The sequence below is a fragment of the Pecten maximus genome, chromosome 12, assembly GCF_902652985.1.
Source record: "Pecten maximus chromosome 12, xPecMax1.1, whole genome shotgun sequence".
Taxonomy (NCBI): Eukaryota; Metazoa; Mollusca; class Bivalvia; order Pectinida; family Pectinidae; genus Pecten; species Pecten maximus.
This window is the reverse complement of record NC_047026.1, coordinates 11,866,172-11,938,260: the sequence shown is the minus strand read 5'-3', so window position 1 is coordinate 11,938,260 and position 72,089 is coordinate 11,866,172. Positions and strand designations below refer to the sequence as shown.

The 72,089-nt window shown below is 35.9% G+C and overlaps 6 protein-coding genes and 1 pseudogene across 6 annotated transcripts; 2 read left to right on the top strand and 5 right to left on the bottom strand.

Moving 5' to 3' along the window:
- Positions 1 to 1,934: 1,934 nt before the first annotated feature.
- On the bottom strand, positions 1,935 to 5,159 carry LOC117339817 (annotated as a pseudogene).
- A 4,193-nt stretch (positions 5,160 to 9,352) lies between these two features.
- LOC117339840 (monocarboxylate transporter 12-like) lies at positions 9,353 to 20,487 on the bottom strand. Its single transcript, XM_033901547.1, has 4 exons — positions 20,225 to 20,487; positions 11,270 to 11,478; positions 10,726 to 10,869; positions 9,353 to 10,345 (listed from the first exon to the last, which is right to left on the bottom strand). The coding sequence occupies exons 2-4, from the start codon at positions 11,460 to 11,462 to the stop codon at positions 9,378 to 9,380; spliced, it is 1,305 nt and encodes a 434-aa protein (XP_033757438.1). The 5' UTR covers positions 11,463 to 11,478; positions 20,225 to 20,487; the 3' UTR covers positions 9,353 to 9,377.
- LOC117339841 lies at positions 12,617 to 16,094 on the bottom strand. Its single transcript, XM_033901548.1, has 4 exons — positions 14,901 to 16,094; positions 14,377 to 14,529; positions 13,815 to 14,015; positions 12,617 to 13,410 (listed from the first exon to the last, which is right to left on the bottom strand). Exons 1-4 carry the CDS (start codon positions 16,024 to 16,026, stop codon positions 12,818 to 12,820), a joined length of 2,073 nt encoding a protein of 690 aa, XP_033757439.1. The 5' UTR covers positions 16,027 to 16,094; the 3' UTR covers positions 12,617 to 12,817.
- A 5,571-nt stretch (positions 20,488 to 26,058) lies between the features above and the next one.
- Positions 26,059 to 26,748, top strand: LOC117339814 (protocatechuate 3,4-dioxygenase beta chain-like). Its single transcript, XM_033901525.1, has one exon. The coding sequence runs from the start codon at positions 26,059 to 26,061 to the stop codon at positions 26,746 to 26,748; it is 690 nt and encodes a 229-aa protein (XP_033757416.1).
- Positions 26,749 to 45,936: 19,188 nt separating this feature from the next.
- On the top strand, positions 45,937 to 60,984 carry LOC117339813 (the record flags this gene model as incomplete). The annotated part of the gene is made up of 5 exons (XM_033901524.1): positions 45,937 to 47,091; positions 47,742 to 48,383; positions 49,031 to 49,085; positions 57,893 to 59,142; positions 59,600 to 60,984. Coding segments are annotated over 5 exons (3,753 nt in total), but the record flags the coding sequence as incomplete, so codon positions are not given.
- A 160-nt stretch (positions 60,985 to 61,144) lies between these two features.
- Positions 61,145 to 65,269, bottom strand: LOC117339094. Its single transcript, XM_033900472.1, has 4 exons — positions 64,902 to 65,269; positions 63,589 to 63,688; positions 63,082 to 63,119; positions 61,145 to 62,873 (listed from the first exon to the last, which is right to left on the bottom strand). Exons 1-4 carry the CDS (start codon positions 65,188 to 65,190, stop codon positions 62,533 to 62,535), a joined length of 768 nt encoding a protein of 255 aa, XP_033756363.1. The 5' UTR covers positions 65,191 to 65,269; the 3' UTR covers positions 61,145 to 62,532.
- Positions 65,270 to 65,565: 296 nt separating this feature from the next.
- On the bottom strand, positions 65,566 to 71,290 carry LOC117339812 (neuronal growth regulator 1-like). The gene is made up of 4 exons (XM_033901523.1): positions 71,236 to 71,290; positions 68,099 to 68,386; positions 66,387 to 66,644; positions 65,566 to 65,834 (listed from the first exon to the last, which is right to left on the bottom strand). The coding sequence occupies exons 1-4, from the start codon at positions 71,288 to 71,290 to the stop codon at positions 65,566 to 65,568; spliced, it is 870 nt and encodes a 289-aa protein (XP_033757414.1).
- Between the last annotated feature and the right edge of the window lie 799 nt (positions 71,291 to 72,089).

The following is a 72,089-nucleotide window of genomic DNA, read 5'->3' as shown; positions in this document are numbered from 1 at the left end:
GACAGGGCCGAAATCATCCACCATAAGTAATGAAATGACATGTATCTTCAATACAACTGTATCTAGTTACGTTTCCTCAATATTCCTTATGGAAATTAGATGTCAGATTTCCGGGATATACTGCTCTTACGTTTAATCATTTATAAGTTCGGTGTATTATGATTTTATATAACATATTAAAAATTATTTCTAAAATATAATTTAATTTATCATATGAAGACCGCCTTATTAATTGTATGGCTAATTTGATATGCATTTATAGAATTCCCTTTTCTAGTATGCACATGAATTATACGACTACATGAAGTATTTCTCTTCATTGCTTTGTGCAGTGTACCAAGTTACCTCCCATCATCTTGGAGTTATCCCCCTTTGCACAGTATATCTGGTAGGCATATTTGGGAAAAGCTACTGAGAAAGGCAAATCCTTGAAATCGGATTGCATCCAAAGCGTTAGAGCCACCATTTATCATCATCGTGCTGTGGATTGGCATTATAGTGATTTGTTTGTTGGTTGGTTTGTATATTGTGGGTTTCCGAGACGTTATTACACGTTTATTCGGTGAAAACAAAAAATGTTGCCTACGCATGGTGTGACTGACCGGTGACTTGTAATATTGTTCATGTGCAATTACTCTTCCGGATATTTGCTGGAGTTTGGCTGCAATTAATTTGTAGTTTCATTTCATTTGCCACGCCAGTCATATTTTGGTTTTTTGACGCTCTTAATATTTTGTGAGTTACATTTAGCAAGGTTGTGAAAGGGAGACCCCCCTCCCATCTCGCACGCAAACATTTCCAATCATACTTATTGTGTTGCGATTCAATTTACTGCATTCTTACATTATTACACACATTGATCAACCCGATTATAAACATGTATTTAGCCTTGGAGTGAGGGGGTACACCCCCCCCCCCCCCCCCCCCCCCCCCCCCCCCATCTCGCAATCTCAGAACACACATTTTTGTAGACAATAGTATTGAGTGTGTTTGACATGTTTAAGTCATATAAATTGTATATCCATTTTATTTGATAGTATACAAAATTATATCAATTCATCCAATTAAGCTACTCAGCCTTGGGGCTCGAATTTGTGCCTTACAATAGCTGACGATGGAATTGTAAATAGTAACCAGTGCTTTATATTAAACATTTTCGTATTGGTGTAAAGTTATAGAGATTGAATCAAATGATTCAAGGTAAAAGTAACTTTGGTTGTTTATTATAATTTGTGTCAATGTTGATGCTGTTTTGATGAGGATTTTATAAGTTGCACTGCACTACAGTGTTCCAGCTAGGATTTCAAAAGGGCAGGTCACTGACCCAAAAAAGGGCATTTTTTTTACGCGGTTTCAGATTTTTAGGGCATATTACATGTTGCATACATTGAAACAGTATAATACAAGGTGATAACAATTTGCAGTCATTGTTGTTTCTTAATTGGTTCTAGTAATAATGTATTGGGGCATCCAGTAAACATATTGGTTTGTTTTTTTAGGTGTAATCATTAAATGTCTGTATGATATTGGAAACAAATTCAAAAGAACCTTTCTTTTATGAATTTAAATTGCTAAAACTCATGGGTCAACTAGATGCTAAAGTATATAAAATATGCTTTCCTTCTCCAGATTTGTCTTCCGCTTTAATAATTATGTTTGTAAAGTCCATTCAGCCTCATTTCAAGAATGATCTACCAGTTAATTAATAATTGTATCTTTTTTGTAACCATTAAAATTTCATCATTGTTTTCTTTCAGAATTCAGTTCTGCCCATGAGCTTGAATGGAATTTACAGGCTTAATATAAATTAATGAGAAACAAAAGTATAACAATAAAATTAAATTTATTAACAGTGCATCAATGACAACATTACCTTACAACAATATTTTAATCAACTCTTTCTCTATTGAATCAATATATTGCACTCTCTCTGACCAATAAAAGATTAAAGCACTAGTCTACAAGACTACACAAACACACACCTCTTGGAATATTTTAATCAACTCTTTCTCTATTGAATCAATATAATTAAAGCACTAGTCTACAGGTATAAGATCTTTCACTTCAACAACATGCTTTCACATTATCAATCTCACAGCTCTCCAAGACTACACAAACACACACCTCTTAGAATAAGTTAAGTAATTTACATTCAAACAAAATATGACATATTTACTTTGTAACAAATTCAAAAGAAAGCTCAATACATAAATAACATCTTACTATTCAACAATTGTTTAAAATATATTATCACAATGTGCATTCAGTCTTTCACTGCTTTACTAAAATCACACACACCATAAGTTAGTAAATCCATTTAAATTTAACATGAAATGAAAGATAACAACAAAATTAAACATAGAATCTCAAAATATAATACCATTTTTGAAAATACATTTTTCTATCTGTAATAATCAAATTGTATCACTATCACAGGTTCTGATAAATCATAATCAAAATGTGTCACTATCACAGGTTCTGATAAATAAGACATCTACATAAATCATTTCATGATATCATGTTAGTGGGGAAATCCTTTGTCACAAGAAGTCTAACAGGCACTGGCTTTGTTAAGGGCAATGAGAGTCGGGAGCCTCCTATTCTTTGCACAAATCCATTTCCTGGTGACTGCTGGAAGAACTGCCTCAAACATCTCCGATGAACAGTTTAATTTCACATTCAGTAGCCGGTTTAATGTGGTCTGGTGCATCCTGTTACGATGAGCTGTCTTAATTAACTTTAGCTGGGAGAAGACTCTCTCAACTTCAGCTGTACTAAGAGGAATTACATATGCCTTAGCATAAAGTGAGGAAATTGTTGGAAAGAGTGCCTTCAGTCCCAAGTCATTCTGTCCATGAAAAAGTTTGAGGCATGCCAGCATGTTACAGGAACTCTCTCTCTCAGTGATGAAGTTGAGGAAATCTGTCCATTCTACTACTAAAGACTCCTCCTCAAGGCTGTAGTGGTTTGCAAGATGCTCGATCTCCGACACTCCATAAAAGCAACCAGCAGACTCGATGGATGAAGTGTCCAGTATGGCAAGGTTGTCTATCACCTCAGTGTCCTTGAAACGGTTCTCAATGTTGTTGATGAGAGTGGAGATGAATGGCTCCCTGACCTGTTTCCTGAAACTTTCTCTGGCCTTGGTGTCGGGAGAATCCACGCCACAATCCTGTAAGATGCTGTCCAGTTTCCTCAACCATGGTCCATCATCTTTCCCTCTCATCTCCAGACTCTTTAATGTCTTCTGGACAACAGCCCCTACCATTCCCATGTTGACTGCTTGCTTTTGAAAAAACAGGGAAAGGCTTGCAAGATGTGGCAAAACATCGGCCAGGAAGAAGATGGTCTAAACTACTGCAGGATCTTTCATCAGCTTCAAGATACCATTTCCAACTGCATCAGCAGAGATGGTGTTCTGCTCCAGATCTGTTATGAGGCTTTTGAAGCTCCTGGCAACAGAGGTCACAGCTTTGGAGTGGCTCAGCCATCTGTGGTGTTTTGCTTGCTGCACACAAAGAGTTGGCTCTCCAAAAGCTTTCTGGACTTCCTTCAGGGTGGCAGTGTGGAGTGTGCTGTATTTGTAATATTTGTGCAGTCTTTCAAGAGTCTCATCCACTTTGTTGGCTACCTTGACCTCTTTAAAACTGTCTCTACAGGCCAGAGCTAATCTATGGTCCCTGCAATAGTTGGTGATTAAACCTGGGCTGATGTCCTTCAATTCCAGAAGTATGTCGCTTCCTTGGCGGAGTTCCGTCTGGTGTATCCTCCAGGCGGCGCTTACAGGCTGGTATTCTCACTGGGGATGCTGCTGGTGATTCTGTCAGAGTCTGAGAATGGTAAACATCATCAATGGGCAAAAATGGTGAGGCAGGATTAGGAAGTGATCGGCAATCATCTGGAACAGGTGTAGTCGGGCGTGATATGTTAGGCAAAGGTGATACTGGACATGTGTTGTATGGGAATGGTGAAGCTGGACGTGATGTGTTGTCAGCATCAGACTCGTCATCTGTGTTTGGAGCAGAATCAATCCCTCTACAAGAGAACATAATATAAAATTATATTCATCATCAAATAAGTGGGGTGTTTGGGGTGTATTTGATTTTTAATTCTGACTTGTAAAATGAATTATGCATGTTTCTGCAATTAAAAAAAAAAACATAGAGTTTACAGACAATTACTCAATGTTTTCTGAAATGCATGGAACATACCGGGTAAACAACCAGAAATTTTATAAAAAATATATTACACTTTTTACTAATTATCATAAATTACTTTGCCAAGTTGTTTCGATTTTGTGTTGTGATCACATGACCTATATATACAAATCATTTCTTGAATAATGTACATCCCTTCAAAATTGTACATGCTTATGTTGACACCGTTAGGTTTCCACATGTAAAATCAATGAAGTTAATAAGATACCAGGCTTCAGTAAAACCATGGCTCAATTTTGAATAATAACATATTTTCATTAAATTTTAGAAGTAGTAATTACACAATCTTAAGGAAGCATAAAGTTTACAAAGTGAAGTTAATTCTACTAGATGCTTCCTGAAGGTGGAATATGTTGAAATTTGTGAAATCAAAATTGGCAAAGTAATTCTGGATTAATTTGGCATTTATATTTTGTCGAATTACAGTGATAATAATTCATGATCAATGAATATCAATCTAAAATAAAAATGAAACATATTTTTGATAAATTCTGTTCAAAATATACCTTATAAATGTGCCTACTAAAATTCAGCAATTGATGGCTAAAAAAAATTGGTGTATTTTGTTAAAATACGGCCTGGATTATTCGAAGCCATACAGCATATATATATATATAATGACCCCCCAAAAATAGACCATTTTCCAAAGATATAACCCAACATCTAATCATTTTTCATTTGAAAAATGTTACTGATGGCATATATTGTAACTAGACTTCAAAACATTTCGAACCGTGAACAGTAAAACCTGTTATTTTGTAAATTAAATTACATCTCGCACATCAAAGGAAAGCCGACAGACAAAAATAACTTGCCTATTTGTACCAATTAATATTTATAACAAACAATAAGCACAAATACGTACCTGAACATTGACAAGATGTTGTGGCATTTCTTTGTCGATTTGCTGAGTTCTTGAATACGTCTTTGGCGAGAAGGCATTGTAAATTTTCTTTGTTTATTGTAAGACGGAAGTCGAATGCATCGACGGTATACGCGAGCAGATAGGGTTACGGGGATGAAAGACGATTAAAAAATCGCCAGGGCATATTGCGGGGCGCGTGGAAATAGGGCATTGCGTAAGAAAAAAGGGCAGGGCGCATTTTTAATTTACAGGCGCTGCGCCCTTATAACCCGACCTAGCTGGAACACTGTTGCAGTTGTATGTGTTCGATCATGAGAGGTAGAGATGTAGGGCGTCTCAAGATGGCTTCCACTAGTCCATATGCAGGACCAGAAGCTCACCAGGCACATTGTAATTGCGGTGGGGATCAAGGGACCAATCTGAGACTGTCGGCATCAGGATTGGAGGAGGTTGTGACGTAATTGGCAGCTAGGGTTACCCCAGGTATTGTGGAAGATGTGCAGCAGGCCATATTACCAGTAACAGCAACTGAACCGAAAGGTATTGTGTTGAGCCATGTTAGTAATTCTTCCCTAACCATGACTTATCCCTCACAGTTGGTTGGGCTTGATCAGAGTGATACCAGACAGTTTCAGGTACAAGTGTTTCTTCAGATTAGGCTGTAAAATCTCTCAACAAATCAAACAAAAAGATAGGCAGTACGAGTTGTTGATTTAAGTCAAATGTTATCGAAGCCATCTCGGGTAAACGATAAGCATTTTTCACTGATCAGTGGTGAACTGGTTGTTAAAAAAAAAACAACAAAAAAACAAAATAGTCCCCAAAGACATGTTGACTGATGCATCCATAGTATATAGTTCTATATACACCTCTGTCCAGAAATCTGGTTTTTGTTAAAATACATCCATACTGTAGGTCTAGGTGCCAGGCGTGTTGGTGGTCATGGGTGGAAAAGCTATGATGAGCAGCTCGGGCTCAAGAAGGCACAAAACCATTTTATACCTTTGAATGTAGTGGACCAGGAGTTGTGGCTCATTTATATGCAATATGGGGGTTCAACTTCAGTGAGTTCAGCAAAAACAACTAAAATAAGCAATAATGTCTATATATAGCTAGTAATGTTTTGATTACAATAATGGGAAGTATAATAGTTCTCACTGTTTGTGTAGACATGTTTGCCTTCTTTGTTTAGGTAGTCATCAAAAGTTAAACTGCCCATATCAAACCTCACATTCAGATAATTCAACTGCAAATTATTCTTTTAGGGCAAGCAATTCCTCAAGCAGCAAACAGGGCCCCTCACCAAGCCAAATTTGGGACAAATAGTCAATTTAATGGACCTTGGGCACACCCCAATTAATCTGTTGTACTAGACAGACTGCTGCAGTCACATCCAGATAGATTACTAGTTGAGGAGTTAGTTTCTGTTTTTAAAACTGGGCTTTACATTGCACTAGCAAGGCCCAATGGGCAATACTAAATGTAGGAACTTGCTTTCTATTAAAAGGCTGGAAAATTGGGCTTTGTTTAAGATAATGAAAGAAATAGATGCAGGAAGAGTGGCGGAATCCTTTGATTATCTCCCTTTGCCTAGTCTAAAACTGTCTCCAATTGGATTGCTTCCAAATAAAGATGGATCTTTCAGACTCATTCATCATCTTCCTTCCCCTAGTGATTACAGTGTTAACACCTTTATAGATAAAAAGAAATTATGCAGGGTATTGTACACAAATTTTGACCACATTATTGATATAGATAAATACTTAGGACCTAATACTTTGATGGCTAAAATGGACATTATGTCACTTGAATGGATTGTTTGAGACCAACATACATATTAGTATTTTGGGGTTTAGAAAATGATTCTGTTAATACACAAATAAAAATCCCTCTAGATTCACTTGAATTGCTGGCTAGGCTTTCAGGTGAGGTTGGATAGAAAAAGGAGGGAACTTTGAAACAGTTACAAACTCTCACCGCGTCTCTTACAGTAGTTTCTGTTTTGGGGCCATTCCAGTTACCCACACATTTATTCATTTTTTTAACAATGCCATGTCAGGTTTATAGAAACCACACCACTTTGGTTGTGTCAATTAAGGTATGAGGGATGATGTTTTACACCTAGCTTGAGTTACTACAGCCCTTTAATGGTTATTGTACTTTTCCTGAGATACATTGGGTAGAACGTGCTGATCTTCAGCTCTTCACTGATAGTGCTTGGGGGCGGGGTTATGGCTCAAAAGGTGGGGTGCTTTCCTTCACTGTAGTTAGGCATATGTAGATGTTATAATTCGAGACATAACATTCCTTGAACTGGTCCCTATTGTCTTGGCATCTTTTATCTGGGATTCTAAGCTGTCTAACAAAAAACATTTTGGGTACACTAATAATGAGTGGCTAGTGTCCATTTTGAACAAGAAAACATCTAAGAGTTATGGAACTTGTTTGTCCATTTGTTTTTAAGAGTATGTTGCACAACATTAAGTTTAGGGCTGTTCATATTTCGACTAAGTTGAGTTCAATTGCTGATGCTGCTTTAGTCCCGTCCAAGATCCCAGCATCATTCCAGTATTAAATCTACAACATGAAACTATTAGGCTCCTGAGGGCATCAATTTCAGCTAATTCAAGACAAGTTTTTGATACCAACATTGTTCGTTTTGAGCAATTTTGTTTAGCTTATAGCTCGCATTTGGTTTGGGCTCCTACTCAACAACAGGTGATAAAATGTTTAGCTTATTTGTCTTCTCAGGGTTTGCGCTGGCAACTGTTAAAACATTTGTTTCAGGCATAAGCTTCAAATGCCAGATTTTGGGGTATTTGGATGAAACACAGTTTTTATTATTAAAAAAAAATGTATTGGGGATGACCAGGTTAGATATAAGGTACATAAGATATCCAGAAATGACTGACTGTAATCCAGAACTTTTTCTAGATGATGTTCATTTGAGTAGCTTAGGGAATGACATTTTCCTGTATAGGTTGCAACAAGGTCTTCAGTCAGTATTGTCGTCATCAGCTGCTTCAATTTTGCCCATAAAAGGTTGAACAGGGTCCTTGGATATGGTTTTAGCTTGCATGCATGCGAGAATGTTTGGTCAATATTGCATTGAATTTTGATTTATGGCCATGTGGATTGGTTTTCTAAACATTTGCTTTTGTGCTTAGTATGCTTTTTGAATATGGTGTGGTGTATTTGCTGAACTTTGAGGGACGCCAAATCGCCCATATTTTTTGTCTGGGTCGGCTCCCTATTTTTTTGCTACAATTTGTAGATTTTATGTAGGATTTGGCCTACATTTTTCAGCCGGGTCTTTGAAGCCCCCCACCATATGCATTTTGCTTTGAAATCTTGCATTTTGTTTGTAGCCGGGTAAAATTTGTGGTCCGGCTACCTTTACTATGGCATAATTTTCCCCCGGGCGAGGGGTATTTTTGTATGCTGTTAGTATTGACCGGACATTCTTCTCGCATTCTGTTGTGGCGGTGGCAACTCTTTGTTTGTGCAGTGTTGCCATTTGGCGGTATTTTTCTGGTAGACAACATATTGCTCTGCTTTTTTGGAAAGTCTATATCATTTTACATCACATTATAGTATCAGCTTTTTTAGTCTGGAGGAATATCTGTTCCCAGTTTCCTCCAACTCTTTAGCTGTCACGTGGTTTGGCCATCATTCGCCATTTACTTGTAAGTTTAGGTACAATTAAAAGACATAATTAGTAAAGAAATTGTTATCTTTGTTCTTTGTTCAGAGTGTCTTCTATCTGATAATAAAAATTATTTCTAAATTATAATTTAATTTATCATATGAAGACCGCCTTATTAATTGTATGGCTAATTTGATATGCATTTATAAAATTCCCTTTTCTAGTATGCACATGAATTATACGACTACATGAAGTATGTCTCTTCATTGCTTTGTGCAGTGTACCAAGTTACCTACCATCATCTTGGAGTTATCCTCCTTTGCACAGTATATCCAGTAGGCATATTTGGGAAAAGCTACTGAGAAAGGCAAATCCCCACCCGCCCTCCCCATTTTCACACCTTTTCTGCTTTGGGCTATTCTGTTTTATATTGCAGGCACGTTCTCCAATTCGTCAAGACTTCGACCACGACATGCAGAGGTGCTGGCGGTATTTTTCTGGTAGACAACAGATTGCTCTGCTTTTTTGGAAAGTCTATATCATTTTGCATCACATTATAGTATCAGCTTTTTAGTCTGGAGGAATATCTGTTCCCAGTTATATATATTTTGTTGGGTTGCTCAACACACAAGTATCTCACAAAATGAATTCATCCGTATCCTTTATACCAAACAATCCTACATTTGCGTTCCCGTAAAAATGGACAAGGATGCAATGATTGACAGTAACCACAAATATACTGACCTGCACACGGAGGGCCGCACAATATCCCTAGTCCTACAGAGAACATCTCGACGCTCACCGCTGTAGCAAGGTATGGTAATCCAACCAGTCGTAAACTCAGTCCATTGAGCAAGGGAAAACAGCTCCCACTATATAAACCTAGAAAAACAGAATACATGACTTGCCCCTCGTAAGAATGTCCATAGAGAGGCAAACATATGTTTGATACACCCAACACTGAGAGTGTTCCGAACAGCAGCAATGCTACATCCACGTCGTTTCCATTTGTGGTCAGGCCGGTGAGCAATCTTCCTAATATTGAACTCATACCTGAGACGGAGATGAGGATCGATCCCTTATGTGCTTCAGCACCATTTATGACAGCATAGATCGGCAAATTCAAAAACATTATATATATCCCAAAATGGGCGAAAAACAGACAACAGCATATCATAACAAATGGAAAATTTCTGCAGACATTGGTTATTTGAAATATGACTGATTTTGGTTCAGTCATTGTACCTAATGGAGTGTCTGCTTCCAGAGTTCTATCCTGGCTCATTGCTATGTCATCCTTATCTACATTGATCGGACATATCTCATCTGATGTCCTTTCCTCCATATCCAGACTGCCAGTAACTTTCGTTCTTTTCTCTAATACTGATGGAAAGTATAATGTGCCAAATATGCAAAGGTGTAAAGAAATGCCGGCGAGGATGAAGAAAAAACCTTTATTTCCGAACATTTCCCTCATCTCCTGGACGACCGGGGAGAGACACATTACGCCCATACCTATACCAGACAGGGCTAAGCCACTAGCAAGGTTAAGCCTCTTCTCAAAGTTGAACCCGATCACGATTATTCCGGTCGTGTATGTCAATCCAGCACCAGCGCCTACAAAATGAAAAGAAAAATTCTGGATGGCATGCTTTGTAAAGGCACTGTGTCCAATTAAGCAGGATAGATAGGAGCCGTCACTTCACTCGATATCATTTCTAGTAAGTCACTATTACTTAATTATAATGTATTCAGAAGTCCTGACTGATTTATTTTTCCAGTGGACAATTTCCAGATAGTTTCCCTTGGTTAACCCATCTCTACAACTCGAGCTTTATGTTACCTTCAGAACAAATTTTCTGCTGCCATTCAGGACTACAGAGTGAAGTAAACGGTAATTTGTTGTATACTGTCTCGGTGATATGGCGATAATCCACTTACTCTACTTTTACATGTAGTTCGTTTGCGATTATAAACAATTTGAAAATTAGCCATACCTACTATTCCCCCGTAAAACAGTATCACTAAGTCGAGAGTGTTGATGAAGACGCAGCAAAGAAACCCCGCGGTCATCACCAGTGAGCCAGCTATAGTTGCTGCCCGGCAACTGTACTTCTTAATGATAAAACCAGCAAACACACCTGCAACCAACATACTAATCATTATGGTGTTAGGGAAAGCTGTTTTATAATTATGGTATTTGGCATTGGTAGCTTGATATCTGTTATGACCTAGTCGTGTGATCCGAGACCGTTAGAATATGTGTCAAATGTAGCATAACCACCCGTCAGGAGCCTCTTGACACAGTTATAAGTTTTGCTATGGTACACGTTGACACGGTGGTATATTGTGTTTTTGTGTGTTGATACAGAGAAAGGTTTTGCTATTGTATACGTTGACACTGTGGTATATATTGTCCTGTGTTGACAAAGAAGTATATTTTACCACTATGTTTGACATTTAACGAATAAAAATAGCCTTGTTTTGAAATGTGAACCGGTATGTCAAAAATGCATCCTATTCCAATGTACACATACTGACCTCCACATGATTGTGTTGCTGCAAACAGAGATCCAGCCAACGCTGTCCTCGTGCTATCCTCATTGAAGTTTTCGAGGAGGGCGAGATGTACCACCCCGATGCCTTGTCCGAGGCAGCCATTGATGACCATGACTCCAAACGATGCCCCGAGTACCATCCAAGACCAGCCTCGGTCTGGTTCTGTCAGCTTCATTTTACAATATCATGAACTGTGGAAACAAAATATTTCATAAGAAAGGAAATTGGTCCCAATTCCAAACATACGGTCAATGATACATATGTGACCATGACTGCAAAAATGGTGCCAGATGAGGAAAAATCATAAATTGAGTTGATTCCATTTTCTGAAAGCCTATATTGTGAAAAATGTAAATCCAAAATATTAGTGGTCTATGCCTTACTATTACGGAGACAATTCACTTAACATACCATGTCATTGAACCTAAGTGTATGACAAAAAAAACACAGAGTCAGATTATGACATTTTACGTGACTATTCAACATCACACTTAATTACAGCATCAATATATTTACATCTCTAAAAGTTAATAAATTATTTGAACTAACAAAAAACAGTTTATTTCAAAGATTGAATCATATACTCATATAGCAGCATACATTTAAATGTACATTTAATATCATAAATTGAGATCATCCATGTGCATTTCCTTAAATACACTGTAATATCAAAAATTGAGATTACAATATTGATATTCTTTAATAATTCTAAATAAAATATTACCAAATGTGAGGAAAAGACTTAAAGAACTTGTAGCTAAGAACAGTACAATACATTCAGAAAATACTTGTGTGTTAGTTATTACTAAGAAGGCTTAATTTTACATGGGGAGGGGGGAGGGGGGGGGGGGGCATTTTAAAAAATCATTTGATGATATATACATTATGGCTGTGTATAAACTGTAATTAACTTAATATCAGTACTTCATTAATAACCCTGTAACACTCATCAGGGTAGGTTAAAGTATTGATATGCAAGATGAGCTTTAGCACCAGTGTAATACAAAGTTTCACTCACAAGAATTATATACAACAAAGGGAGATAATCAAACATGCTAAATATGAAATGATGGTATAGTGCATACTTGCCAACTTTTAAAAATTCTCATGGGGGAGAAAGTGCGTGAGCGACATTTTTGACCGGAAAACACATTTCACGCGCGACACATTTAGCAAACAAAAACTAAGGGGAGATAATTTGCTATTTGAAAATAAATTCCTTGCATGAACACTGAGAAAAAGGGGGGAAAAACTTATTTCAAGCTTTGCCAATGATCTTTTTTATTCAAGTTTGGAAAGATAATTATATAAGCAACAAGTTACAGTGAAGTGTAGTACACTATAAGACTTGTTTTAATTGTCTGATACATCAACTGTCAACATAAACAAAGAATTAATTCAACAGCCACTAGTATAAACTGAACAATTCCTAACAATTAAATAACAAAACATTAATTGGTTGTCAAAGTTTTAGACATACATGCTGCTTGCATCAAGAACATGTATATACTAAGCAAGCAATCATCAACATCATCTCAACAGTAAACCTTTTCGTTTGCATGGAAGACTTGGTGCTTTGTCAATTTCTTGTACTAGGTCCACTTCTGATTTCAGTACAGTGGGTTTAGGACATGTAATGTTCTGTGAGCTTTCTGTCTTACAATATTCCCTAATGTTGTCATACAAATACCACTGTCTTGATGGATCCAGTCCTGCTGACACCATTTCTTCTGGTTCATCATCCAGAGATGGAAGGAAGTCCTTTCTCTTCAGCAGGTTGACAGACACTGTGGGAGAGTCATTTAGTTCCTTGCATAACACTGTCCCAGGCTTAGTAGCGTCAACAAGAAAATGGTGATATTTTGTGAGATTCTTCAGGGGCTTGAAGTACTGCTTTAAGTATGACTTCCAGTCTCTAAATATAACGGGTTTGTCTTCATCTTTCACCAACTGTGGAATATTATGTCCATTACGTGATGAGTGTGTAACTGTCTTGGCAACTTCCTCTAGAGTTTCAACATTACTGGATCTCCAGCGCAGTTTCCACACACCAAAATGCCAGTCAGGATCAAACTTTGTGTGACCAGCAATCATCATAGAGTATTGAACGACAATATGCAGACCTGAAAAATATCAACATACACATAAAACAATTTATAGTCAATGTTGACTTGAGAAAGAAAAGCAAAAAATGAATTGAATTTTGAAATGCCTAAACTACAGATTAAATTACAGTGTCAGTAGCTGTGAATATCAAAGTTGATCATTGCATGCAATTTTTTGCAAAGCTTTTTAAAAAATCTAAACAGAATATCAAATTAAGTGTTGTTATCTTACATCCAAAAGCGAGATGTATAAAGAGTAGCACATACAGCTGTATAAATGGGAACAAAAATAGTGGGAAGTAACTCCAAGAAAGGCTCCGGCTCGAGCTATGTCTCCCTATGACAGACTCAGAATCTTACACTAAACCCAGCACAATATATGTGACACACTGTAACTAATAACTTATGTCCTTGGTACTTACCAACTAAGACTCTCCAAAGGGCATACCACAACACAATGTTGTTTTTATTCTGTCCACTGCAGTTATCAAAATGGATGTTTGCAATCCTTTCTCCATGTCCATGATGCTGAAAATAGTGATGGACCATGCTGACAACTGAGTTAGCTCCCTTCCCAATTCCAGAGTTTTCAGCCTCATCCACAAAGTAGAAAAGTTGCTTTCCTGTTAATTAAAACATAATTGAGTGTAGATAAGTTAGAAAGCATTTATCATACACAGCGAGTTTTCATTGCAATAAAAATAGCTTTTTTCAATGTCAGCCTCAATTACAACCTTGACATCTTACTCGTACCACATTTAACGATGCATAACAATGACCAGTTTATATTATGCATGGTCCAAAAGATTTATATTTATAAAGCATACATTATAACAATTGATTTATCTAAATGTCAACACAGTGCTATTTATTTCTAAATGTAATATACATGTACACTCTACCTGGATTGGATCTGGTACTTTAGCTCGCAGGTCTCACTGAAATAAAATATTCCAAGACAAATGAATGTTTTCTATCAATTACCTGAACCCTCTGAGCAGATTCCGAAGACACTGCACTTCCGTGGGGTCTTAAAGAAGATGGGACCAACCTGCTGAGCATGATGGGGAAAATGAACTTGCTGTGCAAAATCCCAGGAGTAATGGAAAGCTCCATCGACTGAACAGGGCGGATTACCTATAAGGAAATAAAGACAAAACTTCAGTTTATTCGAAATTCCTTTTTTTCAATCTACATTTTAATCCTTTAATTAATAGCTTTTTAGCAATACATTGTGCCATGTTCTTTCATAACGTTAAAAAAGATAGTTAATACATTATAGTCATTTTTACATAATGTACATGAACATTCTTTTCCATATTTTTGAACAATATGTTAAGGATGTTAAGATAAATTCAAACATGAATAATCTTTAATGTGTTTGTATTGGAGTTGTTAATTTACTGCACTTGAGCTCTCAAAATACACAAAAAATAGAAAGTGATATAACATTTTTGTGTAGTTATTTGCAATTTAGAAAATTTTACTTACATTGTTAAATTAATTACCTGTTATTTTCTTTTCTTCTGGCAGCAATTTGAACTTTTCTTTACTTTCTGAACATTGCTGCCTGTATACATCTCTCTGTTGTTTAGCATGGTTGACATGGTTGCTATACTCCTCCAATACTTGTTTCTTCTCATCATCATTTGCTGGACCAGTCACAGAAACTTTATGTGAAAAGTTTTGACACAAGTTGCACAAGTCTGTACATGGTTTCATGACTGTAATGTATGGACATAAATCATGCCATATTCTCCGAAATGTACGCAGACTTACTTGTCGAAACTTCATGTCAACAGCCAGGGTATCATACTTTTCAAAAATGTCCAAGGCAGTTGTATCTGAGGGAAGAAGAAGCACCTTTTCTGACTTGTAATTTGGTAGTCTACCAGGAATAGGCAAAGCATTGTCTTTAGCATATTTAGTCAAAAATGTCTTGATATGCTGCCTGTCATTTACGGACAGTGCATTATGTGGAGATTTCCCAAAATTGCCATGTTTTCGTGGAATCAAACCATGAGTATCCAGCGACTTACTAATTGCCTGTAATTTGTTCTTGCTGATATCATGTATAAAACAAATTGTAGTTCTACAAACACGGACTCCATGAAAATAAAACTCTTGATACGGTCGTTCCCTCTCTTTTACCTTGTGCTTCTTTGACTGGGTATGATCACCAGATCTACGGTGAGCAAATAGCTCAGCCTTCACTGTGATATCAAGTTCATCATGTGTTAATTGGTGACAGTGTTCTCTGAATTCAAATGCTGATTCCAAGTCAATATTTACACTGCATGGTGCACCACTATATAGTTTACAGTTACAGGTGTCATTGCGGAATTTAGCCTGAGCTATGTATTCAGTTGTATCATGTTCACTGGGTTCGGTTGAAACAAATATAATATCATTCCCATCTGAAGATTCATCCGACTCATAATTAAACTCGTCACTGCTGGAATCGGATGAAAGATCACGGAAGGCACCGGTATCATCGGATGATGCGTAAAGTTTTGAATAATACAGCTGGTCAACAGTCTCTATTTCATCTATGAATGGTTTGTCCTGATTTAAAATGATTTCTGCAGGAATGCTACAACAGCTAAAGTTTGTTGCAACTGAAAGTTGACTCATGGTGACAGTGTCATTAATAACACGTGTTACCTTCAAATCCCGATATCTATGACATCATGGTGATTGAAATGTTCGCGGTTCACAATATGAATATGAAGACTAATTACCATCACCGTATTTTGTTTGGTTGTACCTCGTGGGCTGATGATTTTATGGCTTCATTCAAAATGCGCGTAAACACCAAAGGTGTCGTTGTTTTTACTTGAAGCAGATGAAGGACGTTTTATTTTTTCTATCATCACATCTTGTTGAAATCGAGCTTTGTCCATCTTTCAAGTTTAAATATGCAAATTTGTATGATTTTAACTAAAATGACAGTCGGCAGCTTAAAAAGATTAATTTTGTCATATAAGGAGCATTTTTCGATGGAAAGTTCATTACGGTCACCATGTCTGACGACTGCCGCAAGTGTCAGAAGATTGTGCGGCCTCGTCAAGAAGCCATCTGCTGCAGCACGTGTGAGAGATGGACACACAGAACTTGTGGTACAGGTAGGCTTATATTCATAGTATACGTATACCTTATATATATAGTTAATTTATTTATTTAAAGTACTTAGATTTATTTTTTCTAAATTACATGTATATAAGATATATTTTGTCATTACGTCTATATATGTATTTTATTTACATTTGATACAAACTTAAATTGCTAGGTTTTGGTTATATTATTTAGACATTTTTCATCAATTCCTAATAATATATTTCTCATAATTATACGTATATTTGATGATAGTAGTTCAGATAGTAGTTCATACATCATTACGTATATATTTGATGATAGTAGTTATGCATACTTTAGAAATATTTTAGTTTAAACTATGTTGTATTTGTCAATGATACAAAAAGTAATCAATAACCTTTCATACTTTTCTTATATATCGTATATGTTTCTGAGTTATTACAAAATCCCGGTGTTATATAAGATATCTATTGCGAGATGTATTTCATAAGTTTACGTATACCTTATATATATAGTTAAGTAAAGTAGTTAGATTTCTTTGTCATAATTATACGTATATATTTGATGATAGTAGTTATGCATACTTTAGAAAAACTTTAAACTATGTTGTATTTGTCAACGTTTATGTATAAGTATGCTATACCTTTTATACATAGTTAATTGATTTGTATAAAGTATTCATATATATTTTTTCTAAGGTAAACGTCTATTTCATACTTTTCTTATACAATGTATATCGTATATGTTTCTGAGTTATTACAAAATCCCGGTGTTATATAAGATATCTATTGCGAGATATATTTCATAAGTTTACGTATACCTTATATACGTATACATAGTTAGGAAAAGTAGTTAGATTTATTTGTCATAATTATGAATACTTTAGACATATTTTAGTTTAAACTATGTTATATTCGGTATATTTCATTTTATTTCATTATTACGTATACGTTTTCAGGAATCAGCAGACAACTGTATCGACAGCTGGTGAAGGCTAAGCAGGAGGTCGAGTGGTGGTGCGTTGGATGTGGAGTTCCGGCCGGTGTCGAACCTGACAACTCGTCAGATATTTCCTTAGATGGTAGGAACGTAATAATATTGACCGTGTCATTTGTATGAGATTCGCTTGAATTTTTTTTTGTTTTGCTTAATACAAGGAGCTGATCATATAAATTCATACAATAAGCTTCATGCATTCATCATAAACATATAAAGTGTAAAGAATTATATACATACAAAATTGTTCAGGACATATGAAATAATATGTTAAGATGATCTTTAATATTGTTGAGTCGTATACTTATTATTACTTATATAATTATTATTTGTTTAATTAATTTCACAAGTGATTTCAGTTCATCAAGTGCGTTATAACCTCCAAAACCATGATGGTAAATACTATGCATTGTATACGTGTATTTCATCGTGTATTTCATTGATGCTATATTTTTTCAGGTGGTATTTAGATGGAACATTTAAGGTTGTTCGACGTCCATTTGTCCAGTTGTACAGCATCCACGCCTTCATCCAGCAGGACAACGTCATGAAGCAGGTGCCACTAGTCTACATCTTGATGTCCAGGATGCGCAAGATCGACTATCTAGCCGTAAGTATAGCCTCTATAGATGACCCAAAACAAGATCACTAAAATATTGTGTTAAAAATAATAATCAATAACTCCCTTGGACTGAAGACGACCTACTGTGAAAAGAAGGGACTGTACGTCTTCATCCAGCAACTGCTCGGCCTTCCGTACCTCCCGCCAGGACATATTGAGAGGGCATTCCAGAGCCTGACCGCTAAGGTAAAACTGATGATATAATTGAAAATGATTTGCAATTTTCCGATAAAGCAATATGTATTAAGTTAAATCATATACGATTAAGGTAGCTCTTCATCACAATTTTGGTGTGTAAATATATAAAATATCTTAAATATCTTAGAGCCTGACCGCTAAGGTAAAACTGATGATATAATTGAAAATGATTTGCAATTTTCCGATAAAGCAATATGTATTAAGTTAAATCATATACGATTAAGGTAGCTCTTCATCACATCTATTGAATTTTTCTTGTTCTAGTTTTCTTTGTTATACACAGTGACGTTTTATAATAACCCCCCACCCCCCATCTTTTGTATAGTACTGAACGTCAGTTCATCATAAAAAATACCAAACACTTACCACATGAGGCAAAGGATGATATCACGGATCCAATCACAACACCGCGAAAACAACACGATATATTGTTAGCTTCGTTTACTCACGCTATACAATATTCCGATTAAGGGGCGACAACCTGTACTGAATAAAATTGTAAAATTATATGTATTTACATGTATAGATATGTAAATAACACCAGAAAAGATAATAAAAAAAACACAACATGGGGGGGTCGAAAAGGTACAAATAAGGGGCCGGAACGACTAAGGGGCCGGAATGACTAAGGGGCCGGAACGCCTAGGGACGGACCGGTTAGGGGCCGGAACGACTAGCGGGCCGGACTGGTAGAGGCCGGAACGACTTGTACCGCACAATATTGCAATATTTTAAGTGAAAGTAAAATATTACTTACACCTGAACATTCACACTTCATCATAATCACAAATCACATCTTCCAGCTGTGTTTTTCATAGATCAAGTAATCATCATTGCAGGTTATGTGTAAAAAGCTCAGAGAATATAGACAAGGTAATGTTGACTTCGTGGAGCATCTGTACAGCAGTTAGGTAACGAGAGTGATCTCCCGTTCCATCGGGTGCATTCGATTACATAATATATATATATATATATATATATATATATACATGTTTCTACCACAATACGCCGTGTTATTCAACTCTCAGACCATCAGTTAATCATCACAGCTGTTGATTAACAATCTGTTTATACCACACGTGGTATAAACTCTGTACGCATTTCGATTGGCTAACACGGTGAACTTTGACCCAAGCTGCAATTGTTATTGACGTCATCAATAATCTAATGACGTCACATCACCGGGTCCCGGACGTCACCGGTACACTTTATTTGCATACGCGAAATTATACTTGGCCACGTTTCCCTTTGATTCAAGCCGATATTATTGTGGTAGAAACAGGTCACACGACTCGAAATTGTTGGATATGGAATTTATTTCACACTCGTAAGTTATTTTTTTAAAGTTGCAAAAAACACTCGCTAAAGCTCGTGTCTTTTGTAACTTTTAAAAAATAACTTACTCGTGTGAAATAAATTCCATATCCAACAACCACTCGTTGTGTAACCTCTATATATACCCTCATTTTGCGATTTCTATACGAAAAAACAACAACAACAAATTATCTTTTTTATCTGATGACAGCATCACAGAACTTCAAATAAACTACTAGATTCATTCATAACATGTGTTAAAAAAAAAGAAAGAAATACATCTCGCGACTTTCGACGGCTTTTTCTCAAAATGAGGCTGGCCGCATCTGTACCCATTTTCGTAGTCACGGTCACATATATCGGTAATTTGCATAAAGTAATTTATTCCAATCATTAACTTGTCATAATGGCCTATTTACATCTTAAATTCACAAATAGATGGTCGATACCGTATCTTGTTTCCTGGAGAATTAATACACAGCTGTGACAATCTCCAGTGACTAAATCTAAAATGGAGTTACAAGACGGGTGTCAGAACATGATAGTTAACTGGAGATGTCTTATATGGGTACATTACACAAAACATACAATCAATGCTCAACTTACCTTTTCTCTCCATATAGTGCAGGAAATTGTCCAACTATTGTACCACGTAAACTAATATATGTTGTTTAAGTGACTGGCGAATCCTACTATGTGTATACAGGTATTTATAGTTCATAAACCAATCGATACTGCAGTGTCATTATTTTCACTGTGTCAATCTAACATTTTAACATGTTGTCGGCGTCTGTTTCTCCACCATTGATGTTCGTCTGGTATCCTGAAAAGAAACAGGAATATTCATAAAACGTCATTCGTATCAACTAACTGTATATTCTGTAGATTTATATACCTATATACATGTATAATATAACCTACCGTATCGCCATCCGTTCTATGTATAGACACTATACATTCATCCGAATGAAAAAAAAACCATTCACCTGAAACTATGGACCTCCATAACTGCCACATATGGTTAGAATAATCCTTTATGAATTGATATTTTCAGTATATTAGAGGATTTCTTCATTGTATCACGATTTTGTCATTATATTGTATGATTTCATTATTATTCCATTTGATTTTATTATCATATTATATAATGTCATCATTATCTATTTTTATTCTATCATTGTATTATATAATGTCATCATTATATTATATGATTCTATCATATCATATGATGTTATCATTATATCATTTCCTTTTATCATTATCTTATGATGTCACGATTAAAGTATTTTATTTATCATTGTATTATATGATGCTAGGATTTTATCATATTATTTAGTTTCAGCATTACAAATGCATGAACTGGCACCCGCTGTATAGAAATATATCTAATTAACGCCTTTAAGGAACGACTTACAATTTATGAATATCAACATAAATGTGCTGTTGAAATTTATTACAGCATTTTAGATTGGATAAAACTATTTATCGTTTCAAGTGATAAATTTTAACACAACTATTCTTAACTCATAGCTTTGGAACTTAATCATTTCGATCAAATCATGTCTCCTCGATGTCTCCTGCATGTAATGTTGTTCATGTCAATATTGGTATGATGGTTTTCCTGTATTTCATAGTACGACGTTGTACGCTTTCCGGTTTGTCCACAATATTTGTTCCAGCTATGATTTCCGATTTCTGTGTTGTCATTTTGTTACGAGATGTTAGAAAATCGATCAGTTAAACGTATTTTTTCCTTGTGAAAACATCGCGTACAATGAATAATTGTCAGTAATTTACTTGTAACATTTCAATCTTTCGCTCGTCAACAAACATATAAAGTAAAACATCTAATTCTGTGAATGTCTATGTAAATAGTCCAATTGCCAGACTAATTAGAAGTTTCAAACTAGGGGAGATAACCAAGTATTATAATGAGGATTATGGTGATTATGTTACAGAGCATACTTTGTAAGACATTTTAATGTATCACTATAACACATTAACAGTGTATCGGAGCATGGACTTATTAGAATTTACTTTTATTCGTGTGATAATTGTACTGAATATATTCTAGGATATTTTACACTGATGCATACCACCTGCATGTTTGTTTACTTACTATCAAATTAAACCAAAACGATTCATTATAATGCGCGTTATTCTTCAGCATCCTCTTGCTACATGTGTTGCCTTAAAAGTTTATTTTCAAAATTCAGTACATTTATAATACATATCGTTTTATAATAAATTATTTACATGTACTTTGTTTTTTACACTTAAATACACTACTTGTATGTTGTATACAAGTACTACTACTTATTTACTAATATTATGCTGTGACCAAATATCTAATAGTATCAAGTTATTCAGATAGGTTTTTTTTTCTTTTACAGTAACAGAAAAAAACACTCCCCTCTCCGTGAAAAGTTTCGTTTACTTCTGTACATGGAGATGCTTTATATTTAACATCAAGAAGAAATACAATAATATAATGAAGTTGTGTAATCATATATAATGATGTTGGTGATTAATATATAATGACGGAATGGTAATAACGCATCCTCGATACTCCGGGGTAACGATCACCTGCACTCTCTCTCCAAGGGTTACGATCACCTGCACTCTCTCTCCAAGGGTTACGATCACATCCGCTCTCTCTCCAGGGGTTACGATCACCTCCGCTCTCTCTCCAAGGGTTACGATCACCTCTCTCTCTCTCCAAGGGTTACGATCACCTCCGCTCTCTCTCCAAGGGTTACGATCACCTCCGCTCTCTCTCCAGGGGTTACGATCACCTCCGCTCTCTCTCCAAGGGTTACGATCACATCCGCTCTCTCTCCAAGGGTTACGATCACCTCTCTCTCTCTCTCTCCAAGGGTTACGATCACCTCCGCTCTCTCTCCAAGGGTTACGATCACCTGCACTCTCTCTCCAAGGGTTACGATCACCTGCACTCTCTCTCCAAGGGTTACGATCACCTGCACTCTCTCTCCAGGGGTTACGATCACCTGCACTCTCTCTCCAAGGGTTACGATCACCTAAACTCTCTCTCCAGGGGTTACGATCACCTGCACTCTCTCTCCAGGGGTTACGATCACCTGCACTCTCTCTCCAGGGGTTACGATCACCTACACTCTCTCTCCAAGGGTTACGATCACCTAAACTCTCTCTCCAAGGGTTACGATCACCTAAACTCTCTCTCCAGGGGTTACGATCACCTGCACTCTCTCTCCAAGGATTACGATCACATCCTCTCTCTCTCTCTCTCTCTCTCTCTCTCTCTCTCTCTCTCTCTCTCTCTCTCTCTCTCTCTCTCTCTCTCTCTCCATGATAAAAGTATATAATAAATGGAAACCCAATCATATAATGATACATTAAAAACATATTGCTGATATCAAATAATATACATACACTGGTGAAATCAAATAATACATGCATAATTAAAATATCTATCCCTGTACAGGTAGTATTTTTATGCCATATGCGGCAGTTATGACGTTCCATATCAAATACATATCATTAAGATATGCCCACGATTTTTGTATGTACATACTTGATCTCTTCAAATGCAATTTTCACGCGTAATTAAATCCTCGTGATTTTCTTACAAAAAGGTTTTAATTTCACGCATGGTTGCTGTTCATACGAAAAGACTACTGCCTTAATTAGGTGACACAAATGTAAAGATTTTGAACTAAAAACATCTGCGCGTGACAGGTAACATCTTTTAAAATCCTTGATGAAACAGAATATATATTCTATATTTATAAATATCTGCCTGACATAGGCAAAATGCCTTAAATCATAGACAGTAACATTCGTCAACGTACAGAAAAAAAATCCAACGAAACGCTGAAATAAATGACTGGTTTACAGTTAAGGTTGTACTGATTTCATTTGTTACTCGTTATTCTAAATAAAAGAAGATTATTAAAGGTTGCATTCTGTAGAGCTTGAAATGAAGATCAGCCACTTACCTCAATCTTTACTGATAAAACCCCAGCAGGGACAGGCTTCAATTTTCCACTTCCTGCTTCTCTTATTACAGTGTTTACATATGGCCAAGGACTTGTTCCAATTTTAACGATTTACGTGATAGACGTCGACTACTGACGGCAAAATTAACATCACAAGATTTCAAGCGATGCAGGTGGATACAGACTATTGGGAAAAACTTAAAGTCGACATCGTGATCTTGTCTGGAAATATTTTATTTCCTTATGCGATATGAAGTCATACTTGTTTGTTGATTATCAACATGCCTGGCGATTACCTTGTCACTACTCGTTCTCATTTTTTTTGAGAATGCGACTTTGCTGGATTTTACCTAGAATGGAGGGTATTGTCAAAGACGCTTACTCTTCATGAACACCTGGTCTTATTCTCTTTGTATATTTCAATTGTCTCCATGCAAATCTATATTTTTCGTTCGTATTGATCGCTTTTCAGATAGAATTATTGTTTTGCTTTAACGATGCTACTCTCTTCGTTTCTATCTACAAATGTATTCAGCATGTTATCGTATATACTGGACCGATCCCAAAACTGTTGGTTATTTAAAAATACGTTTTTTTTTTATCTATCTTTTCTTATATATTAGCTTGGTTTGATTTTGAGTTTAGTGTCATTGTTATAACACCAGCTTCCAACAATTAAAAACTTATCAAAGCATTGAAAAAAACACAAAAGATATGTAGAATCATTAAAAGCAAATTGAGAGAGACAAAAAGCACGATGCAGCTGATTCGTCCTTCGGTGATTCAAAAGGCTTAAGGTGTCAAAGTATGCACACAAGTGAATACCTACTCGTCAGCTGAAAGGCCGCAAGTTAAGGAAAGCGAAATCGACCTGGACACGGTTTCATCAATATTCATTAACTCAAAGATATTCTAAAGGTTAGATAATATTCATTAACTTATTTTTTTTTCATATGAAAGCATTTCTTTTTCTTAAATTCTGTATTGCTTTCCTACGAAAATATTTTTTTCGTATAAAAGATTTCTTTAATTTATGGAATTTTGCTTTTGATACGATAAGGGGATGCACTAATCCAATATAATCAATCAACTTACTTAATGGATGTTATTGTTTATGAACAGACATATAATTTGAACATAGAAGTAGCACCCAGAGTTCTTGCAAGTATTTGATCTGCTGATGAAATATCTTCTCTTCTTTCTAAAACGTATTTACTTCCTGAAATATCCCTTGTTACTACCTCTGCATGTCTGTATGACGAATGAGAGTATTGTTCCCAGGCCATGACAATATCAGTCAACATAAAACATCGAGAAAACACCGTCTAAACAAAACCGTAACTCTAGCTCAAAAGCAACAAAGGGAAGACGAAAGATGACGGAAGATTTACACAGATCTATGTAACAAAGAGTAATGGATTAGAGACGAGATGTTCCGGGAGAGTAAGCGTCTTCCGGTTCACCCGTCATGTAAACCTGTGTCAAATAGCTGTAATATCAAGTTCTCAGAATGAGGACATGTATGTGATGAACATGGAACAAACAGAATTGTTCACGAGCATTGTTATATCGCACGTGGAAATATAATATCATGTCTCCAAAATGTCGACCATCAACATTTCCCATAATCTTCATCAACCTTCACCTCTCGAAACCATGTGTTATAAAGTTTTTTTTCTGCAGTCAACATACAGATTCAACTCAGAAGCGTAGTCCCTGACGTCGCATTAGAATAAGACATAAAGTCAAAGGGCACCAGACATTTTAATTAACATCACCCCTCTAAATGACATGAGTTGATAATCACCCTGTCTTTTACCTACATGAATGACGTTGGACAATAGCGGTAGACCTGTATATGCTTTACTTACATTATTTTTTATATAACTGACAGCTGGATTGTATCCTTTTGCGTGGACTGAATACATAAATAGAAAATGTCAGTTATTGTCTAACATGTATTTTTATCGACGGAGTATAGTTTAGTTCCTTATGATCTGGAGAACATAAAACATTTGTAAATAAAAGCTATTTTACAATATAGTAACATTCGTCATGGAAGATTTTCGCGTTTACTGGGTTTTTTCAATGACCACTTGAGACACGCCTTGATTTTCGATTCATTTTCATTTTAGATGTTCAAAACGAAATTAAATTAAGGTTTTATATTATCAGGAGGACTAACAATGCATGATTAAACAAGTTATCATTAAGAAGCATGTGTAGCATTTCAGCCACTGACTAGATTACAAGTAATACGGCTGTGTTCATTCACAGTTTATCTTTTTTTGCTACAACGGATCATATGTATGGAGGCTACAAAACAGATTTTTTTTAGAGAACTGCTAATTCGAGTTTTCATTCAGTTGAAAGCAACTTTTAGTCGGCCATATTAGGCTTCCGTAGACCAGATATTGGTTATCAGATAATCAGTACCACATGTAGATCTAGAGGGATATGAGCATGGGAAAGGGCACATACGTGACTGGAATCACTGGTTTCATCAACGGCAAGGATAAGATGGCTGCCTATTACATTTCCTTGTTGATTTTGTTGTGCAGGATTAGTTCTGTGAACGGAAATGGTGGAAATTCCAATAACTGTCGTCCTACAAGTCACGATATTATTGGTCCATATTATGTCCCAAATCCACCTCGACTTCTACAGTACTGTACGGGGGATCCCGAACGACATCAACATGAACGCCTGTTCGTTCACGGATATGTATACAAGAGTGACTGTTCAACGCCCATGACCCACACCCGGATTGACGTATGGCAGGCTGACCTCTCGGGTAACTACACCCTCGAAGCGCGGTGTCGTGGCTACCTCAGGACAGACTCTCGTGGGTATTACGAGTTCTCAACCCTTTACCCAGGCAAATATCACTTATTCAGCGACGCAAATCGCCCAGCTCATATTCACTTCAAGGTATATGGAAAACGTCGCCATAAGACTCTCATAACACAACTTTATTTCGCAGGAGACTCGAGTCTTGGAACCAACGATCCTTGTACAGTGTGTAGCTCTGATAGGGAGGATCTAATCGCCAACGTGGAATACTATTGTGAACCAAATGACCATTCGGACTGTATTCAGGTGGTCAGATTTGACATCACTTTGGAGAGGGGGAGAGGTGTGTCACAGACTTAGAAATTGTGTGATTACAAGGTATAAGCTACCAATGTGTGATATAGTGAGCTCTGTATGAACAAGCATATTAATACAAATATAGAAATGTAGAAAATTCCTTTTTCTGTTTTATCCAGAACTTTATTTGACCTTTGACTTCACATCTGATTGGTTTCATCCTATATTACTGTAACAATCTACAATCTAAGTACTGATATGTACTGTATATTCATTTATTTCAATGTTAGCGAAGGTCATTGGATAAATTGTTCAACAAAATGTTTCATTTTCATATATAACGATGTGAAGCGATATACATGTACTACATTTATTAAAAGTAACAGGAGTGAATAAATAATTCAACAACATGTTACATTTTTCATTAGTTCATATATAACGATGTGAAGCGATATTAAAAGAATGTTTCCTATAAATCGATTATTTGTTTTATTTTGCAATCGCAGTAAATAAATAAGATTTTCATGTTTTAACGGATCGCATTGTTTAGTAAAATCAAGTATTTTGACATTATATCATATATCAACATCTGACAAAGGCCATCAAACGTCAAATAACTAATATATAATTAATCATTAATAGTGACCTTTTATTTGCATATCTAAACACCGTACCGAGTAATGGCAGAAGTGAAATTGTTTCATACTATAAAAATGACGTCATTGTTTATTAAGCTAGTAATTCTTACTAAATACTGAGACATGCTGAACTGTAAGCAACATGTGTATTTTATTAACATCTGAACTGCAAACATTATGTACGTTTTATTTACATCTAAGCTGTAAACAACATGTACGTTTTATTTACATCTGAGCTGTAAACAACATGTACGTTTTATTTACATCTGAGCTGTAAACAACATGTACGTTTTATTTACATCTAAGCTGTAAACAACGTGTACGGTTTTTTTTTACATCTAAGCTGTAAACAACATGTACGTTTTATTAACATTTGAGATGTAAACAACATGCACGTTTTATTTACATCTGAACGGTAAACAACATGTTTTATTTACATCTGAACGGTAAACAACATGTGTTTTATTTACATCTAAGCTGTTTGCAATGTGTGTGTTTTATTTACATCTGAACAGTAAACAATATGTTTTATTTACATCTGAATAGTAAACAACATGAACATTTTATTTACATCTGAGCTGCGTGTTTTATTAACATATTTGAGCTGTAAATAACATGTGTTTTATTTACATCTGAACAGTAAACAACAATTGTGTTTATTTATATCTGAACAGTAAACAGCATGTTTTATTTATATCTGAACAGTAAACAACATGTTTTATTTACATCTAACAGTAAACAACATGTGTGTTTATTTACATCTGAACAGTAAACAACATGTTTTATTTACATCTGAATAGTAAACATGTTTTATTTACATCTGAACAGTAAACAACATGTGTGTTTAATTACATTTGAACAGTAAACAACATGTGTGTTTATTTACATCTGAACAGTAAACAGCATGTGTGTTTATTTACATCTGACCAGTAAACAACATGTGTGTTTATTTACATCTGACCAGTAAACAACATGTGTGTTTATTTACATCTGACCAGTAAACAACATGTGTGTTTATTTTCATTTGAACAGTAAACAACATGTGTGTTTATTTACATCTGAACAGTAAACAGCATGTGTGTTTATTTACATCTGATCAGTAAACAACATGTGTGTTTATTTACATCTGAACAGTAAACAACATGTGTGTTTATTTACATCTGAACAGTAAACAACATGTGTGTTTATTTACATCTGAACAGTAAACAGCATGTACGTTTTATTAACATCTGTAAATATTGTCAGGTAATGATGATATAGTAGTGATCAGAACCTAACTTTATATATTTATCTCATGGATATATGTCTGATTCCAGTTTCCAACTGAAGCAGGAGGGGATAGCTAAGATAAGAAATATGCTATACAGTTATTTACAAAAACTAAGTAGCCGGTTTAACATAAGGGTGTGAAGAAGTGTTTAGTGCTAAGCTAGGAATAACAAGCAGACGATATTAAAACAGTATAGGAAAACATTTTACCGGGCACATACACTACGGTATATACGATGGGGTCGGATCGAAATGGGGAATAGGAGATAATTATACCTACCTTAACATTTTATTAAGTTTAATTATTTAAATATGAAGATATTTTTCAGACGAAATTTTTATTTTAACCATTTAACATGCAAGACCTCTCTGACATGAAAATCGCAAGAAACGACGGAAACAGAACAGTACAATTCGTTGTTGTTGTTGTTGTTGTTATTGTTGTTGTTGTTATTGTTATTGCTGTTGTTGTTGTTGTTGTTGTTGGTGTTATTGTTGTTGTTATTGTTGTTGTTATTGTTGTTGGTGTTGTGACATAAACATCTGTCAATGGTCATTGCTTAGAAAGATTTTATTACAGGGATAAGGTATATTGAATGTAGAACTGGCTAGTTTTGCTAAATCGTTTACCCTGAATTGGTTTATTTGTTTGTTTGTTTATGTTTTACGGCCCATCGACAACTAGGGTCATTTAGGGCCGAACAATATAATACCGTTTTTTTTATTTTTAAAGTTAAAATCAGATAAAATTTGTCATTTTTAAAAGCATTCGTATTGTATATTTAGATCATTATGATAAAAAAGTTGGTTAAAAATGGTAAAATATAGATATGTACGAATAGAATATGTGAACTTTGTGATATAAATAGAACGTCAAATAGAGTAACGTAAAAGACATCAAAGTCTATAGAATAGATCGATTTCTTTCAAGTAGCTAAATATTGTTTTCGAATCCGGGACTCGAAAGTATTTATCACGAATGTGCTTGAAATCGGAACATTCTATTAAAAAATACTTCACTGTGAATTGAGCATCACATGCATAACACATTGGTGGATCCTCTCGTTTCAAAAGGAACGAATGAGTAGGATATGTGTGTGCCCGGTACGGAGCCGAGAGAGGACGATTTCCTCTCTACGATCCTTCCGACTTGGTGTTGATGTTTTAAGTTTCGGTTGTACTTTAAAAAGTTTGTTGCTCATCTCGAGAGACCAGCGTTGCTACCTTTTACTCTGGATGGCAGAACTAATTACAGGTTTGAAATCTGTATGTGGTATTTTGATATTTGTTTGTTGCAGATTTAGAGCATGTTTTGCTTGGCGGTCAACAAGTTCGTTGCCTTTAATTCCGACATGGCTCGGAATACAAAGTAATGCTATTTTGCATTTTTTAAGATACGAGATATTCGTAAAACAAGGTTTTGTATGAGTATATTTTTTTGGATCTCGTAATTGTAAATTCTGAAGGACAGATAGAGAGTCGGAACAAATGATTGCCTTTCTAATGCGTTGTTCATCGATATGGTCGAGGGCCAAATCGATGGCACATGCTTCCGCCGAGAAAATAGAGGCACCGTCTGGTAAGCGGATTGAAGAGCAATGGTGATCGGTGTAGCATGCTGCGGAGACCTTTTCTCCATCTTTTGAGCCATCAGTGTAGATCTGAACGTGATCATGGAAATCAGTAATGCACTCCCGAAAGGAGGATTTGTGTTCTTCGGGTAATGCACTCGATTTTGCCCTCTCGTGTAGAGTAAGGTTAATATCCGGTGTTTCGACAAGCCATGGCGGTACATCCGATACGGTGTATGTTGTCTAAGCTTATGTTAAGTTCATGAAGAAAATTCGAAATTCTAATGCCAAATGTTGGTAAGAGTTTTTGGTTTTGAGTGAATATGTTTCGGTATTGCGGATTGACAACAAGATCAAAAGCCGGGTTTTTCGGGTTGGATTTCAATTGGGCGGCATATTGAAGAGCAAGTTTTTTTCCTTCGGTCATTTAAAGATGGTTCATTTGCCTCTACATATAGGCTCTGCACTGGTGTTGTTCGGAGAGCACCAAGTGCTAGAGGTAATCCTTGGTTATGGATAGGATCCAACATTTGCAGGTGAGAATTTCGTGCCGATCCATAAACGATGGACCCATAGTCGAGTTTTGATCGAATAAGTGCCCTATAGAGGCGCAAGAGCATTTCACGGTCCGCACCCCAGTCAGTATGCGAAAGTACGCGTAAAATGTTCATTGCCTTCGAGCACTTATCCTTCAGGTGTTTAATATGTGGAACAAAGGAGAGTTTCGAATCGAAAATTAGTCCGGGGAATTTGGTCTGCTCGACAACTGGAATTTGGCTACCATTTAATGTTAGATCGGGATCATTATGTGGTTTTCGTTTTTGGCAGAAGTGCATGCAGACAGTTTTTGATCTGAAAAATTTGAGGCCGTTTTCATCTGCCCATGTTTGTAGTTTGCCCAAACATTGTTGAAGTTGTCGTTCTATCGTATGCATGTTCTTCGACCTATAGCAGATCAAGAAGTCATCGACGAATAGAGACCCTTCAGTTGACTTACCGAGACATTTAGTTATACTGTTGATTTTCAGACCGAAAAGAGTTACGGAAAGGATCCCACCCTGAGAGACTCCCATTTCCTGTTTGGCCGTTTCAGAATAAGTTGAGCCAACGCGAACCTTAAAATGTCTGTCAGATATGTAATTTGAAATGAATTTTGGGAGATTCCCACGTACACCAATTTCATGCAGGTCTTTCATAATACCATATTGCCATGTAGTATCGTATGCTTTCTCCAGATCAAAGGACACAGCAACAAGATGTTCCTTCTTTGCGAAAGCTTCTCGAATGAAGGTTTCTAATCTGACCAGGTGGTCTACCGTTCCTCTGTGGTTTCTGAATCTGCTTTGGAGTGGACTCAAAATATTATTGGATTCATGGAACCAAACTAGTCTAGTGTTTATCATCCGTTCAAGTGTTTTACAGATGCAGCTTGTTAGAGAGAGAGGGCGATAATTATTTGGTTCATTGGCGTCCTTACCAGGTTTTGGAATTTGGAATAATTGTAGATTCCTTCCAAGACTCGGGGATCTTACCGAAAGCGTATACATGATTAAAAATATATAAGAGACATCGTAATGATGATTCTGGTAAATGTTTTAGGAATTGGTACGGAATTTCATCTGGCCCAGCTGCTGAATCGTTTGATCTTTCTTTTCTTTGTATTTTTTGAAAGTTTGGAATTTTTTGAGTGATTTTTGGCGGATGAGTTCTGGGCTATATTTTTAGCAAATGCATTTGCAATTCCAGATGTAGAAGAGAAAATTTGGTTATCGTTGATAAGATGGGATGCTGGTGCTGTTTTTCGTTTTCCACTTATTTTTCGTATCTGATCCCATATCTTTTTAGATGATGTGTTTGAAGATATTTTAGAAATGTATTCCTTCCAGCTATTCTTTTTGTCGGACTTAACAGATCGCCGAGCCTTCGCCCTCCAAATTTTAAAATTATTGTGATTTTCAGTTGTAGGGGAAGTCAAGAATCGTCTTAGAGCTGCCTTTCGGCCGGATCTATTGATAAAAGATTCTTCAGATAAAGGGAACTTTGTAGGTTTTGGGACGGACTTTGGTATCGTTTTTGTGGCAATAGAAGTTATCGTTTCAGTGAATGTTTTAATTGGGTCATCGAGGTTAGTGAATTTTTCTACAGTAAGCTCCTCGCTGCACAGGTGTTGGAATTGGGCCCAATCTGCTTTGTGCACATTCCATCGAGGAAGTGGTTTATCAAGAGGGGTCCCAATATTCTTAAGAAAAATAGGGAAGTGGTCACTCCCACATAAATCATCATTTACCCTCCAGTCATAATCGAGTAAAATGGATGGATGGCATAATGATAGGCCTATGTGGGTACGAGAGCCTGTAGCAGGGTGTAGATATGTTGGGGCATTATTGATAAAAAGACACAAGTTGTTTGTATCTATAAATTCCTCAATACGTCTTCCTCTCTCATCTGTGTTCGGGGAGCCCCAGACTGTTATGCCCATTAAAATCTCCGTTATGCCCATTAAAATCTCCGAGAATTATGTATGGTGCTGGGAGTTGCGAGACGAGGTTATTAGGTTGCTCACAAATGAAAGCAATACTCGGAGGAAGGTAAATTGAACAGACAGTTACTTGTCTGTGTAAAGTTGCACAGACAGCAACAGGCTGTAAATTTGTGTTTAACGTGATAATTCTGTGAGGAATAGTTTTATGGACAGCTACAGCTGCGCCACCTCTGTTTCCTACCGTTGCGATGCTATTGTAGAGAGAGAAATTTCTGAAAGTAATTGGGTTTTTCAGCATGACCTCCTGCAGGCAAAATAAGGCAGGTCTAAATTCTTTCGATAAATTTTGAAAACTCTTCTAAATTTGCCCTTAGTCCGCGTATGTTCCATTGTATAATAGTATTGTTCGTAATGCTGACCACCATTCAAGTTCGTGATGGACGCTCTTTAGACTGACAGGACTACTAGGTGTAGCATTGCTGTCACCAAACTCACTGTCGTCCGCAAGAGCGTCGTACCTGTTATGACCGTGGATAGGGTCATCTGAGCCTTTGGTGGGCTTGGTGTTGTTTAAGGAAGGTAATCTGTGCAGTTTTACCTTCGTTTGTCGTTGGTCTTGATGTGGTGTGGTTGCTGGTCGTCTATTTGTGTTACCGGCAATCTTGTTAAGGTCTGACGGCTGTGATACAGTCCGTCTGTGGTGGGCGACCCTCGGCTTCGATGTTTGTGTTATCTGGCGTGCAGGTGTATGTGCTGGAGGTGCTGGTATATTTGTCTTGATAACTGCCGTTTCGTCAGGCTGGGAAGGTCTTACTGATGTTGAGGTGGTCTTAGACGCTACCCTTCCTGACTTGAAACGGGATGCCAAACCGAAAAGCATCTTGTCATTCCTTACGTCCACCAAAGGTGGTACCTCCGCGCCAAAAGCTGGCTTATCAAAGTAGGCTTGTACCTTTCATCGCAAACTGTTATTGTGTGTTGTTGCGTTTTTGACTTTGTTACAAATGCATATGACAACGCAGCGGGATCATTACTCTCGACCACCCTCCTGGCGTCAGGGAAGGAAATGATACGGGTATACTTTACCCGCAGAACTTCCCTTTCCTTCTTCCAGGAAAGACAGTCTCGAGCGGACGCCGCATGGTTGCCCTTGCAATTTGGACAACGTTTGCCGGTGATATCACAGCTATCTGTGTCGTTGTGGCCCTCTCGTCCGCAGTGTTCACAAACCTCCCTTCGCCTGCATCTGTCCTCATGATAGCCGTATCTCTGGCAGTTACGGCATCGTAAAGGATTCGGTATGTAGGGCGAGACGTTACATTTCATGTAACCTACCATTACCGATGGAGGAAGGTTTGGCACTACGAACGTGAGGACGAACGTATTTGTTTGTACTGTTTGGCGTTTTATTTTGATTCGCCTCACCTCTGAGATCGGGATATTCTCCGACTTGAAATATTGCAGAATCTCTGCGTCAGTGTCGTTCTGCAAGGCAGGGCATCTGATTACCCCCTTGCTGAAGTTAAGGGACTGATGGGCCCTAACATGAACACTGATCCTAGAGAATTCCGACAATTTCAGGAGATTATCCGCCTGCTGCTTGCGGGAAGGAGGTCTCCCGATCTCAAGGGCTTGACGGATTTGGCAGTACCAATGCACCCTTTGGTAGTTTTTTGATGATAATGGGCGATAGCGATGATATTTTTTTCCCAGTCTCCTTCGCTGATATAAAGAGGATATTGAATGGTTTCCAGTTTAATATAACATATATTTCACGAGTATGACAGAATATCGAAATTTTCTGTCATAGAGTGAAATATATGTTATATTTAACGGGAAAGCATCCAATGTTCTTTTTATTGCATTTCATAAACTTAAAAACAAAATTAAAAACACAGAAAAATTAATAGCGTAAGAAAGTGCGGGAATCAGTAATGACGTCATTTCTTTGTTACGTTACTCCACGTCAAGTTGACGGCGTCATTTTGAAAGGACTGATCAACGCAATTTAAGCGTTTTCTGCTGTTATAGGAGAATCTGTGCACGAATAGCTAACGTCAAGTGAGTATTTTGTCAAAAACTAGTCTGAAAATTTCAGAAATACAGCAAAATAACCAATTCATCTATCTCCACTGCGATTGGAAAAATCGGCAAGTTTCAACGAGGTGAATACAAAGGTCCGCTCTGATTGGTCAAAAACGGAAAACTTATATTTTCACTGCAAAACTTATATTTTCACTGCAAAATCTTATATTTTCACAGCAGAATCTTATATTTTCACTGCTCATCGCTGCAGTGAAAATATAAGTTTTATTAGTTTGATCAATTTCTATATTTCACTGGCAAAAAATGCAATAAAAGGAGATACTGAGGGAATGCCGTATCGGACGTTGTGTTGTTTGTGTTGTTTAGTTTATTCTCACTTTGGGGTTTGGGGTTTATTTTAGACATGTTAAGTAGTTATGGGATTCATTACTCGTGCCCCCACCCTCCTCGGAGCCCAACATGGGGACACTGCTTGAGGCGCGGCTCTCCAGCGCCGAAGTGTCAGGGTTACACAGAGTAATATACTCGAGAAAGAATACGATTTTGTTTGTGCGAAAATTGTTATTCTCTCGCGATTGACCCTAAGCCACCGCCCTCTAGATATTAAATATCCCGGGCTCGGCGTGACCAGCCGATTGATAATACATGACCCGTACTATCTCTCGTCTCTCTGGAGTCCGAAGCCAAAGTGGTGTGTTTCAACCACCAGGATCATCTTTCCCCAGATTACGAGATGCAACCCACGGCAAACAGGTTGGCTCAAATTGGAGCTGCAGTGAAAGCCTTCTGCTACACTAATATCCCAACGCACACCGATCATACCCCCCGAAACAATCGATGTGGGCAGAGCACCAGTGTACGCAGTCTCGGGACGTGGACCCAGCTTTCCTTGAGACTATCCCTGAATTGGTACTAGGTATCTACAACCACAACTTATGATCAATTCTAAAAATAAATAAACAAATAAATACTGAATTTACTTAGATTAAGATAACGTTATTTCAACCAATCCCTAAATCACACTTCATTTACGTTATTCTTATTATATGACGTAGAGTTTGAAAAACGGCTTTGACGAATAAAAACAATATTTGAACAAAAAAAAACCTTGAGAATTAAGGAAACTAAAGAAAACTGAGAAGTGGCTGGGAATTTAAAATCATACATACAGGAGTGTAATTAGGCATTAGCGATGTTAATGCATTGACAGATACCGGTGTGTGGTATTGTGTAATGATAAGTAAAAGAAAACAATACAAAATACCGACCTAATAACAAAACCATAATTCTAACTCAACATCAATAACACGATGGGAAATATGAACAAAAAAGTACAAACTTGCATGGAGATTCTTGCAAACGTACATTTATAAGGCCATGTGTTCCGGAACGGTATGCGTCTTCTGCTTCATCGATGACGCCCGCAACAAAAACGGGTTAAGCCACATTCTCAAAATAAGAACTGGGGTGGTGACAACAGAGACACTAGGTTGATCATAAAGCACCTAACATATCTGACTTGATATCGCACAAGGAAAAATTATATTTTAAAATTATATCGTGATGTTGATCATGAAACTTTCCAGTGGATTTCATCAACCTGCATTTCTCAAGGTTTTGTGTTGTCATTTTTACCGTTAGTAGTTGCCAAAGAAATCGTGATAATGGAAACAAGCTTTTGAATATCGAATCAGCTTGGACGTGCAAATCCATAGGTAAGGGAAGCAGGGATATTACTATCTAGAAATGGAAAAATAACAATTGGGAAATTGAAATCATCACAGGGCCCTTGATTTCAAAGTTTACAGGTTACATCAGTTTGACATGACCAAACACAGTTTCTGTTATAAAGATTTAGTGGAAATCCAGATAGGGAGTGAGGAAAAGCAAAATGGATCTCCACGCCGACATGAAGATCAAATATTACATATTCTTCAAAGAAAATGAAATATGCGTTTATATTCTGAAACGATACAATAATCTTTAACACACTTCTTTTGGTATTAAATGGTGATTGAACTGGTAAATGTCCAATAGGAACATTTATAAAAGTCCAAAGCTTTTACTCATGCGATTTTCATTTTTTATTTTTTTTTTTTTTTAAATCTTGAATATTCTTTCTGCTTACTTCCGGATGGATTACGACTTGTTGTTTTCAACGATGTTTGAAAATAATTTGTGCATTTATTGTATAGAATCAGCTCTCCCCATGCCTTTTCCCTTCATTTTACAGACTGTGTCACTGGAACATGAGAATTAATTTGTTACAGTTTTGTGCACATTTTCAGTCGCTTTGGGGGCTACGTGAAAATTCGGTAAAATATCATTTAAACGTCTCACGGAAATATTAAAGAATTACCTCAAAAGATTTCCTTATATATTCCAAACCTGTGCCACCAATGAATTTTCTATGGCAGGACATGTTTGTTTGTATCTTTTTTTTTAACCATTGAGCAATACTTATTTATAGTTTTCTGATATCTGATATCTTTATAAAAAAAACGAGATAGGGCCCACTGCCAAACAATAATGGAAATAATCAATACAAACGTATCTTACTCTTCATTTTGTGACTTTTTAAAAGTGCTTACGTATATATCAATAATATATATTTCTTTTAACATTACTATTATACAGAACTGCCTACCTGTAGGCCAGCCTGTACAGTAGATGGCATGTCCGCAATTTATTCACCGTCTTCCGATTCTTATATTTTCGCATCAGTTCACTTCCTGTCGGATTTTGAGAAGTAAGGGCGACTGATAAACAGCAACGACCGAGTCACTCGTTTTAAGTTAGTACTATAGCAGTTTTTGAGGTAAGATGATTAATGCTTAAACAGTAGTCCTAGGGTAGTTACGGAACAGTCATAGCCACATAATTTACTGATACTAACGTATACGTAGAGACCAGAGAATCTATCGTGTAATGTGATGCACAGTCAGCTGACAGTCACTAGTGACATTTACAAATTAAAAATCGTCAATATACTGTAGATTGAAACGTGGTATCATTAGACGAAAAAAATCACAACTGAACAACCATGCCTTCTTTAATACTACATTGTATTTGTGAGCAGCTACTTCAGCAGACTTATGCGCCATTGATAGCACAGGTATTTGTGGACATGATTATGGTGTATATGTTTTTAATTAAACTGATTACATTAATATTATAGACGAGTAAACTATTGTTTTACAATTGCATGCTTAATTTGTAAAAAATATATCGTACCTTGGCCTTATAAATGCTAATGTTATAAGGGCAAGGTACGATATACTTTTTTTACAAATTAATTAAGCATGCGGTTGTAATACAATAATTTACTTGTCTATAATGTAACATTTTAATTAAAACAGCATAATCATGCCCACAAGTACCTGTGATTGATAGTCAATGGAAGCGGATCAACAAACTCCTACACAAAAGATTTGGTCATCACTTTGTGCAGTTTAGAGACATCAAATATCCGGCCGACTACTTCCCTGATTTAGTCCATCTTCAAACTAGAGAGCTGACAACCCCTAACACTGGTATGAAGAAGAACATCTGCCGAATAAGAAGGATCGTTGCATCTACACAGAAGGAGTAGAAGTCTCACAAACTTCTATAAAAACTGACCTTTTTAGGGCCACCAATTCCTCTTAAAAAGCATCCCATTGAATGCCTTGAAAAACACAATAAATATATAAATAAAATTAAAGAAAAAAAAGCAAAAAGTAAAAAAACTAGAATGAATGAAAGTCTGATTTTTAATAAACTTGCAAATTAAGTACTGAACATGTAACGAAAACATGATACAAGCCATACATGGAGCTGATACCTCAAAATACACATTTATTTTCTTGAAACTACATACTAAACCAGTTAAATTTTCTCAGAAAGCAATTTTTAAACGAACATTAATGTTCGGTTATTGCCATCAAGAACTGGACTGAGAAATATGACCATATTTGGTAGCCACATTCACCAATACGCCATCTACTGTCTGTTTCAACGAAATATGGCTGCCCCTATTGCCTTACGCTTCAAATAATTTACTTGCAAAAACATCTTCGTTTTATGTAGTAGTTTTACCGAAAATGTTGAAATGTATTCAGTAGATGTTTTCAAGATGCATACGATTTGAGAAATGCATAACGCTAGCGAAATGTGAAGACTAAATGAACTTGAACTTTGCGAATAACTCCAGGTCAATATATTTATGTAAACAAATATTGCGCAGGCGCATTCGTCTCCAGATGTTTAGAAAGTTTTGCTCTTCCGTGTTCATTCCAAAACGGCTGACATTATAGCATAGGTCTGCAAATATGTCTGCGATTTACTTAAATATGTAATATATATATTCTAGAATGTTACATCATTATCATACTATTAGGTACGAGACGATACATTGTATCATACTATAGGTTACTGTACATGTTTGCGAGAAAGGTAGATACTATGTAGGTGGCATTTGTGGTCAGGGCGACTGGTCATAGCGTTAACATTGTCATCGATTTCCATATTCCATTTTTCTTTGACGAAAATGACCAACAAATCAAATGCAAATGATAATATCTTGTTGCCATGTGCACGGGATTGGTTGTTGTATGCGATACTTGGAACGTATTTACTGTTGTAAGGGAGGTAACTGCAAGATTACGGAAATCAAATTTGATTGGTCGATTCTTCCATGACTTTGGCAATGGGTTTACAATATCGAAGTGACAGATAACTACGGCAATATTCAGATGATATCAACAATAACATTTTTAGATACGTGTGGTCGGCAGTTGTCATGTTTAAAATGAACAATTATATAGCTTGTTTTTATTTCGGCAAAGTTGAGAATATTTACTGAAACGGACCACAGGTGAAGCAGACTTGGAAATACCGAAACGAAGAAAAATGGGGCTTAAATTATAATATAAATTGGCATTATTTTCAGAGAATTGACCCACATATATGTTTTTCAATGCCTAATTGTATCATATGTAAAATATTAGAGGTTTACGAATTTTAAATTAATTTTTCATTTGCGAATCGCGGCCCGATTGTCGTTAGAGTTGAATTATACCGAAATGGCCGATAGTGGACCCAAATCGATATTTTAACGAGAGAATGGATCCAATATAGGATCTATTAATCCTTGGTGTGTGTATAGAGACCTGGAAGAATTTGCAAAATACCGAATTCACGATCAAATTTTCGATTGTGACGAACTACTGAGACAGTGTTAAGTTCATGGTCAATCTGATTGAAATCAGCTGTTACATATGGACATGCCTACGCGGCAGAACGATTTACCCAAAAGCACCCAAAAACTACCCAAAAACACCCCAAAACACCCAAAAACTACCCAAAAACACCTTAAAACATCTCACAACATCAACACATTATATGAAAACATCATTAGAAATTGATATGTATAAGTAAATATATTTGATCTAATTTTATTTTTAACCTAGTTTTACGACTTTTATATATGTTGAAAAGGTTATGCAATGAGATTTTATATTTTTCAATTCATTATTTATTTTTAATCAATTTCCTCTTGTAATTACACTAGTTACTTATGTATATTACCGGTTCAAGTTCAGTTGTGGCATATTATGTACTTAATAAAGATGATATCAACTTGATACGTATAGTTCTTTTTTATTTCCACGTGGTTGGTTTTGTATGACTGTTTGTAAGAGTTATCTCCCTCGCCGTCAAAACCCTACTCGCCGATAAGTCAACAAAAGAAGGTATCAATAGCTGTATTTGATATGTTAACATATACATATCAATTTCTAATGATGTTTTCATGTAATGTGTTGATGTTGTGAGATGTTTAAGGTGTTTTTGGGTAGTTTTTGGGTGTTTTTGGGTAGTTTTTGGGTGTTTTTGGGTAAATCGTTCCTCCCTGCCTACGTATTTTGTTTTAAAGACGGAAAAGGGAAATCCGGATTATCTAAAAACAAATGCAAAAAGACTTGTGATATTCACTTAATTTGATATTCAGCCATTAATTGTTATTTGTAGTTCTATAACTTCTGAAATAGTGTTATCGATTCTCTATATAATATTGCTGTGGAACTTGTGTTATTTTTCAAACAAATTCATTTTGATAATTTATTAATTTAGAACGTTCATCAAGTCATGATCAAGACTTGAAATTCTCGCTACACCATACTTCAAACACAGTAATCAATGAATTGATAAATTGAAAATTGAAGTCAAGCAAATGAGTTAATATTTACCTAAATAATTTTTCAATATACAACACATGTTCAAATGACTATTTGTGCCATGCTGTTACAAGATTTCAGTTATAATTCTAAAATTGAATTAGTATGTAAATATATGTTATCCTGTCAATATCCACAAAGCGAGTGTAGTTTACTGTACTCAAAGTCATGCCAGTAGATAGCGGTACATATATATACTTACTGCTTACTTGTGTGAACTATAAATCAATAACAAAATGGTTCATATATTTCTATATATGACTTCACAAATTATGTGGTGTCTGAAGATCTGAATGAAGTGAATAAACGATGTATTAAATAATTTTTATGAAATATTCAAGTCATAGATCATTCTCTTAAAAATATTGATTTCAAGTCCATTTTGGTAATTTTACTATGACGGCAATCAGGCCTAGAATGGCGAATAAACCCCTAATATTTTACATATGATTAATTTTGACATTGGAGAACATATAATTGTGTCCATTCTCTAAGCACTGGTAGAATGTACAGAATAGAGCTTCATAAATATATTCTCAAAATTATTAATTACCCTGGTAAATATAACATTTTACATAAACCTCCCATGACTGACGGTGAACTTAAACTTGCAAATCTTCTGTGTACTTCCAATTTTGATATGTGTAAATATATACACGTACTGTATATATATAGTTATAGATATGGAATGCTTCACAATTTGCATATAGTTATGGAATCTTATAACACTCTCAAAGATGTTCTCTCCACATAAAGGATGTGATTTGTGCAATTACATTGCTGAATTGTGTGGTTCAGTATGATTGAATGATCAACATTGGAAAAGGACAATAAATAGGGAATGTGTCGTCCCATCGAATGGACTGTAATCTCTGTGATCAGGTTTGAAGTTGAAAATGAACTTTTTTTTTTTTTTTTTTTAAAGACATTTTAATACATACATGTAAATACATAAGAATCACACACACACAAACACACATCGATTCCAATATGTATGGTTTGCCATCATCATAATCATAATTTCATCCTCACTGTCCTCATAACCTATATTCTTCATCATCATAATCTCATCATCCTACTTAAACATTAAAATCATCATCATAAAAATAATCATCATCATAATATCATCATCATACTAATCATCATCATACTCATCACCATCATCATCATAATCATCATCATAGTCATCATAGTCATCATAGTCATCATCATCATCATCATTATCATCATATAACCATCATAATCTTATCATCATCATCAGTCATCATCATAATAAATCATCATCATAATCACATCATGATATCATCATCATCATAATCTTATCCTCATCATCCTCATCATCATAAACTTCTTCATCATAATCTTAACATCATCATAGTCATCATCATCATCATCATCATCATCTAATCATCATCATCATCATCATCATATACTCATCATATAATAATAATCATCATTATACTCATCATCATCATCATCAATTTAATTACAAGGATGAATACATACAAACCATACATACTCCTATACATGTATACATATTCTGATAAGCATACATCCATCCCACACACACATACATATTCAGTTTCCTGGTAGCCTGATCAATCCTGTCGAGGGCTCAGCTTCTGTGTTGAAAATGAACCTTGAAGTTTTCTTTTCCTGTTTGCTGAATTATTCGATGAAGATAGTCTTTATCTGGTTGTTATTCTTTATCACATTGTTTACAATACTGTAATTATACCAGAAGTTTATCTTCTCATATACAGATTTATTAACATCAAATGATTCCTGAACAAAAGGAGTCAGGTTTTTAGCTCACCTGGACCGAAGGTCCGGTGAGCTTATGTCATGGCGCAGCGTCCGTCGTCCGTCGTCCGTCCGTCCGTCAACATTTACTTCAAATCGCTACTAGTCAAGAAGTTCTTATTGGATTTTGACCAAATTTGGCCAGTTGCCAAATTTGGCCAGAAACATCCTTGGCAGAAGGGGAACAGATTTTGCATAAATGGTGACTCTGACCCCCGAGGGGCCAAAGGGGCGGGGCCCAATAGGGGAAATAGAGGTAATTCCTTTAAATCACTACTAGTCAAGAAGTTCGTATTGGATTTTGACCAAATTTGGCCAGAAACAACCTTGGCAGAAGGGAAACAGATTTTGCATAAATGGTGACTCTGACCCCCGAGGGGCCAAAGGGGCGGGGCCCAATAGGGGAAATAGAGGTAATTCCTTTAAATCACTACTAGTCATAAAGTTATGAATGGATTTTTAACCCAACTTGGTCAGAGACATCCATGGGGGAAGGGGAACAGATTTTGCATAAATGGTGGCTCTGACCCCTGAGGGGCCAAAGGGACGGGCCCCAATAGGGGAAATAGAGGTAATTCATTTAAATCGCTACTAGTCATAAAGTTATGAATGGATTTTAACCCAATTTGGTCAGAGACATCCTTGGGGGAAGGGGAGCAGATTTTGCATAAATGGTGGCTCTGACCCAAAAGGTGCCAAAAGGGCGGGGCCCAATAGGGGAAATAGAGGTAATTCCTTCAAATCGCTACTAGTCATAAAGTTATGAATGGATTTTAACCCAATTTGGTCAGAGACATCCTTGGGGGAAGGGGAACAGATTTTGCATAAATGGTGGCTCTGACCCCAAAGGGACCAAAGGGGCGGGGCCCAATAGGGGAAATAGAGGTAATTCCTTTAAATCGCTACTAGTCATAAAGTTATGAATGGATTTTAACCCAATTTGGTCAGAAACATCCTTGGGAAAGGGGAACACATTTTGCATAAATGGTGACTCTGACCCCCCGAGGGGCCAAAAGGGTGGGGCCCAATAGGGGAAATAGAGGTAATTCCTTTAAATCGCTGCTAGTTATAAAGTGATGAATGCATGCATGTTCTAAAAACAATTCTTGAGGTCTTTCAGACCTTTAGAGAGTCTGGACTTCATTAATCTTTAAAGCAGTTCGGATTCCCACACTATAACCATATATAGCATTGTTAGAGATTTACAAATAAAACAAATTCAATATGAACATTATTTTGACATTTGGTCCAATCCAACCAGGTGAGCGATACAGGCCCCATGGGCCTCTTGTTTTGTTTTGAAGTACCATAAATGCTTGAGTACATTTTCAATAGGATACATTCTTAATTTGGGCCTTGATTAGCAGCTCTGGTTTTGGTTTTCAGTAATTCTTTATGTGTGTTTCATCATATTAAGTTGAAATGCAACTATGTATGCCAAACTAACGATGGAACTAGCCTAAATTTAGTGCATATTAGAAGTTGGCATCAATAAGGTCACAGAGTCCTGGCTGTATTATAACTGATGATGCCTTCCCGAAAGAAAGAAGACATATTTTATTTTCATCGATCCAAGATAGATCAACATACTTCTAATTTCAATTAGGACCTTACAGAAACATGCATGTGTACAATCAAATCAGAACAGCTGCAAACATTTCAAATTATTTGCAATTAATTCCTAAACCGTTATCAGTAAATTTATCAACTTAAAACTTAGAAGATTACTGATTTTGCATTAAACAATAATGTCGTTTACAGTACTTCCAGTACTTTGATTTTTATACAATTTCCGGGTCGAAACGTATCAGTACATTTACATAATATACGTATATTGATGTTGTGCAAATGAAAATCTAAGGGGAACAACTCTCAGAAACGATCAGAAAAGGATACAACACAAGACTTTTTTTTCCGTATTTTTAAATGAATGTCAGCTATAATATTAGGACTAAAATTAAATGTTTTTGAGTGTCCCACAGCCTCTTTTGGTCTTTAAAACCTTTTGGGTATTATTGTTTTGGTCTTTTGGAGGGTTTTTAAGGGTCTTTTTGAGTTTATCTTTGGTCGCTTAGCATTTTTTTTTTTTTTTTGTCTTTTTGTTTTTTTTGGGTAAATCGTACTGTAGCTTCAGCTAGCTAAAGATCTCTGGCTATTTTTTGGTTCTGACGGCATATTTCGCCTGTCATAAGTTTCTCACCGTGATATCCTCTCACATTGTTGGAGTAGGGTATGGATTTGTTATTAAAAATAGCAAATATCGCTAAATAGTAAATTTTGCAGTATATTATTCAATTTTGCATTAATTTACAAAAATGTTAGTAATATTTTGCTAAGTGATGTTTACTGAAAGTGTTATCTACTTTGAAACTTGATGTTACTCTACCGTAAGTACACATGTACATGTATTGCAAATAAAAATTTTATTTTTGCATATGTATGATGTTTCATGACTGAATAAATGTGATTTGGATTTAGTTTTTGTGAAAAAATAAGTTTTGAAGTGATTTTGGCTAACTTAGGTAACAAAGCTTTTAGTACCTGGATTGGCATATAAAAGGCAAGTTACATGGAAATTGGCAGTTTTCCTAAACCTTTATATAGATGGAGTGAACAGCTTTAGAAATACACCCAGATTCCTGTTCCCCAGTCACGATGTATGATATGTAGTCTATATCCCGAGGATTTATGGATGTACGTTTTTCATTTGTACAAGTGTTTGCATGTATGTTACCTGGTACGTACTCTAAATCGAAAAAGTGCCATATATTTCTATATATAAACTATACTCTAATAAGTCAAATTATTGTAACACTTTTTTATGGAAATTATAAGAAGCATTTACATGTACTTGGTTAATGTATTTGCTAAAGTATATAATGTTCACTATAGCTATATAGTTAAACAGTATAATATAACCACAGAGACAAAAAAGACAAAGGCAGGTTCATGGTATGGTAAAATTGAAATATGTGTTATAAATTCAAGTAGATCTTGCTTTGTCACCTCATGAACCTCAGCTGCCTTCATAGCTTATATCTATAAAAATCTCTCTGATTGGATGGAAAATTCTATTAAAACTGTGATATAATAATTATCTACTTTTTTTCAGATGACGTTAAAGTTGTGAACAAGTTAATAAACAAAGTAATGTGGAAAACTATGACTCCAGAAAAGGTGCACTCTTATGCACATTTTATCCATACTATAATTCGAACTGGAGATGACAAGGTAAAGTCTTGAAGGAGAATTTGTCTTCCGATGATCTGACGGCTGAGTCACGTTTAAAAGTTTTGCATCATTTGGTAAACGGCAGGGCAGCACTGTACATTGCATGTGAAGAAGGTGACTTAGATGTCATCCGGTATCTTGTGTCTGAATGTAAAGTAGACATTGAACAGAGAGGCCACTACACACACAAACATTTCCATGATCAGGTTTCGCCACTGTGGAGCTGTACAGAACAAAATGCCATTGAGGTAGTGAGGTTATTGATCAGCCTCGGAGCTAATATTAATTGCACATCCAGCACAAATGGAACAGCTCTTCTGGTAGGCTGTCTCCACAACAGTGAAGAATGTGTGAAGGAATTGATCAAGGCTGGAGCAGATGTCAACATTCCAAACATATATGGAGCCACACCTCTTTTGAATGCGGCCAGCAAAGGTTCTCTAGACTTGTGTGAGTATTTAATCAACAATGGTGCTGACGTCAAAGGGAGGGATTGCAATGACAGAACGACCCTACACAGAGCCGTGGAGGAAAACAGACTGGATGTTGTGAAATTGCTGATTGAGAAAGGCTGTGATTGCATGTTACAAAATGATACCGAAGAAAGTCCTTTCAGACTTGCTGCTCTAAAAGGAAATCATGGCATTGTGGAGTATTTAGCAAAAAACATTTCACTTGATTCCACAGAGGTTATTGAGACATATGAACTACTGGGTGCATTTCATGCTGAAAAAGATGACTATGAGAAAGCATCCCAAACTTGGTTGACTGCGTTGGAAATGAGAGATCTTCTTGGTAAAAATCCAATGCCAAAAAAAATCTGTGATACATTAGAAAAATGTACTGAGTACAAGGAGGTGTCGAGTTTTTCTGAAATCAAAGGACTGACTAGTAAGGAAGATTTCATGATGCAGAGCTTACTCGTGCGTGAACGTATACTGAGATCGTCGCACTCGGAAACTATTTGGTCGTTAGACTACTGTGGCGCTGTATATGCTGATATGAACCAGTACAGCAAGTGTATACAACTCTGGAAGTGTGCCTATAGACGCCTAGTTGACAAGAGAAACAACTGCGGTGAAGATAGTACTTTCAGGATTCAAGCCATCATGAAAGTTTTTGTAGACATGGTCCAAGAAAAGGATATGAAGGTAAATGTATGATCTATTGACAAGTTTCATAATTTTTTAATTTTTTTTTTAATAAAAATGTTTTTTTTTTAAGTTTATTGGATGCTAATATACTAACAAAAACATTTCAATCAAAAAAGAATTAAAAAAGAAATCATGAAACCTATCTTATATAATTGATGGATATTTAAATAAATAACTTTGATAAATATTTAAATTTCTCATTATAGTATGAAAATATAGCTGTGCATATATGTTAAACTTCAGGTCCCAGGCTCATGAAGTAAGATCATCTCTAAAATTGCTTTGATATTTGACTTGTGATAGCTAACCGTTTTGGCCTTTATCCAAACAGATGACATCATGAAAAGTGACGTCATACTCATGTGATTGCCTAAGTAAAAAAAATTGTCTTAAATTGTTTCATGATCCTGGAGATAAAAACACGACTACCTGGGATACTCTAGGATCCACAAGTGGTCACACCAAGGAAGAAAATATTGTTGTATTTCATAAAAGAAAGTTTTGAAGATTTTTTTTTTTTTTTTTTAGAATACTTTATTTTTTTATAAAAATATTGGAAATTTATAATATTACTATTTAATTACAGGCATGAATTATTTTTACAAACTTATAACTAAGATGTAATTTAATGATGTTGTCTTTTTCAGTTCCTTTCCAAGGATTTGTTAGATATCTTTGAAATACTTATATCCAGTATGCAGTGTGGAAGCAAAAGGTTCAGAGTGAGACCTCGAGAGGAGCTGGCTGGGAAGCAGATATCCATTTTAATGAAAATGGCTCTTCAACTGATGAATCTAATTCTCATGCAAGATTTGAATGATTCTGACAAAGAACAACTGCTATATTTAGCAGAGTGTGCAGTGAAAACGTATATCACAGACGAGGAAGGCAGAACTCTTCTCCACCTGTCCATGGAAGAGAAAACTTCCACAACAAATGAATACACATATACTTTGTTTCCATCGTTCAAAGTGTTAAAACTATTGGTAGATGTGGGTGCCAATGTCAACAGCATGGACAACAAACGTAATACAGTCCTCCATTATTGTGCGAAACCAGAGAGCCACAAGGCAGCCGAATACCTTCTAGATAATCACGCTCATGCAGACATGAGAAACAGCGACGGAGAGAGTGCCCTAGAACAGCTCATAACATCAGGGTACCGTGTTTGTCCGATGGTACATTGTACACTCAAGTGTCTTGCTGCCACTGCTGTGACTCGTAACAAAATAACAAGCTGGGAATGTCTCCCAAAGACACTGTACACCTTTGTTGAAATCCACGGACTTGCCTGAATTACATACAAGTCCAATCGTTCAAGACTGCTCTTCAAGAACAATTTTGTACACACAGCGATGTAGTAGGCACCTAGCTACAAAACAACTCATCAGTCATATGGTTATAATTATTGTGAATGAAAGGCTTTAAACTTTAAAAAAAAATAATTTTGCATACATCTTAGTTTTGAAAAAAGAATGATTTGAAGATTAAATTAAGTTACATATACACATATATTAATGCATTTCAATGAAAATTAATCTAAATTCTAGAAGGGTGTGTGCAAAATTGCTTGGCAATAAATCCAAAAATGTTCATTCCAAAACTGAAATGTTCAGATTGACTATACTTTAAGATAATTTATATATATACAAAATAATACAAAATAATACAAAAATGTATATAATTACAGTTTTTAAGCTTCATGCTGAATGGTATCTAGGTCTTGATCAAAAACTGATTGTCAGCAAATTTGCTTAGGCTTATTTTTGCTACAATATAAGATAACATGTACAATCGTATGTATTGGTTGACCGTACCAACATTGTCATTTTTTTTCCAATACACTTTATAGGAACAATACATCTAATATTTCTAAGTAGCTGCTTAATGAGGACAATGTTTTTATTTTACCAATTAATTTCTATTAAACAATCAGCAGTTTGGTAATGACATCATTGGTTTGGTCGACCAATCAGAACACTTGGTAGATGGTATGTTAGGATTGGGATTTAGCTATATTAAACTGGTTGCCAACATCTCTTAAGTCCCATTCTCAAAATGTTTATTTATTCAGTGCAATTGATAGAAGCTGTATACATATTTTATATGGAATTAAGCCAGGTTTAAGCATATATGTACATATTTATAATGTGTATTTAAATTGACCTTCCAACCAACACAGTTTTTAATATAGAAATCAAGAAAGTTTCTGATTACTGTTATTGAATTTAATAAAAATACAAATGTATCATACCCCACATTACAGGGATTTCCCTTCAATTTTTCCACTTGATCTGGATCCAGGGTCCATTGAATTAGGAATTTCTACACGACAAAATGTGACATTGAGAAAAACAAAAAATAGTGAAATTCATACAAATTTGAGTTTTTTTTTTTATCAATATTACCTTTATATTTTGATTTCATTTTGTTATCTGTAGTTGTTTTTTATTTTACAAAATTGACTTGGTATAGGTCTTTGTATATAAAACATACTTCAAAATTGGGAAATTTTTAGTGGCAAATTGGGAATTTTCACAAGATTTGTTTAGGGGAATGGGTCCTTTTATATAATTAACGGACCCTATGTCTATTGTAGGAAAATCCCTGCTTTATGGAGGTTAAGTTTTCCTGAAATAATTTTTGTGATATTTTTGTAGTTTGTTGCCAGAAGTGAATTATATCAAATACTGTGATATGCTTTTCTATTTCAAAGATTTTAGTGTTAACTTTTATTTGTTATGACAATAAATGAACATTTCCAATGTTACCTGTTTGTCTTGATAAGAAGCTGTTAAAAGAAATGTTATATGTAATATTTGAAGTCTCTTATCAGGAGAACAATGTAACATTAGCGCTGTAGTGTTATTCTTGCGACAAACATAGGTACACATATAATTAGAACAGATCCCACAGACATGCAGTTATAACTACATAAAATAATGGTTGCCTTATAAAAGTAAATAGTAATTAATAATGAACACTAGAATATATATCACACAGGTGTTACTAAAGATAGGTGTTAAAACACTCTAAGTAACCCTCCAAATATATTCTAGATGTTGTGTTGATCCATCAGTAACCCTCGAAACATTCTAGATGTTGTGTTAGACAGAGTGTAATTTACATACAAAATGTATATGCTTATGTTTCAAATAATAAAAAAAAATACAGAAAAATAAACAAACATAATCTGTATAAAAAAATTGACAAGAAGTCGGGAAATAAAGGTATTTAATTAGAAAAAAATTCATTCTAAAAGTAATTTAGGCAGGGGCATGTATCTTGTTGGAAAGTACAGGATGTACTTTACATTGAAATTGGCAGATATGATATCAAAGGGGGATAACTCACAGAGTTGGGTTAGTGCAAATATCACATGAACTGATGATGATGACCTTGGTGTCCCAGGTGCGAAGCAGCTGGTGAAAAGACCTATAATTTTCAGCTAGCCTGAGATCATTTGACGGACAGTTCCATACCTGGGATGCCATATTTTCCATATGTTTAAGTGTTCACCTTTGCAATCTTCACCAAATTATCTTTCCTTAAATTATAAAAAGCTTTCTTCTTTTCAACAAGATCATTTTATAAAAGGGCAGAGACGTATACGAGAAAAGAGGGAGAAAAATTATTAAGGATTTTAAAAATCTCAGTGTTTTTTTATTTAATACGAATGACATGTAAAAACCAAATTAAGATATCACAGACTGGAGAAATTTAATTTTCTATAACTCTTTTTGCACCCTCCCCCTCCCCCTCTTTCAAGTATTAGTTATTGAAAAAAAGTGCCAAGCAAGTGGACAATAATTAAAATTTGAGAATATGAAATACTAAAAAATGGTAGATTTTCCTTTCTTTGTAAGATTTTTCCCAGTTTCTTTAACAATAAGATGCTTAGATGCCTTTCTATAGAGACATGAAATATGGGTATCAAAATTAAGTGGAAATCTGTGTCAACACCCAGCAACTTCACACTCTCTTCACAGATTATTTCAATACCTTCAAACAAATTAACACTAAAAGAGCTATTTTTTTTATATAAATACCATAGTATCACGAGTTAAATTGTTTGTTGTGACTAATAATATTGACGTGTTCTGTCCGGAAATCGTTCACCGACTTTCGTTTCCATACATTTAGTTTACACGACAATCCCCAGGGGCGTTTTCGTTTTTTCTAGTCCAAACGTCCGATCGTTTATGACTCAATTAAGACGGACCTGGTGATTTAATATTGTTTTCAGACGAGCCTTGACAAAGGCCTTCCAAGGCCTGCATTAATGTATGTAGGCCCTTGAAGACAGAGACGTGTGTATCGGATATACATGTCTCTGGTCAAGATAAATGTTTGACAATGTCATATACACGTCTCTGGCAAAACTGACCGTCTCGGGAGAGCCTATATTTGGAAAGTGTAAGTAGGACCTATTAAACTCTAGTTATTGTCGATATGTATTAATTATATATGTACATACGTATAGCTATTGTCTCATCACGCTAACAATTTCTAACGAGAATATTATTTATTGCATTATCTGGTTAGGGTGATGACAATCACCAACACTGACCAGCTGGCCTTTTGTTCCAGATTGTGACCTACTCGTCGCTGTTCTTGGTATGTAGTCGGTGCGCATGCGTGTGATGAGGCTCGGTTACTGACCACTGTACATGTCCACCTTTATTTGTTATGGAGTGATTCAATGGAGGCATGTACGTCGTCCCCTATCCATGCCTCGTAACTAGACCAAGATTTATACTAATAAATTTAGATTATTAAAAAAACAATAAAATGAAACAAAATTCGTAAAAAAAAGTTATACTTATTTGAAATTTCTGAAATTTTCGTAGTCTTTTAAAATCATATTGATAATGTTTCGGCAATTTTGGAGATCTATCATATACCTTAGCTAAGCTTCCATTTGTATACAGCTTCTTATAGAAAATTGTAATCATTCTTTTTATTTTATAACCATTAGGATTTATGTAGTGGTAATCTGGCATTTATTAAACTCGTACTCGGACTGCATTATGTTATATTATTAATTCAAAAACAAGAAATATTGAAAAAAAAAGAAAAGATAAACGGCATAGTTTTAATGCTGCTGGTTATAATGTAAAATTGATGGTGAAATACAGTAAATTAACGAACTATAGCGTTTTAGCACGAATAACAAGATCATATCACTCAGATTGAATCATTTTTGGTAATAATAAGACTGCATTTGAATCAGGAATATGATTTTATTAATGTGTCATTTAAAAAGAAAATCTACTTATTCATCTTGCATTCAATCTTATCTTTGTTTCGTTTTTAACTGCATATCTGTATTTTGCATTTACCGCTACATTGACCAATCACATACTTCATCTTGACCAGTAACGCCACCTGTCGCGTCATAGCCGGGGCCAAAAGAAAGCCGAATATGCCGAAAAATAAACAATGAAACTCCGGTGCTAGTGTTTTACAGTGGACATACACTGTCTTGTTGGATTCCTGTCTATCTTCCGGTTTAAATAGAAATTTTGATATTTGAAGTTCCAAATTTGCATATCATTTTTCTTTGTATTTTTTTTCTTCATTTAATCGTATAAGATTATCTTTCTTCCGGTTTCGATCGGAAGTTTGATATTTGAAGCTCCAAATTTACATATCATTTTTCTATCTTTTTCATTTAATCGCATAAGATAATCATCAGAACCAAAATGGTTTTTAAATGCAGTGTGTTCGTCCCTTCGATGGGTTTTCTAATTGACGGAACATGTCTGAATAAATTGGTCGTGGAATTTTTTTATTTAATAGCTGAAAAACAATTACTCTGATGTATCTAATTATATAATCAAAGTTTAACCCATCGTAGTCTAGGATATATTTAACACATTTCATCCATTTAAACTCAGTTTGTTCTGTTACACGAAGAACTTTTTTTTTCAATTTTTACACATAGAACTTGATATTTTGTTTTCATTTTATTAAAAAAGTAATAGGACATCTGCCAGTTTCTCTGTAAATCATGAAATTAGATTGTTGTCTCGTAAATTAAGAATTGTAGATATATCATTGTTCCAGCATGCTTGTATCATTGTGTCCTCATATTTCACACGAGCATATAATGAAATAGGAACAACTAGTAAAACGAATAAATCAATTGTAGATCATCAGGTCAATTCATATTTATTATCTCACGATACTAAGCAAAACATGTTGTTTTTTTCGGTTGATCACACATATATGTTTTGGCAGTTTTCAGCTGGCTTCCTTTATAGTTGAATACTACGCCTAGAAATAAATCTTGAATTTTTAGTTTTTTATTGAGAAAAAAAAATGGATTTAATCCTTCCGTTTAATTTTTCTTTTCGAAAGAATGTTTACATCAGGGCTCGATTTCTGACAATATTCTTGGAAAATATTTAATTACTTTGCAAACGAGCAGCTGTTTCCGGCATTAAAGTCAACATTGAAAAACCGAAAAAAGTTTAACATACGTATCAATATTGTCACGACCTGTTCCTTAATCATAGACAAAAAATCCTGACAAACAATCAATATTCTTTTCTGTAAAAACGTTTCAGCCCAACAATCGATATTTTTTCCCATAAAAAAAATCAGCCAAATAATAGATTTTCATTTCCATGAAACAGTTTCAGCCAAGCAATCGATATTCTTTTCCGTGAAAAAAAAAATTAAAAAAAAAAAAAAAAAATCAGTGAGACAATAGATATTATTTTCCCTTAAAAAAGTTTCCAATTCATTCAAATACATTTAGCAAACAAAAAAGGAGAGCAGTTTTCCATTTGTTTTAACCGGATGTTGGAAGTGATATTTCATTATACTTTTTAACACATGATTTGGTGTAAGTATACAAACCATATCAGTCTTACCAGTTATCTTACTCTTTATAATCTTTTACAATGATTTTGCCGGTTAATATATCAGTTTTCGACATAATCCCATTCAGTATCTATACACCTTTGTCAGCGGTGTTTAAGGGCCTCGAGCTCATTGCCATTGTTATAGAACCCCTTTTCTTGGCTATTAAGAAAGTCATCCACTGCATGCTAGGGTTAGCTATAGGGTGCCTGAAATAGCTGTCTTCAGTTTTGGAAATAGATGAAAGTCTGATGGAGCGAGATCAGGTGAATAAGGCGGATACTCAATTATTATTATTTCTTTATTAACCGATTACGTCCATTTTGCAAAAGCCGCTTGCCTTGTTTACATAGAGTGCTACCTCGTCGATATAAACTAACCAAATACCAGTACTTACCTCTTCGCTAACCAAGGGTAGCGAAGATGCAGTACTTACGGCCCTATATGGTCAAAGAATAGTAGGACTTAAAAAGAACATCATTGAGTAACAACTATCATTCAGCCCTCGTATTCGCGAAATCATAACTTCACAAAGGCTTAGCTAATGGAGTCACGGACTCGCATGACTCAAATTGGTAACCGATAGCTTGGCCGCCATGCAATGGTGTTATTTTTCATATATTAATCGCGAAGGAAGTGGATTCGCGATTGACTCTCCTCGCGTTTTTACGCGAAAATAAATCCTACGCGAACTATATATAATTAACAGTAAATAAAAGAATTGTTTATGGTTGAATGACCTTTTTTGAAGCCCGTCTGGGCGCTACTAATTACAATATGGAATTTACTATCGACATAATAGCTTTATCCAAGCATGATACGAGCGTTATTGCTCTACAATTATAAATCTTTGCTCCGTTCTTAAAAATGAGTTTAATTATACCAGTACTCCAAATATCTGGTATATATTATGCATGTGTCTAGTACAATATTGAACAATCTATAGTATGTGGGTAACACTTCATTAACAGTACTCTGCAATGTATGCATTATACATGCATCATCGATCAATTCCGCATGCTCATCTAAGTTTTTAATCTTTGAGGGTAATTCGTCCGTTCATTATTTTGTCATACATACTATCAGTCATGACCGGGATTTCAAATTGTTCTTTTTTACTTTGATTATGATTATGATTCAGTTTTAAATTCCTGAAATAATTGTGGAACTCATCAATTTGCGTGTCAACTTCAAGCAAATTTTATTGTTTATCAATTCTAAATATCCCAGCAAGCTTTCGGTATAGATATTTTTTCAGTTAGTTTTTAGGTGTTTTTTTCTTGGAACTTTCTATAATTCACGTTGATAATTTTGTCGTACGGTCCGCTTTCTTGATTATCTTTTGAAGATTCCCATTACGTTTTGTACAGTTTGTTAGCTAAATATAATTCCGTTGTTTTCATAAAACATTCACTTGTAACTCAAGGTTTGTTCCCCACTAATGTAACTATTTTTTACCCAATCTCGTCTGTTTTGTATCAAAAACACTTTTTGCCGTTAAATTTCTTAAACATGTCAGCAATATCATTTACAACATCGTTTTATTGGTTTAAATTACATGTGTGGGGGACTCATACATTCTCTCAATTTTCTTAATCTTCACAATTATATAGTGCAACCAGACTCATTATATTTTAAAAAGACAGAGGATGGAAGCGGTTTAGTCATTACTGTTTCCTCCCACAGTAAGACCTCCGCGCGCTCTTCATCTGGACCCAGAGTTATTCGTTTAAGTTGATTTTAACTTGTTCTACAAATTGTACTAATAGTTGCTTGTACAAATGTAGTAAATTCCAATTTGCCGAGCCTTGACACTGATCACCTTACCGGTCGTTCAAACCTGGTGAGCTAAAAAGGGAATACTTGTCTTTACAAAAGCATTTTTTAGCTCACCTGGACCGAAGGTCCGGTGAGCTTATGCCATGGTGCGGCGTCCGGCGTCCGTCGTCCGTCGTCCGTCCGTCAACATTTGCTTCAAATCGCTATTAGTCATAAAGTTCTTATTGGATTTTGACCAAATTTGGTCAGAAACATCCTTGGCGGATGGGGATAAGATTTTGCATAAATAGTGATTCTGACCCCCAAGGGGCCTGAAGGGAGGGGCCCAATAGAGGAAATTGAGGCAATTCCTTTAAATCGCTACTAGTCATAAAGTTATGAATGGATTTGAACCCACTTTGGTCAGAAACATCGTTTGGGGAAGGGGAACAGATTTTGCATAAATGGTGACTCTGACCCCCAAGGGGCCAAAGGGGCGGGGCCTAATGGGGAAATAGAGGTAATTCCTGTAAATCGCTACTAGACATAAAGTTATGAAAGGATTTGAACCCAATTTGGTCAGAAACATCCTTGGGGAAGGGGAACAGATTTTGCATGAATGGTGACTCTGACCCCCAAGGGGCCAAAGGCGCGGGGCCTAATAGGGAAATAGAGGTAATTCCTTCAAATCGCTACTAGTCATAAAGTTATGAATGGATTTGAACCCAATTTGGTCCGAAACATTCTTATGTGAAGGGGAACAGATTTTGCATAAATGATGACTCTGACCCCCGAGGGGCCAAAGGGGCGGGGCCCATTGGGGAAATAGAGGCAATTCCTTTAAATCGCTACTAGTCATAAAGTTATGAAAGGATTTAAACCCAATTTGGTCCGAAACATCATTGGAGAAGGGGAACAGATTTTGCATAAATGGTGATTTTGACCCTCAAGGGGCCAAAGGGGCGGGGCCTAATAGGGAAATAGAGGCAATTCCTTTAAATCGCTACTAGTCATAAAGTTATGAATGGATTTGAACCCAATTTAGTAAGAAACATCCTTTGAGGAAGGGGAACAGATTTTGCATAAATGGTGACTCTGACCCCCAAGGGGCCAAAGGGGCGGGGCCTAATGGGGAAATAGAGGTAATTCCTTTAAATCGCTACTTGTCATAAAGTTATGAAAGGATTTGAACCCAATTTGGTCAGAAACATCATCGGGGGAAGGGGAACAGATTTTGCATAAATGATGACTCTGACCTCCAAGGGGCCAAAGGGGCGGGGCCTAATAGGGAAAGAGAGGTAATTCCTTCAAATCGCTACTAGTCATAAAGTTATGAAAGGATTTGAACCCAATTTGGTCAGAAACATCATCGGGGGAAGGGGAACAGATTTTGCATAAATGATGACTCTGACCTCCAAGGGGCCAAAGGGGCGGGGCCTAATAGGGAAAGAGAGGTAATTCCTTCAAATCGCTACTAGTCATAAAGTTATGAATGGATTTGAACCCAATTTGGTCGGAAACATTCTTATGTGAAGGGGAACAGATTTTGCATAAATGATGACTCTGACCCCGAGGGGCCAAAGGGGCGGGCCCAATAGGGGATATAGAGGTAATTCCTTAAAATTGCTTCTAGTCATAAAGTTATGAAAGGATTTGAACCCAATTTGGTCAGTAACGTCATTGGGGGAAGGTGAACAGATTTTGCATAAATGGTGATTATGATCCCGGAGGGGCCAAAGGGGCAGGGCCCCATATAGAAAATAGAGGTAATTCCTTTAAATTGCTACTAGTCATAAAGTTATGAATATATTTGAACCCCGAGGGGCCAAAGGGGCCAAAGGGGCGGGGCCCCATAGGGGAAATAGAGGTAATTCCTTTAAATCGCTACTAGTCCTAAAGTTATAAATGCATGTTGTAAACTCAGAGAGTCTGGACTTCATTATTTCATTAAAGCAGTTGGGATCCCCACACTATAACCATATATAGCATTGTTTGAGGTTAACAAACAAAAGGAATTGAACATGAACATTATTTTGACATTTGGTCAAATCCAACCAGGTGAGCGATACAGGCACCATGGGCCTCTTGTAATTGAACGTGGTCAGTAGCAGGCGAAGACATGTAAGTTAACTATACATGTATATATTTTGGTTTCAGATGATGTTATGAGTGACAAACACGGGTTTATTGGCTACAATGACTCCAGAAAAGATACATTCTTATGCGCTCTTCATACATAAGGTAATCCAAACCAGAAACGATAAGTTGAAAGTTTTGAAGGAAAACTTAACTTCTGAAAGAAGACTACTGACAATCGAAGGATGCTACAAAGTTCTACATCATTTGGTAAACGGCAAGGCAGCGCTGTATGTTGCGTGTGAAGAAGGTGACTTAGATGTCATCAGGTATCTTGTGTCTGAATGTAAAGTATACATTGAACAGAGAGGCCACTACACACACAAACATTTTCAAGATCAAGTTTCGCCACTGTGGAGCTGTACAGAACAAAACGCCATTGAGGTAGTGAGGTTGTTAATCAACCTTGGAGCAGATTTCGATTTTAGATCTTCAACAGGTGACACGCCTCTTATGAGGAGCTGTTTGTTCAACAACGTGGAATGTGTGAAAATGTTGTTAAAAGCTGGAGCAGATGTCAACGCATCAAACATTTATGGAGTCACTGCTTTACTGAATGCAGTAATAACCTGCTCTGTAGACTTATGTAGATTTTTGATTAATAACGGTGCTGATGTTCGAGGTAGAGATATAGAGTGTAGAACGGCGCTTCATAGAGCCGTGCAGCACAATAGACTGGATGTTGTGAAATTGCTGATTGAGAGAGGCTGTGATTGCAGTTTACAAAACAGTACTGGAGACAATCCGTTCAGACTTGCTGCTCTGAAGGGAAACCATAGCATTGTGGAGTATTTAGTCCAAAACGTTTCATTTGAAACCGTAGAGGTTATTGAGACATATGAACTTCTAGGAACATCTGATGTTATCAGGAACGATACTGACAAAGCATCAAAAACTTGGTTGATTGCTTTAGCATTGAGAGGGCTTCACTTGGAAAATCCAATTCTTAAAACAAATTGTGATACTACAGGGAATTATACGGATATCAAGGAGGTATCTAGTTCTGACGAGATCCGAAGGCTTACTAGCAAGGAAGATTTCATGATGCAGAGCCTACTTATCCGCGAACGTATACTTGGACCGACACACTCGTTGACTCTCACGTTGTTAAAATACTGCGGTGAAATGTACGCTGATGTCAACGATTACAGAAATAGTTTACAACTTTGGAAGTGTGCTTACAAGCGGCTAGTTGACATGAAGAACAAGAAAAGGAAATATGTTATTCTTTATAATATAATGCAAATAATTGTTAGAGACTTCATCCAAGAAGACGGGATAGAGGTATGCATACCAATGTTTTGTTTGCCTCGTATTACAGCTGAGAGAAAGAGTGTTCTTGATTTATGTTTGATTTCTGAAATTGTTACACACAACCCCAAAACAACCAATTTATGTTATCAAACAGGGGCTAGGAACGTGTACGTACTGATAAGTGTATAACATTAGTTTATTCGTTACATACTATGGACCACTGTTAGATAGTTTTGCATTTGGTTAATAGCATTTTAATAGTAAATGTTTCCCTCCTTTTGGTATAATGTATTAAATGTAACACACTTTCATACATATTAGTCCCTGAGCTACTGATAATAATAAAAGTAAAAAATGAACAGTTTTTGAAATGCATTATAAACTTTATAGATTAGATTAAGGCGGTGACTGTTTTATTGTTGAAATACATGAAATTTTCAACTAAATGAAATACTATTACAAGTGTATCAATTATTGACTTTTTCAGTTGCAATCAAGTGATCTGCTCGATGTCTTCGAAACACTAGTTGACGATATGCAGCATGAAAGCAGAATGTTCCGTATACAGCCCCGAGAAAAACTGGCAGCAGTGCATATAGTCTTTTTAATGAAAATGGCGCTACAACTGATGTATATTCTTCTTTCCAAAGACCCCCATGACACTGACAGGAAACAGCTGATGTATTTAGCTGAAACTGCAGTGAAAACACATATCAAGGACGAGAAAGACAGGACTCTTCTGCACATGAGCATGGACGAGAGTACTTCCTATACGATCCAATACAGGTTCCATTACTTTCCATCTTTCAAAGTGTTAAGGCTATTGGTAGATGTCGGTGCCAATGTCAACAGCATGGACAACAAACGTAATACAGTCCTCCATTATTGTGCGAAAGCAAAGAGCCACAAGGCAGCCGAATACCTTCTAGATAATCACGTCCACGCAGATGTGAGGAACCGCGACGGGGAGAGTGCCTTAGAAATACTAAAATCGTCAGGATATCGTGTCGATATTTTGAAACACTGCACCCTTCAGTGCCTTGCTGCCAATGCTGTACCTCGTAACGAAACAACACAATGGGAAAATCTCCCCAAGATAGTCCATTGGCTTATAGAAACTCACGCAGTACAAAATTGATACACAGTTACAAAAACAAAAACAAAACACCCGCTTACTCGAACACCAAGGAATTCGAACTTTGTCAATAGTTCGAGGAATACAAGGTACTATTCGAGTTATCAGAGGTTAGTCCTAGATTATATGGGACTGACAATTTGTTTACAATAAATGTAATCTTAACGGAACGTTACGCTGTTCGCCTAGATTTTACTAAGTAGTCCAATTTAAACCTCGCCAATAGTCGTAATTAGTAATAATTTCAAATACTGAAATATGGAAAAGGAAAGCATACAAAAATGAAACATTTGATTATTTTACTTAGCTATATAGTTTGTACTCATCCAGTTAGTGTTCAAAAATGCAGAGGCCTACCTAGGAAGGCGATCGGGACCTAGCGGACATTTGAGGTATAAGGGTATACCAGTAATGCGGGATATTTGATTCAACTCTTTAATATTTGTAAATGCTTAGAAGTTAGGATAATTACTTAACTAATCGTGAGAATTTGCTGCTACTGATACCATGGAAAGAGAGATGAGAAGTAATGATTAAAATGTGTAGGCTGGTGATAGAAAAGTGATTTATCTTTAGTTCCAGTTTGTCTAGCTATACTTGATACTTAAGATTGATGGGAGTACTTTCCGGATGGCCTGTATTCTGACCTTTGTCAGTCATGCCACGGAAACAAGAGATCAAGATAACAATGGATTTCCTGTAGTCGTAGACCATATTCTTTATCTGAACGCTTTATTTTTATTTATTAAATAAATGATGAACAATCGGAAAGAAATAACGTTTTTATTGTACATATCTGTAATGGATTCTTACAATACACAAATTAAGAATTAATAATGAAAATATTTTGGATTATATGATGCTTGAAATATGTGATTACATGTATATATAATATGTCAATATTAACTGATACTTCAAACATACCAGTTATTGCTTCAGTTTACAAAAGATAAACGAATCCTTTATTTGTAACTGTTTTGGTGTGAAGGCTGATATCATGACATGTTCGTGCATGTGTACTTTCTTTCGTGGTTATTAGTTTTCAAATTGTTTTGTGATTACAAACGTTCGTGGTTAGCCCATGTAAAAAATGTATAATTATGTATATCACAATGATATATACATCAATATTAGTTGTATTTATATTCGTGGTTCTATAGCAACCATGAAAACAACGAAAGTTACAGTTTGTATCGTACAATACTCGTACAAGTTTTAGGCATTTTATTTCTATTCAGGACTGACAAGATTGCATGGCTTTGTATAAAGAATGCATGTGACACATAAAACATACAAAGTAAATACAAATTTATGTCAACCTTTTCTTATATTAACATTTGTTTAATGTCATGTCCATGCCCAGTAGTCATTTTAACGTTCTTGGTTAACATTTCGTCACATTTTATTGTCAAAATGCTGCAATGGCTCGACTAAATTATTGGGAGTAATGACAAAGGTTCAGAATATATAAGATTGGTTCAAACGTATTTACGCTCTATTTTTGTTCCCGTGAAAGTATTAGAAACGAATGTATAATTTCTATTTTTCCTTGATTGGTTAGGATATAAATTTGCGTAAAGACCTGTAAAGAAACAGTTTAATTGATAAAATTAAAATATTTCTCTTTTTTTTCTGTTATTCATGTCCCGCATTTAACCGCCTACTTGGCATGTCAGGTCGGGAAAACATCATATTTTGAAGTAAATAGACAATCACGTGACAAACATGATACTCAAGCATATTGAATGTTCCCCATCCAACAAATCACACAAGTTTTATTACTTATACACTGAGTAGCTATACAAAGTGTGTATTAACGCTATGCTAAAACATGTAAAAGAAATAAGGAAAAAAGAGAGCTACGGGGAACAAAAACTGAGCATAAAATCGTGGAACCCGACTTTAATAACCTTTCCTGCTTTGATAGTTGGTTTGGGGCCATATTTATGTTCCTGATCTCCCTTCTGGATTCTCACACTATAGGCCCAAGAATCACTGACGAGGCCAAGACAGACGAACTAGTTGTACTGTATTTACAGCCATTAAGCGGCATATATATTTACTGTTGCTCTTTTATTGTACATGTACAAGCATATTCCTTGAGGTGAATAGTTCTTTTTGTGATCTCCTTTTAGATCGGATATTCAGTTTGTGTATGTTCAACTGTTTCGCACATATTTAGAGCTTTCCTTCTGGAAGTGGTCATAGTTGTATTATTTTCTTTGATGGCAATTCAGCGAATACGTCTTCCTTTTTGGAAGAAAGAAGTGTTATTTGTTTTGCGTTTATTTCAGTTCTGTCAATTCATAGTAATTTTGAACCCCCTTTTCGGTCGGGTCGAAAATCTCGGAAATTCTGCCTGATTCTTCTTCTGGAATGATAGTAACGTCGGCATTTGGAGCACTCATTCCGACCAGATCATTTTCGGTTTTTGCTTCTTTAGAGATGGCAGATAGGTAGGCATTTGAAGCATCACCTCCGGAGAGGTCAGAAGTTCCGTTTGGTTGTTCTATAGGAGCGGCAATAAAGTAGCCATTTGGATCATCACTTTTAGGTGGGTCTATGTTCGTGTAATGTTCGTCTGAAAAACTGCCCCTTTTGGACTGGTCAGAACCTCCGTTTTGTTCTGAAATAACAATTATGTAGATATTTGGATATGATCTTGCCTGTGTAATATTCTCCTGTAAAAGAATGGATTTTGAATTTCTATAAGATAAACTATCTAAACAATCCCTCGGAGTTCGAGGAAGCGCGGTTTTGCTTTATGAAATGAAATATTACGAGGGAGTTCGAGGTTGCGCGGTTTTGCTTTATGAAATAGATATTAAACTTACCTCCTGTTAATTCCATTTTTACGGCACTGTACCATTTTCTGTAATGATTGATATTCACATGTTATCTGGTTTGTTGTTAAAGGGAAATACTAATGTCCTTTATCTAAACCTTTTATGTTAATGTCTTGATATACAGATTATGATTCCAGCAATCTATACTCTTTCTCTTCTAATTTGCCACTTACATGCGATTTAAAATTTACATTACATTAAATGCATTCACGGTTTGCGAACTTGTGCTATATGAAGGACATACATGTATATGCTATCTATATTCCTTTCTGGTCGAAACTAAATCACTGATTCATGACTATATACACGACGAACTTTAATTGTATACTGTAACCATATAATATGACGCATTCATATTTCAGCACAAAACCGAATTAAAACAAATTAGCGGAACGATGAATAAGCGCACCGACAACGATTTCCCTAGAAACTGATGTAAAACCAAACTAGCACGGTCAAGGTTACCGCTAAAATGTGTACATTTACATTACTTACCGCAGTTTACAGACAGATGAGACAATGACCATCACTAGACAGACAGTGGCAACTGTTGTAAGGATAGCTGTTTGTAGTATGACATTGCTACAGTCTATATCTGAAAGGTAAATGACATTTACTTACTAGTTTTGTAGACTTGATTTATTGCAGATTTATACCATATTTGATCTGGTTAGTGGTTGAAAATTTTCGCCTTAATGAATTTAATATTTTAAATTTATTTCAACACAATACCATGACCCTAGTGTAATTTTCGTTATTCGGGTTATGGGTAAACTACTCTTTACGACATCTATTTGCTAGCTTTGGTACTAAAAGAAATGAACGCTGTTGCGCTGACAAATTTAATTATTTTTTGACAAAGTTAGAGACCTGGCCTCTGATCGTCAATGATGGTTTCTATTGATTCTCAACTAACATGGCGTCAATGATAACCAATCCTACCGTAAATGATTATCTCAAGGATAGCATAACATCATAACACTACACCATACACCTTGTTTGAAGACGGAATGTGAGTGTAAATGACGAAAAGTTAGATACTGATTTGCACGATCAATGTCTGGTGGACAGTGATGGTGTCAAGGGAACTTTTCTGTTAGACTGTCCTGCAAGTCAGGCAAAAGAAATGGACCTGCTGCCTTTCCATTATTCGTAAGATGCAACTAAATTTGGGGATCTTATCTTTTCTTTTTATTGTACTTTCTTCTTCCTAATGTCTCCATTAAAACCACCTCATATTTGGCCTTTAGGCGTTCGCCCTCGTGAGGAAGGTCTATAAAATTCAGCATGTTTGGAAGTTGTCAGTATAATGTCACTTAGTGCGGTGTTCTGCTGGGTATATTGGGGAAAATGCTTCATTGAAATAGCGATTTAGAGTCGCTATTAATTCTGCACTACCATACAAGGAGACAAATTAACACACATACATCTCTTTAAAAGAGGAGGCCGTCCTTAAACGACATTTTAGCTGTTGATAGGACGATAAACAATACCAAATCAAACAATAATATTTGAAGGATTACCCATGACGTAAAGTGTAAATGATGCACAGCACACAATTTTTAAAATACAAACTGCATCATGTATATTTAACAAATCATACACAAATAGTTTTATTAGGAATATATTACTTTGGTATGCAATTTATTTTTGGAACACTATAAGTTGCCCTTATTAATGGTCATTTTTACAGCCTGTGATCACAAGATTTAGAATATTAAGACTTTTGCAATTAAATCAAAACGTTGTCTAATATCATTAAACATTTGACGCATCACAGTATACATACTTTACATATGCCAACATACCGTTGTCTATGATGTTGATTGAGAACTGGTACAGGAAGGTCCCCTGTGAGTTTGACACCGTTAATGTATAGCGCCCCACGTCAGAAAAAGTGACGTTGCTGATGGTGTAGGTATACTCGATCCTGTAATAACCATGTCTCGTCCATTGCATTGAAATGTTACACTCCTTATGGTGATTGTCTCCATCGCCTTCATACAACAGGTAGGCCTGTGGGAAAGGTGATGCGTCGATGGAAATGCTGCTCCAAAACGTGTCGCCAAAGTACAATACATAAGAGGGGTTCAGCATGTCCTTTCGGAGCACTTCTGGAGAGACTATAGCAACAGATATTTACGTTAAAATTAATTGAAACGTGCATCCAATCCTATTCAATAATGTGCGACATGTCATGACAAGTGTTTTTTTTTTAAATGTAATATTGAAAATTATGAAAATCATTTAATTACGGAGACATTGTATCCCTCAGGTTTCAATACCTTATGCCTTGAGCATCACTGCATGACGGGGCCTTAAAAAACCCAGCTCTCTGATGCATTTGATTTATTTTTCTCCGATTTGAATGCCAATCTGAATTTAATGTCTTGTTTACCTTTTTGTATGATTCTTCGTGAACACCTGTTAAAGAATAAAACATCAGCGGAGGAATACAATGACATGTAGAAACTACTTACAAAGAGATAGTACAGTCAGATTTATATTCCGAGTTCCTAGGCTATTCGCGGCTTTACACATATAGTTGCCATCTTTTGACCGTTCAATATTCCTCAAAGACAAGTTTCTACCCTCAAAGATGGGCCCGGATCTGTCGTGGTGCCATGACATCTCACAAGTAGGATTGCATTCAGCGACGCACTGGATATCTGGTATGGTAGTGCCTTCTTCGTGTGAGTAGAGGGTATCGTTTGGGATCAATCTCAAGGCAGAAGCAGCATCTGGATAAGACATTTTCTGCATTTCATTAACAAAAATGATTACAGAACAGATCGTTTACTGTTAAACACATAATTGAAGTAAAATGCTTCTTAGCATGTGCCAATTAGCTTATTCGTAAAAACCAATTTGAATATGACTTGTTGAACACAGTCATGTGCGACAAAGGAAGACTAAAACATATCTTGGATGCTTGTTACAATTTGGACAAGGACCTCTACATGTTCCCTCCTTTAGTCTGATGTTCTAGTGGCCTTTTACTTCGGTTAAGCCCAGTGACGATACCTGTCGTTGACTTTCTTGTACAAACAAAAATGGAGACAGAGAGAAATTGTTTAACAATTGCTTAACAGGTTGAAAGTATTCAATTTTAGAACAATAACATTTCATTACCACTATTTGAATCTGAAATAGATTTTCTCTGAGTTTTGTTTAATGATTCGTTTCCTTCTTCGTAAGCATTCATTATTTACTGCAAACGCCTAGCCAATGTTAGGAAACGCTTATCTCCTGAAATTTTGAATTCGACATTCTGAATCTTTATAGTTACTCACATTTTACAGTGACGTATATTGACTTGGACTGCGACACGTTACCAGCCCTAGCTATGCACTTGTACTCTCCAGCCTGATCTATAGTGATCGGCTTTGTGAAAATATTCGATTTCTTCCGTTCACCGCTCGGTACTGTCCATTCTATTTCACAATAAGCCGCTGGGCAATCATCTGATGCGCATGATCTTGGCGTGACGTCACTTCCTTCCAGTGCTGTAATGTTGGCACTATCAGGATAAATAGACACTGTAAATGTATCTGCAATAAAATGCACTTATTTCATCATCTTGCTAAAAATGTAATCAAACATAAGGCTGATAACAGTGTAAGTTTTTAGCGTGTATTTTCCATTTAATCTAAGAGAACTTGATGATATATGTTGCCTGCTTACAATTCGCACACTAGTTTATTTTTCCAATCAGGATATGTAAAGACAATGTAGTCAATGAAACTTTTCATCGGTATTCGTATCAGCCCAAATATGTACACCGCGCATGTCTGATGACGTCACCTGAACTTATTGGCACTTCCTAGTCCCTCATTGGTCAAATGGCCAAGTCCTGAATACTGCTCGATTTCGTTTGGTTTGTGTATTTGTTGTTTATCACAGCGGTAGTAGAGCTTTACCCCCCCCCCCCCCCCCCCCCCCCCCCACACACACACACACACACACACACTTCCTTTAAATCCCATTTAACCCCCCTTTACCCACCCCTTTAAGTTCATTGTTCGATCCCTGTGTTTAAACCACTTATTATAGCAGAGATGTTATCTATTCCATTTATTTCTTTTTACAACGCTGTGCGAAGAATGTGATTTCGTTTGTTTTATTAGAACCTTACATGATTTCCCCTATTTTAAAGTGACATATCACTCTGACATAATCACATGACTCCGATATCAGGTTAGTAGTACGTACCCACTAAGTACCCATGGTGCTGTTTGAACCGTTTATTTCAATTGTGATAGCTCAGACTTGATTTACACTTAATTAATTGCACTGTGTCACAACAAGAAGATCTGAATAAGTTGATTTATAATTACATAGTGTCAAGCGGATTGGTGAGCTGGTCAAGCCGAGATGGAGGCCAGTACACGTGTCACACGATTTCAGTCCGTTGCACGTGTAGGTACCGGAGTCTTCAATCGTAGTGTTATGTATAATCAGTGATGGAGACGTTATGGATGATCCGGAATATCTGGAGTTACCCGGGCTGTCTGAGCGGTACACTAGGTGTTGCTGTCCCACTTTGCTCCAATATACAGTAACAAGATCATCATTCGGCGAAATATAACACTGTAGAGCGACTGAAGCTCCTAATGGAACAGAATATGTCGTTTTGGGTACATCGACTGTAAGGAAATCCAAATGGTGTATTAGAGTGATATTAAACCTTAAAATCATATAGCTTTCCAAACGACGTCATAAATCAGGCCTCCCCAATCGGGAACCCGCCCTAAAAACGGAAATTGCCGATGGTCCCCGACCTCTAGCTGTCTCTGAAGATGTTATTGTTAATTTGTTTTACTTGTAAGATTTAACATAACATTTCATGGAATATAGTAACCGTAGATAAAGAAAATAATAGTCTGATTTATATATATGTATATCACCTCAAAGCAATGCGAGTCACTCTAACATTTACCATTCGGCTAATCTCGGCTGATTCCGGGAATCTGCCGAGATGTGACGAGTGCCATATGCATCTTACCTCGAGTAACGTGCAGCGATACCTGGCTGCTGTTGAAGACGGACCCTCTTCTGCCATTACACTGATAAACACCAGAGTCGCTTTCGTTTGTGTCGTGTATGGTCAATGAAGGATCCGTTAATGTGGACCCGGAATATTTATTGTAAATTCCGCTGTCGAAGATGTTGTTTTTATCCTTTTTCCAGTGAACATAATCAAGGCCTTCATCTGAGTTAATGGAGCACTGTAAAGTGACGTCATCTCCAGCTTGAATATTATATATCTTTTTACTCACAGTCACGTTAATGCCTGCAATTTACAAATATTCACTTCAAATCTTAATTTAAGAGGTTGTATGCTTTAGTCCAATCTGGCATATCTGATTCTGAAAAGCCAATACCGAATTTGAGCAAGTTAATATCAAATTGACAGTTGAGTTGTATCGTTTCAAGTAATTGGATTAATTGTCTGTAACGTAATAGTTTGCACTTATCCGTGTTTCGACAAAGGGGAGGACTAAGTACTGTGAAAATTTGACCATTTTCTTTTCCGTTCTGTCGCTATTACTGCACTGATAATACTATGTATACAGGCTATAGTGTTTGTACATGTATTTAGTTTACATTTTAAAGATAATTTTGATATAAATAAATGTACATTACAAATTTTCAATATAGCACATGTTTTGAATATAATATTATCCGACCTTATTATGATACCAGGATATCTAGAATAGCGAATATGTCGGCATAGCGATTCATTTCAGGTCTGTACGTCAGCAAAAGTTAACACGAAGAGTGACATTAAAAGTTAACACAAAGAACAACATTAAAAGTTAACACGAAAAACGTCATTAAAAGTTAACACGAAGAACGACATTAATAGTTAACACGAAGAACGACATGAAAAGTTAACACGAAGAACGACATGAAAAGTTAACACGAAAAACGTCATTAAAAGTTAACACGAAGAACGACATTAATAGTTAACACGAAGAACGACATTAATAGTTAACACGAAGAACGACATTAAAAGTTAACACGAAAAACGTCATTAAAAGTTAACACGAAGAACGACATTAATAGTTAACACGAAGAACGACATGAAAAGTTAACACGAAGAACGACATGAAAAGTTAATACGAAAAACGTCATTAAAAGTTAACACGAAGAACGACATTAATAGTTAACACGAAGAACGACATGAAAAGTTAACACGAAGAACGACATGAAAAGTTAACACGAAGAACGACATGAAAAGTTAACATGAAGAACGACATTAATAGTTAACACGAAGAACGACATGAAAAGTTAACACGAAGAACGACATTAAAAGTTAACACGAAGAATGACATTAATAGTTAACACGAAGAACGACATTAATAGTTAACACGAAGAACGACATGAAAAGTTAACATGAAGAACGACATTAATAGTTAACACGAAGAACGACATGAAAAGTTAACACGAAGAACGGCATTAATAGTTAACACGAAGAACGACATGAAAAGTTAACACGAGGAACGACATTAATAGTTGATACAAGAAACGTCATTAAAAGTTAATACAAGAAACGTCATTAAAAGTTAATACAAGAAACGTCATTAAAAGTTAACACGAAGAAAGACATTAAAAGTTAACACGAAGAACGACATTAATAGTTAATACAAGAAACGTCATTAAAAGTTATCACAAAGAACAACATTAAAAGTTAACACGAAGAACGACATTGATAGTTAATACGAAGAACGACATTAATAGTTAACACGAAGAACGACATGAAAAGTTAACACGAAAAACGTCATTAAAAGTTAACACGAAGAACGACATTAATAGTTAACACGAAGAACGACATGAAAAGTTAACACGAAGAACGACATGAAAAGTTAACACGAAGAACGACATGAAAAGTTAACACGAAGAACGACATTAATAGTTAACACGAAGAACGACATTAATAGTTAACACAAAGAACGACATTAATAGTTAACACGAAGAACGACATTAATAGTTAACACGAAGAACGACATTAATAGTTAACACGAAGAACGACATTAATAGTTAACACGAAGAACGACATCAAAAGTTAACACGAAGAACGACATTAATAGTTAACACGAAGAACGACATGAAAAGTTAACACGAGGAACGACATTAATAGTTGATACAAGAAACGTCATTAAAAGTTAATACAAGAAACGTCATTAAAAGTTAATACAAGAAACGTCATTAAAAGTTAACACGAAGAAAGACATTAAAAGTTAACACGAAGAACGACATTAATAGTTAATACAAGAAACGTCATTAAAAGTTATCACAAAGAACAACATTAAAAGTTAACACGAAGAACGACATTGATAGTTAACACGAAGAACGACATTAATAGTTAACACGAAGAACGACATGAAAAGTTAACACGAAGAACGACATTAATAGTTAACACGAAGAACGACATGAAAAGTTAACACGAAGAACGACATTAAAAGTTAACACGAAGAAAGACATTAAAAGTTAACACGAAGAATGACATTAATAGTTAATACAAGAAACGTCATTAAAAGTTAATACAAGAAACGTCATTAAAAGTTAACACGAAGAAAGACATTAAAAGTTAACACGAAGAATAACATTAAAAGTTAACACAAAGAACGACATTAAAAGTTTACACAAAGAATGACATTAATAGTTAACATGAAGGTTCTGCTGAGGGACCATCTACACAGATATTGAGGGACTTCTTTTAAACAATGTAGATGCATTCTGCCTGATGGAAGCTGTACTCAGAAACCATCTGTAAAACATCCATACTATTTAATTACTTTCCCACTGGATGGTGGTGCAGTGCCATCTTCTCGTGGAGAAAGTATACAGTTCAGTTTCCATAAAAAATACTTAAAATAGTTATCAATGGTTGACTTTATAAAGAGCTAATTAATTATCAACCCTCTTGCTCGAAGGAAGACAACTTGATGACTCGAGCCCTGACCGGTCCTCGAACTCAAGAACTCACGATCTAGGGCACCCAATCGTCTAGCCAGAAATACCCACAGCTTATACCACTGCGACACATCGGCGTTCTAAGAAAAGAATGGCGCAGTGATGGTCGGTCCGATACCCTGACAATGATCATATTGTGTAATACAATGTTCACAGACTCACCTGCGGTGGAAAAGTCGTACAGTGTCAGACAACTAACCACAATGGACAGAAACATGCCCCTGTCCAGTGATAAACACGATTTCCAATATGTAGTCACTGAAGATACACTAATAGATCTCATTTTAACTATGTATCGATCGATATAAATACTTATATAATGTACTATATACATGAATTGGGTAAAGGTTCATTACATCATATCAATTGTGAGTAAAGAGGGATTTAAGTGATGCATAATTGCAAACGTTTCAAACAGATTGAAAAACGAATATACGCGATGGGTCCGGTATTCCGGACTCTTCACGAGGGATATCGTACTACCGCCCAGAAATTAAAAAAAAACAAACAAAAATCAGGAAGTTTTTAATCTCCAGTCTGCTTTCGTGATCTTGTCTTTCTTGTATTACACATACATGCTTGTAGTATTATCAATTTATCACAGGTGACTTTTTATTTATTTATCTTTTTTATTAATAACGTATCTTTCGATTGCAAATTTTTATCGACATGAAGTTTAGCATGAATGAAATATTTTATGGCTGACAGAGCTGGATGACATGAAAGTTAGGGAACTTTCAAGCCCTTGAAGGGGAAGATATGGCGAGGGTAGTATTCAGACACTTAACCGCAGATATCGTGAAATAGCACGGAATTTAAATGTCTGCTTTATATACCACAATTTAGTTTTACATAATAAAAGGTCAACAGGTCGTTTTTTAAACTTCACTCTGCATTAAAGGGTTATTTCTTCGTTCGGATATCAGAAACATGCACAATTTCTATTGATGAAATCCATGTCCGAACGATGATAATAGTAGTGTTTGGGTCTACATGTAATGAAATTAACGCCGAAA

What these genes read in the sequence shown, in the direction of transcription:
- LOC117339840 (XM_033901547.1), bottom strand. Translation starts at nt 11,462, where the DNA reads ATGAAGCTGACAGAACCAGACCGAGGCTGGTCTTGGATGGTACTCGGG. An exon ending in AGCAACACAATCATGTGGAG is followed by an intron (nt 10,870 to 11,269) that starts GTCAGTATGTGT and finishes TGTTGGTTGCAG; the next exon opens with GTGTGTTTGCTGGTTTTATC. An exon ending in GTTTTACGGGGGAATAGTAG is followed by an intron (nt 10,346 to 10,725) that starts GTATGGCTAATT and finishes TTCATTTTGTAG; the next exon opens with GCGCTGGTGCTGGATTGACA.
- LOC117339841 (XM_033901548.1), bottom strand. Translation starts at nt 16,026, where the DNA reads ATGAGTCAACTTTCAGTTGCAACAAACTTTAGCTGTTGTAGCATTCCT. An exon ending in AATCTGCTCAGAGGGTTCAG is followed by an intron (nt 14,016 to 14,376) that starts GTAATTGATAGA and finishes TTTAATTAACAG; the next exon opens with GAAAGCAACTTTTCTACTTT. An exon ending in CCTTTGGAGAGTCTTAGTTG is followed by an intron (nt 13,411 to 13,814) that starts GTAAGTACCAAG and finishes GATATTTTTCAG; the next exon opens with GTCTGCATATTGTCGTTCAA.
- LOC117339814 (XM_033901525.1), top strand. Translation starts at nt 26,059, where the DNA reads ATGGGAAAGGGCACATACGTGACTGGAATCACTGGTTTCATCAACGGC.
- LOC117339094 (XM_033900472.1), bottom strand. Translation starts at nt 65,190, where the DNA reads ATGCTGAACCCCTCTTATGTATTGTACTTTGGCGACACGTTTTGGAGC. An exon ending in TCATCTGTCTGTAAACTGCG is followed by an intron (nt 63,120 to 63,588) that starts GTAAGTAATGTA and finishes CAATCATTACAG; the next exon opens with AAAATGGTACAGTGCCGTAA. An exon ending in AAAAATGGAATTAACAGGAG is followed by an intron (nt 62,874 to 63,081) that starts GTAAGTTTAATA and finishes TTGTTATTTCAG; the next exon opens with AACAAAACGGAGGTTCTGAC.
- LOC117339812 (XM_033901523.1), bottom strand. Translation starts at nt 71,290, where the DNA reads ATGTTTCTGTCCATTGTGGTTAGTTGTCTGACACTGTACGACTTTTCC. An exon ending in GTACGACTTTTCCACCGCAG is followed by an intron (nt 68,387 to 71,235) that starts GTGAGTCTGTGA and finishes TGTAAATTGCAG; the next exon opens with GCATTAACGTGACTGTGAGT. An exon ending in ATCGCTGCACGTTACTCGAG is followed by an intron (nt 66,645 to 68,098) that starts GTAAGATGCATA and finishes ATTTTATTGCAG; the next exon opens with ATACATTTACAGTGTCTATT.